Source organism: Salmo salar, chromosome 22 (assembly GCF_965601325.2).
Source record: "Salmo salar chromosome 22, fSalSal1, whole genome shotgun sequence".
Taxonomy (NCBI): Eukaryota; Metazoa; Chordata; class Actinopteri; order Salmoniformes; family Salmonidae; genus Salmo; species Salmo salar.
Window position 1 is genome coordinate 53,805,587 of NC_138312.1, and position 65,317 is coordinate 53,870,903.

General features: G+C 43.0%; 2 protein-coding genes across 3 annotated transcripts; one reads left to right on the top strand and one right to left on the bottom strand.

The window, feature by feature from the left end:
* Nucleotides 1–443: 443 nt before the first annotated feature.
* On the top strand, nt 444–4,882 carry LOC106583690 (uncharacterized). Its single transcript, XM_014168187.3, has 4 exons — nt 444–857; nt 1,137–1,267; nt 2,017–2,182; nt 3,851–4,882. Exons 1-4 carry the CDS (start codon nt 563–565, stop codon nt 4,294–4,296), a joined length of 1,038 nt encoding a protein of 345 aa, XP_014023662.2. The 5' UTR covers nt 444–562; the 3' UTR covers nt 4,297–4,882.
* An 11,472-nt stretch (nt 4,883–16,354) lies between these two features.
* Nucleotides 16,355–33,643, bottom strand: LOC106583691 (protein-glutamine gamma-glutamyltransferase 2). 2 transcript variants are annotated; one of them, XM_014168189.3, is made up of 13 exons: nt 33,529–33,643; nt 27,927–28,097; nt 26,691–26,942; nt 24,944–25,062; nt 24,381–24,509; nt 20,629–20,806; nt 20,226–20,361; nt 20,030–20,139; nt 19,608–19,850; nt 19,035–19,325; nt 18,299–18,462; nt 17,748–17,881; nt 16,355–16,843 (listed from the first exon to the last, which is right to left on the bottom strand). In XM_014168189.3, the coding sequence occupies exons 1-13, from the start codon at nt 33,536–33,538 to the stop codon at nt 16,666–16,668; spliced, it is 2,115 nt and encodes a 704-aa protein (XP_014023664.3). In that variant the 5' UTR covers nt 33,539–33,643; the 3' UTR covers nt 16,355–16,665. The 2 variants fall into 2 exon arrangements, with proteins under 2 accessions (XP_014023664.3, XP_014023663.3); XM_014168188.3 differs by having other exon boundaries at nt 27,927–28,109; nt 33,529–33,601.
* Between the last annotated feature and the right edge of the window lie 31,674 nt (nt 33,644–65,317).

The window sequence follows — 65,317 nt, forward strand, 5'->3', positions numbered from 1 at the left end:
ATGTGACGCGTATTAATGCCAAAATGATATTCAAAACAGGCACCAAAACATATTATAGATAACGTTATTATTATTTCTTAATTAGGTGTGGCTCAAAACCACTGGTTGGTAAAGCTGAGAAAATGACGAGATCAAATTGTTGCGCTCCCTTACCTAAAAATCACCACTGACGATATAGCCTATTTCAAATGTGATTGCTGAGCCAATCACGTTACAAAGTCAGAAAGAAGTTGTACAGAATTTAAAATGGGACTGCTGTCGCAAATCTATTAAAAAGTGGGCCTACCTCCTGACCATAATATACCAGGTATTTCCAAGTCAATATAACTAAACTGATACTAAGTATCAGTTGATTATGAAAGATTAGATTGTTTTTAACTGTGTGTATGTTATTGCTGCACATGCGCCGAAAGCGCAACAATAGGATTCTAACGTCTATCACCATAGCAACAGTAATAGTCAGACACAACATTCCAAACGGAAGAGAATTCATTAATTCATTATTTTCCAATTCTAAACCCTTTGCAATCTGCAAAAAAAATATTGATTGCGTTGCAATCCAATGGCATATTTTTACACCTCAACGAAGAGGATTTCACTTCAGGTACCGAGACCCAAAAGTGCGATGATTTACCGCGACATCGACTTGAAGAGTGTACCGAGACCAAAAAGTGCAATTTACCGTGACCCGTCGAAGAAAGTCAAGTTCAGTCTTGGTGCCAGGCTGCGTGAAACGGGAGAGATGTTCGTTGTGCCCGACTGCCACCATAATATGAGAATCAGAGAGCTAAAAAAAGCCATGGAATTAGTGGTTGGGATTCCCACAGACTTCCAGAGAGTATGCTACCTGGATAATGGTAAAATAAATACTTTTGATGTCATTTGCTGGTTTAACTGTTGACATATTTTAATGAGAAATGGGGAGTTGTTGTTGATTAATTGATTAGATATGTATCCATTTATTTTTATTGGGTTCAATGAAGTTAGAATCACGTCCCTTATAAATCTCAAATGTAGGCTAGCAGTGACAGGCCCGTCATGGTGAACATTTTATTGAGGGCGTTTTCCAGTCAGACTAATTATCTAATGATGTGTTTCTCTGACCAGACCTAATGTATACTCTCTCCACCCAACAGGTGACCTATGTGATGACACCACTATTCACTGTAATGACATCGTCCCTGGAACTACTGTCACCCTGATGATCTGGCCTTATGATGGATGGGCTGAGCTTGTGATAGCTGCAGCTACTGGGGATGTATTCAAGGTGATGTGGCATGAAAGAAAAACCTAGAATAGTCTACAGCAGTCATACACAGTCTCTCAATGGCTCAGGTCATTATTGATCATAGTACATTCTTCCCTGTGGGCACAGTCTTCCCTGTGGCTCAGTTGGTAGAGCATGGTGTGTGCAACGCCAGGGTTGTGGGTTCGATTCCCACGGGGGGCCAGTACAACAAAAAAAAATGCATGAAAAGAAATGTATGCATTCACTACTGTAAGTCGCTCTGGATAAGAGCGTCTGCTAAATGACTAAAATGTAAATGTAATAGTAAAAAAAAAGTGGCTTCCGAGTGGTGCGGCAGTCAAAGGCGATGCATCTCAGTGCTAGAGGTGTCACTACAGACCCTGGTTCGATTCCAGGCTGTATCACAACCGGCCGTGATTGGGTGGCACACAATTGGCCCAGCGTCTTCCGGGTTAGGGGTTTGGCTGGGGTCGGCCGTCATTGTTAATAAGAATTTGTTCTTAACTGACTTGCCTAGTTAAATAAAGGTAAAAAAACATCATCACCTAATAGCAATACTGCATTTCTTTACCAGACTTGCTGAAAGATCCACCTCCTTATTTGATCTAATGTGGCTGGCCTGTAATTACTGCACATCTACACAGCATCTCACAGCTGCTATTACAACCTGTAGACCTTATTTACTTCACTCTTCCCCTTTTTTAGGATGAACATTTCCATCGACTTTTCACACATAAAAATGACTATTTTCTCTTTATTTCATGTAGCTCAAGAGTGTGATGTCCAAACCAGCACCGCCACGTTCCTCCCATCTCAGTGCTATGGGTTCTATGAGTGGATCTCCCTCCTGGCTCTCTCACCGTCTCTTCTCTGCTCTGTTCATCAGTGCCCACCGTGGACACATGCCCGCTGTCCGCTTCCTGCTCCAACAAGGTACCCACCACCGCAGAGGCAAAACATCTGGATATCACCGGTGCACTGGAAAAACCTTGTATCTCACTTGTGTGATTTTGATAAATATTATTTTTACATAAATTGAATGTAGACATCCCCCTCAGAGGCATGATGCCCATAGGGGGCACAGGGGCAGGTGCCCCCTCAGATATTTCTTATCAATCAAGTAAGAGTAGCTAGCTTGTCTAACTATCTTAGCTGGCATGCCTGTGTAACAGTGTAGGTTCCGTCCCTCTCTTCGCCCCAACCCGGGCTCGAACCAGGGACCCTTGCACACATCAACAACTGACACTCCGCGAAGCATCGTTACCCATCGCGCCACAAAAGCCGCGGCCCTTGCAATGCAAGGGGAAACCCTACTTCAAGTCTCAGAGCGAGTGACGTCACTGATTGAAATGCTATTAGCGCCCACCACCGCTAACTAACTAGCCATTTCACATCGGTTACACCTGCTGGCAAGGTTGGTAGACATTAGAAAAGCAAGCACTAAGTAAATGTACTGAATAAGACTCGTATTAATTTCAATCTTTTACCCAGATTTTAGGAAGAAATACAGAGAAGCATATTTACTTCATTAAAATAAAAGAACCACCAGTCAGGAGGATACAGACAGAGTTATGTGTAGATATGCAGAAAAATATTGATTTGCTATTTTTTACATAGAATTTGACATAATGATTATGGCTGTAGATTGTGTTTGAAAAAGCTAAACTCTCCAATTTATGGACGGGGGAGCTAGCCCCCTTCCGGACTACTGTCGTGGAATATTCTAATCAAGTGAGAGAGACTGTCATTTCTTCAAACAATCGTCATTATTCAGTATCGATTAATTATTGTAATAATGAGACTAGTCAACCCAACACTCTTGACTGTTGGGCCGAGGAGCCTAACCTTTACAGAAATGCAGAGATCTTTATATAGCTGACACTAAGAATGATTAGTCATGGCTGGTTCCACCCCTCCCATGCAGATTGGGGGGCACCATAAGCCACTTTGGGTTTAACCTGTGGTCATCTGCACTAGAGTGTTGTTTTTACCCCACGTTGGCTTAGTTTCCCAGATGCCAGGATGATTAGAACAATAAGGGATTGTTCGAAACTCTTCCAGGCTATCTCGCTTACACTGACCACATCTTATCTCTGGAATGCCAGCTGTAGGTTTTTAGGCTCCTCTCAGTTCACACAGACATAGATGAGAACTATCTAAAAACTCTAAAATATTGCATAAAACAACCATTCGTTGCATAAACAATATTATAACATAATCTTGTAATTATGCTACCATACCACCCCCCAGCCATCCTCACATACTTTGTTCCCCCTCAGATGTTTGTGTGCATGACTGATCCCCTTCCATGCTCTGTGAAAACAATATTTCTGTAGGACTAATATAAATAATAATACCTTGTGAACTTCGATTAATAAATAACAATAGGTCTGAAAAAAAGGATTTATTATTTTTAATTCCTGAAGATTTCACTTTTTGGAGATACAGGGTTTTTCCGGTACGCTGGCAGTATCTGTGTCATGTTAATTCGGTCATGCGACGGAAAACGTTTGGCAGAAGAAAGCAAAAGTAAAGCCAGTCTCTCCTTGTTTCAGTCTGTTTTCTTTCTGTCTGCCTAACAAACTTGATCCTGTTATCTAGGGGCCAATGTTAAGGGCCAGACTCCCCTGGGGCGCAGTGCCCTCCACGCGGCAGCCGCCCAGGGTCAGTTGCAGTCCATACAGGAGCTACTGGTGTGCGGTGCCCCACACCAACTGGAGGACGCTGAGGGCATGACGGCTCTGAGAACCGCCATGCGCTGGGGCCAGAGGAAGAGCACCCGGCAGCTCTTCCTCTTCCACTGGCAGGAGCGTGCACAGGGCGTGTGCCTCAAGCCTCACCTGGACGAGACAGAACTGTTCGCCCACCAGAAACATGACTCCCAGCTACGCACCTGGCACCGCGGTGCCCACGCTCAGAGATACATGGCCCACCTGGGGCACTGTAGCCGTGGGGTGGAGGGCAGGGTGGAAGTGAGGCAGCTGGGGCCGCCGCAGAACACGGCCATGAGGGCCCAGGCAAGGAGTGCGTGGATGGGGGATGCGTGACCAGAGCTGCAGGTCAAGAACAGGGCGGATGGCCAAGAGCCTGGTCCTGGAGAGCCGTGTACACAGGATTTTATTCCAGCCCAGCACTAACACAACAGTTCCTAACTACTCTGGATTGAATCGCATGAGCAGTCGGATCATTTGAATCAGATGTGTTAGTGTTGGGTTGGAACAAAAACCTGCTAACAGACAATGTTTCCCCCTTGTTCATTTAGTCAGAAGTTTGCCTACCTCTCCCATGTCGGACGTTGAGTAAGCACTTTCGCAAAGGTTCCGAGCAGCAAGACTCCCTTCATGAATTCATCAAGAGACAGAAAAGTAGATGAACGGACATTTATAATCAAGATAAACCAGTGAAAAAAAAGGTGCAGCAAAAGGGTGCAATTACATTAGTCAGATATGGGGAAATAAGATGTCTTGAGCAACCTGGACGACAGAATGTGACACTGCTTATTGGTGAATAAAAGTAGAAACCAGAGAAATGAGAACAATGTTGTAAAAAAAATAGAAATACTGTATGAAAAATGACAATTCGAAGGGAGTTGAAAACTGTTGAATGGGGAATAAAGTACCTTTAAAGTTTAAATGATTGTAGTCATGTGAACTGTTCTATCAAACAAATGCATTGCCGTTGCACCATGGCAGCATACAGTGCCTTCGGAAAGTATTCAGACCCTTTGACTTTTCCACATTTTGTTACTTTACTGCCATATTCTAAAATGTATTACATAATTTTTTTCTCACATCAATCTACACACAATACCCCATAATGACAAAGCGAAAACATAAGTATTCAGACCCTTTGCTATGAGACTTGAAATTGAACTCAGTTGCATCCTGTTTCCATTGATCATCCTTGATATGTTTTTACAACTTGATTTGAGTCCACCTGTTGTAAATTCAATTGGTTGTAAATTATTTGGAAAGGCAAACACATGTCTATAAGGTTCCACAGTTGACAGTGCATGTTAGAGCAAATACCAAGCTATGAGGTTGAAGGAATTGTCCGTAGAGCTCCGAGACAGGATTGTGTTGAGGCACAGATCTGGGGAAGGGTACCAAAACATTTCTGCAGCATTGGAGGTCCCCAAGAACACATTGGCCTCCATCATTCTTAAATGGAAGTAGTTTGGAACCACCAAAACTCTAGCCGCCCGGCCAGACTAAGCAATCGGGGTAGAAGGGCCTTGGTCAGGGAGGTGACCAAGAACCCGGTGGTCACTCTGACAGGGCTCCAGAGTTCTGCAGCTCTCCACCAATCAGGCCTTTATGGTAGAGTGGCCAGACCGAAGCCAAGATTTTCTGGTGTGATGAAACCAAGATTGAACTCTTTGGCCTGAATGGCAAGCGTCACTTCTGGAGGAAACCTGGCACCATCCCTACGGTGAAGCATGGTGGTGGCAGCATCATGCTATGGGGATGTTTTTCAGCAGTAGGGACTGGGAGACTAGTCAGGATCAAGGTAAAGATGAACGGAGCAAAGTGTAGAGAGATGCTTGATGACAACCTGCTCCAGAGCGCTCAGACTGGGGCGAAGGTTCACCTTCCAACAGGACAACGACAGCGCATAGCCAAGACAACGCAGGAGTGGTTTCGGGACAAGTCTCTGAATGTCCTTTAGTGGCTGAGCCAGAGCCCGGACTTGAACCCGATCGAACATCTCTGGAGAAAGTGAAGGGGTCTGAATACTTCCTGAATGCACTGTATACAGGGGAGTAATGGTAGTATTAATATTTGAAGTATAATTTGTTCTGCATAGAAATCAAGATGTATATAGATTTCAATAGTGTCTATTTTTGATAGTCACAATACACTTGAATACATATCAATATATTCTCCATGTCAATACAATCTCCATGTCATTATATTCTCCATGTCAATATATTCTCCATGTCAATATATTCTACATGCCAATATTTTCTACTTGTCAATATATTCTACATGTCAATATTTTCTTGTGTATTTCTTTCATTCTTATGTACCTTTTTTCATTTCTCGTGTGTATTTATTTCATATGAAGTAGTATTACTGCAACATCGAGGAAGAGCATGCAAGCAAGCATTTCACTGTACTGTTAACACCTGTTCTATTCTGTGCAACTGACAGATACGCTCTGATTGGATCTGAAATAGATGCCAGATGTCTAGATGTCCATTTGAACCAGAATTATGGAAGGGGAATGACGTTAAAGTCTGAAAGGCATGAAGATTATGATCACTTGCCCAAAAATGTAAAGTAGCTATTTTCATTTACATACAGGGGAAGAACCAGGAAGACCATTCTAGTGAAAGGGTGTATTTGTCTGTGTGATGTTTGAGACATTCTTTTGACCTGGGTAGGGCTCCCTTTAAAAGTCCTGGCATCCTTTCATTACTTACAGTACTGCAGTACTACAACAAGCAACTCAATCCACTTACCAACACAACCACATGAGAGACAGCTTCAATGGGTTTGGTAAGTCAACTAACACTGCTCATTGCAAGATTTTTCAGATGCTGAAAAATGTGACTATTGCATTGTCAAGGTAGCCTATGTCATGTTTAGTGACAGAGGGTAATATAGTACAGTGAATGGGTAATTGGGTGACTTGACTTGTAGAATGGAACATTTTCTTACAAAGAAAGATCATCCTTGTTGGTGTTTGTTCATCTGTTAAATTAATATGATTTCTGACAGCTTTTATTATTTATGAGCCATTAAGCAAAATATGCAAAGTTGGCCTGTAGTGTATTGCATAGATAACACTTTAGCAAACTATATAAATATTTACAGATAGGGGCAGATAAGCAAATTATGTTACAGCTGGACTTGAAGATCTGCTGCTGCCTCTGTACATACAGTATTTGAATACAGGTATACTGTAGTTTACTATAATATGTTACCTATGCAATATACAGGCTTACTTTTTGGGGGGATTCGCCCTGCCTTTAAGGGGCTTTTTTCATCACTAATCTTCTGCCATGTTTCACTTGAATTATTGTCATAGGTTCCTCATACCATTTCATACTGGCCCAAGGCTGTCTTTTACATAGAGATCATATTAAATTCTAATTCCTAAGTCTATGGTCTTTCGCCTATTTCTTTCTGCATATTTATTCTGCATTTTGCATGGTGAAAGGCTACAAGTGTTTTCTCTATCCAGTGATCTAAACTAGCACTGACAGTGTTTCTGCTATGTTGCTGTCAGGCAAAAATGTGACAAATAAACATTGGGCAAGACAATATCAAACACAGAAACAGACACCCACACTAGAAAACATAAAAGTTGTATTATCAGGAAATATAGAAAAGCAGGATTTTAACTAAGTGATAATTCAGTTTCAAATGAAAAATGTTTTATCTATATATGTATTAATTTCATTCTTTCTTGAAGACGTTGGTAAAGTAGAGCTCCACTGTGAGAAGAACAACACAGCCCACAAAACCAATGACATCTCAGTGAACAGACTGATAGTCAGGAGAGGCCAGTCCTTCCTGGTCACCTTTGAACTCCATGGCCCCTCCAGGCCCACAACAGACTTCCTGGAGCTGAAGGTGGAGACAGGTGAGCTATCTAGAATAGAAAATAGAATAACTTTATTTATCGCTGCTATTTTTTAGGGCTGTTTGTATTAAAAGTTTCCCGGACCCAGATTATGCTAGTCCTGGACTAAAACACACTAGGATGGATCTAGGCTAGGGTAGGGAAATCAGCCCTATGTTAGTCCCCTTTGACAAGACAGACACGTGTAGTAATAATGACATTGGAACAAATCCTTGAGTGTGTTGTACATAGCTGAGTTGGGGTCAATTCTGTCTTATCTAAAGATTGCTTTTTCCATGACATAGACTGACCAGGTGAATCCTGGCGAAAGCTATGATCCCTAATTGAATCCACTTCAATCAGTGTAGATGAAAGAGAGGAGACAGGTTAAAGGATTTTTAAGCCTTGAGACAACTGAGACATGGATTGTGTATGTGTGTCATTCAGAGGGTGAATGGGCAAGACAATAGATTTAAGTGCCTTTGAACAGGGTATGGTAGTAGGTGCCAAGCGCACCGGTTTGAGTGTGTCAAGAACTGCAATGCTGCTGGGTTTTTCACACTCAACAGTTTCCCATGTGTTTCAAGAATGGTTCACCACCCAAAGGACATCCAGCTAACTTGACACAACTGTGAGAAGCATTGGCGTCAACATGGACCAGAATCCCTGAGGAACGCTTTCGACACCATGTAGTGTTCATGCCCCGACGAATTGAGGCTGTTCTGAGGGAAAATGGGGACAACTCAATATTAGGAAGGTGTTCCTAATTTTTGTAGCTCTGTGTGTAGTACCTCACTGTTTCTTAAAGTTTTCTTCCATTTTGTTCCTACTGGACACAACCCAAAACATTCTCCCTTCTCCATCCAGGGCCCCAGCTTTCGGAGGGATTGGGGACCAGGTCAGTGTTCGGGCTACCTGAAGGCCGTTGGAAGGGTTCCAATCTGGAAGGTCATGGTTCACCAGGGCTCAGTGCTCCTGGCGGGCTCAATCACCCTGGACATCACCAGCCCAGCAGATGCCCCAGTGGGAGAGTACAGCCTGTCTGTAAAGACCAGCGCCACCGCCTCAGTGGGCTGCAGCCTGGGCAAGCTCCTTCTGCTGTTTAACTCCTGGTGCCAAGGTAAACATAGTCAAATTAAAATCAACTTTATTAACCCTCATGGGGAATTCTGGGACAATTAATTCACTTCCTGTGAACGAGATTTGAGAGTATGGCAAACCATATTTGATACATTATAATGAAGTATAAAGCACTCCTAAAAATGTTAACTAGAACTGTGATAAATTCACTTTTTTAATCACAGAAAGGACAACAAATGCTGTGAATGCATCAATACAGCCATGGTAACAGACAGTCACACAATATTAATAGCTGGAAATGGCTAACTTTACAGAAATAGTTGTAACCCATGTCGCTGTATGGGTTGGAAAGACGCCTCATAACTGTTTTGGGACATAATAGACACACAGATACAAACAAACAAGGGTGCGTGCTCAGCCCCCTCCTGTACTCCCTGTTCACCCATGACTGCATGGCCAGGCACGACTCCAACACCCTCATTAAGATTGCAGACAACACAACAGTGTCGTCTGCAAGGCCTGATCACCGACAATGACGAGACAGCCTATAGGGAGGAGGTCAGTGACCTGGCCGGGTGGTTCCAGAATAACAACCTATCCCTCAACGTAACCAAGACTAAGGAGATGATTGTGGACTACAGGAAAAGGAGGACCGAGCACGCCCAATTCTCATCGACGGGGCTGTAGTGGAGCAGGTTGAGAGCTTCAAGTTCCTTGGTGTCCACATCAACAACAAACTAGAATGGTCCAAACACACCAAGACAGTCGTGAGGAGGGCACAACAAAGCCTATCACCCCTCAGGAAACTAAAAAGATTTGACATGGGTCCTGAGATCCTCAAAAAGTTCTACAGCTGCAACATCGAGAGCATCCTGACTGGTTCCATCGCTGCCTGGTATGGCAACTGCTCGGCCTCTGACCGCAAGTCACTACAGAGGGTAGTGCGTACGGCCCAGTACATCACTGGGGCTAAGCTGCCTGCCATCCAGGACCTCTACACCAGGCAGTGTCAGAGGAAGGCCCTAAAAATTGTCAAAGACCCCAGCCACCCCATTCATAGACTGTTCTCTCTACTACCGCATGGCAAGCAGTACTGGAGTGCCAAGTCTAGGACAAAAAGGCTTCTCAACAGTTTTTACCCCCAAGTCACAAGACTCCTGAACAGGACTATTTGCATTGTGGAGGTCCTGGGCTGGCGTGGTTACAAGTGGTCTGCGGTTGTGAGGCCGGTTGGACGTACTGCCAAATTCTCTAAAACGACATTGGAGGTAGCTTATGGTAGAGAAATGAATGTTCAATTATCTGGCAACAACTCTGCTGGACATTCCTGCAGTCAGCATGCCAGTTGCACACTCCCTCAAAACTTGAGACATCTGTGACATTGTGTTGTGTGACGAAACTGCACATTTTAGAGTGCCATACTCTACTGGTACACAGCCCTCTCTCTCTCTCTTCTCCTTCCTCTACTGGTACACAGCCCTCTCTCTCTCTTCTCCTTCCTCTACTGGTACACAGCCCTCTCCCTCTCTCTTCTCCTCCCTCTACTGGTACACAGCCTTCTCCCTCTCTTCTCCTCCCTCTACTGGTACACAGCCTTCTCCCTCTCTTCTCCTCCCTCTACTGGTACACAGCCTTCTCCCTCTCTCTTCTCCTCCTTCCTCTACTGGTACACAGCCCTCTCCCTCTCTCTTCTCCTCCCTCTACTGGTACACAGCCTTCTCCCTCTCTCTTCTCCTCCCTCTACTGCTACACAGCCCTCTTCCTCTCGCTTCTCCTCCCTCTACTGGTACACAGCCTTCTCCCTCTCTCTTCTCCTCCCTCTACTGGTACACAGCCCTCTCCCTCTCTCTTCTCCCCCCCTACTGGTACACAGCCCTCTCCCTCTCTCTTCTCCTCCCTCTACTGGTACACAGCCCTCTCCCTCTCTCTTCTCCTCCCTCTACTGGTACACAGCCTTCTCCCTCTCTTCTCCTCCGTCTACTGGTACACAGCCTTCTCCCTCTCTTCTCCTCCCTCTACTGGTACACAGCCTTCTCCCTCTCTCTTCTCCTCCTCCTTCCTCCTCAGGGCCAGTCACGTGTGTTTTGAAGCAGACCTGAACTGGGTGCAGTTTTTGGACGTTGCTGTGGATCACAACCTACAGAAGATCAAAGCTCTGATTCAAGAGCCCAGCTAGACGATGAGTGGCACTGTGAGGACGTGTGTATGAGGTGAATGAAAACAAAGAGGTGTGTGAAGAGGACTGGGGGTCTTTTCTCTGACCTTGAGCTCAATAGACTGGGACTTTGTTTAATGCTACTGAAGTGCGTGTACTTCCCTCGTGTACACACATGCTCTACATCATTTTAACAGAAGATATATTACATTACAGCAAGACAAATATTTGACAAACATACATTTTGCTTTTTGAGTGTATGAATATTTACAGATTCATTTAGGCTTTACTACTTTTATTTTATATTTTAGTGGAACATACAGCCAGATGCTTTGTATTTTAGTGGGACATCATACAGCCAGATGCTTTGTATTTTAGTGGGACATCATACAGCCAGATGCTTTGTATTTTAGTGGGACATCATACAGCCAGATGCTTTGTATTTTAGTAAGACATCATACAGCCAGATGCTTTGTATTTTAGTAAGACATCATACAGCCAGATGCTTTGTATTTTAGTGGAACATCATACAGCCAGATGCTTTGTATTTTAGTGGGACGTCATACAGCCAGATGCTTTGTATTTTAGTGGGACGTCATACAGCCAGATGCTTTGTATTTTAGTGTAACATCATACAGCCAGATGCTTTGTATTTTAGTGGGACATCATACAGCCAGATGCTTTGTACTTTAGTGGGACATCATACAGCCAGATGCTTTGTATTTTAGTGAAACATCATACAGCCAGATGCTTTGTATTTTAGTGTGACATCATACAGCCAGATGCTTTGTATTTTAGTGGGACATCATACAGCCAGATGCTTTGTATTTCAGTGTGACATCATACAGCCAGATGCTTTGTATTTTAGTGGAACATCATACAGCCAGATGCTTTGTATTTTAGTGTGACATCATACAGCCAGATGCTTTGTATTTTAGTGGGACATCATACAGCCAGATGCTTTGTATTTTAGTGTGACATCATACAGCCAGATGCTTTGTATTTTAGTGGAACATCATACAGCCAGATGCTTTGTACTTTAGTGGGACATCATACAGCCAGATGCTTTGTATTTTAGTGAAACATCATACAGCCAGATGCTTTGTACTTTAGTGGGACATCATACAGCCAGATGCTTTGTATTTTAGTGGAACATCATACAGCCAGATGCTTTGTACTTTAGTGTGACATCATACAGCCAGATGCTTTGTATTTTAGTGGGACATACAGCCATATTCTAACAGTGGCATAAGCCTGTTCGGAAATCTTTCTTAGAGTGACAGACTTGAAATCTGAAAGAACAATAAGCTCATCAGGATATTTATGCAACTTATGCATTTTATTTTATTTTAAAATGCATTAAGAAGCCACAGCAGTCAAAAATACAAGTACCACAATTACATAGACAAAGTCAAGCCCTGTTAGACTTGTTTTCAACAATAATTTACACAGTAAGATGTACAGTAGGCCTGAACATGATTCATCTTCATGTGTGACCAACCAGCTCGATCTTCTGTAGCAACATTTGAAATTGTGTTTTTACATTGGATAAAAGTAGAGACTCAGAGCTAGAAAATGTTATATCATACACTACAGTTGAGGAAAAATGGGGAAATAATTCCGCTTTTCAGAAAATGTCCCTTGAATGTTTTGGGAAACCTACTAGAGCTCTTTTTTGTTCATTCAGCATCGATCACACCCTCTTAAGCAATAGTCCCACCTATCTCTTTAAGGATTCACATGTGAGGCTATGTGCTAAACAACCAAAGATTTCAAGACTAAAGGCTGGTTTATACTACGTGTATCGACAGCTGTCGCAGTGACATCATGAACATTCTATTGTCGTCCGACAACAATCTTGTCATTGTCATTATGAAAAAGCATAACCACAAAAACTACAGGCTGCACGACATCAGAAATAGCATAACTAGAAAATAGATTATAGTTGTGAGTGTGACAAAATAAAAGCAGGGCATTCCAAAAGAGAATTTTACAACTTGGACACTGGCTCGTTGGCCTAACATTATATCCTAATTTGATTTTGATGCAGGTCATGTTCCAATGTTTATTTGTCACATGCACAGGATACAGGTGTAGTGAAACGGTTACTTGCATAGTGGTGTCACATCTGCTCCTGCTACGCCCTCTGGTGGTCATCCGGTGTCTCCTTGACCTACAGTTCTTTCCCTGTGCTCTCTCTCTCTCTCTCCCTCTCTGTTTAATTGTGTGGTTTGAGACAGGTGTGCTGGAGTCAGACCAGATCCCTACCAGCTGCAACTCATCCATAAATCATATACCCATTCCTGCCACTTCCACTCTGCCAGATCATAATCTCTGCTCAGTCAGTTATTATTCTAGCCTTTTGTCTTTTCTCAAGATCCTGTTGCTCTGCTGTGCTTGTTTCCCTGCCTTACACCCTTTTTGTCCTCTCCTTGCAGTATCGCTCTGTCTCTGGCTCCTGTCTCCTGTTCCCCATCTGACCACCAACCACCTTGCTCTGGATATCACTCCCCACCATTACCTTGGATTCCCCTCAGGACCTGTTTCCCTGTTCTGCTCAGCCAACTCCAACCTCACTCTACACTCCTGGTTTTTGCAACACATCTGAGCTATCCCCGGTTCTGCACTTCATATTTCTCTGTGTTCAATAAACATTTTGGTGCATTCATCCCGGCTTCCTCTTCTGAGTCCGCTCTTGGGTTCCCCCCTTGGCTCCTTGTAACAAGTGGAGTCTAGCTACTTACCTAAACAATTAACCATAATCCCAACTCGTAACGTTACTACCCTGCATGAATCTGCAGGGAGCCAACCAACCAGGTTCAATGTTAGCTAGCTAACGTGAGCATATAACTAGCAATGCAAATGGTTCTGAGATACGAATAATATTACTACATAGATCATAGCTAACAGTAACCTTTAAATTGGTAAATATGGTATAAATTACAGAATTTATTTAAATCGCAATCAAAGCGACTTTCTGACTAAATTAGAAACGTATAATATCAAAAAATATACAGTGCCTTCGGAAAGTATTCAGACCCCTCGACTTTTTCCACATTACAACCTTATTCTAAAATTGATTAAATAAATAAAAATCATCAATCTACACACAATACCACATAATGACAAAGTGAAAACAGATTTTTAGAAATGTATTAAAAATGGAAAACAGAAATACCTTATTTACATAAGTATTCAAACCCTTTGCTATGAGAGTCGAAATTGAGCTCAGGTGCATACTGTTTCCATTGATCATCCTTGAGATGTTTCTACAACTTGATTGGAGTCCACCTGTGGTAAATTCAATTGATTGGACATGATTTGGCACACACACCTGTCTATATAAGGTCCCAGAGTTGACAGCGTATTTAAGAGTAAAAACCAAGCCATGACATCGAAGGAATTGTCCGTAGAGCTCCAAGACAGGATTCTGTCAAGGCACAGATCTGGAGAAGGGTACCAAAACATTTCTGCAGCATTGAAGGTCCCCAAGAACACAGTGGCCTCCATTATTCTTAAATGGAAGAAGTTTGGAACCACCAAGACTCTTCCTAGAGCTGCCCATGCGGCCAAACTGAGCAATCGGGGGAAAAGGGTCTTTGTCAGGGAGGTGACCAAGAACCCGATGGTTACTCTGACAGAGCTCTAGAGTTCCTCTGTGGAGATGTGAGAACCTTCCAGAAGGACAACCACGCCTGCAGCACTCCACCAATCAGGCCTTTATGGTAGAGTGGCCAGACGAAAGCCACACCTCAGTAAAAGGCACATGACAGCCTGCTTGGAGTTTGCCAAAAGGCACCTAAAGACTCTCAGACCTTGAGAAACAAGATTCTCTGGTCTGATGAAACCAAGATCGAACTCTTTGGCCTGATTGCCAAGCATTCCATCTGGAGGAAACCTGGCACCATCCCTACAGTGAAGCATGGTGGTGGCAGCATCATGCTGTGGGGATGTTTTTCAGGGGCAGGGACTGGGAGACTAGTTAGGATGGAGGGAAAGATGAACGGAGCAAAGTACAGAGAGATCCTTGTTGAAAACCTGCTCCAGAGTGCTCAGGACGTCAGACAGGGGCACAAGTTTACCTTCCAACAGGACAACGACCCTAAGCACTGTCATGGAATTATTCTAATCAAAAGTATTTAGCATTCTTGGTTGCATTAGTATTTTTGTATAAGCAAGCAGTAAATGAAGTAGAGACAGATATTTGGTGCCATGTAAATCTTGATGTCTGTTGCATGACATCAAAATGTACCTTTGTATAAATTCTCTCATCTGTGATTTGTCATGAACATCCAGGAGGATGGATTTTGCTATAAAATGTTGTGGCTTTGTCCTGCTGGTTGGGCTCTCAACGAATCACTTACGTGTGGGTCGTTGACAAGCTCCGTTAATGCAATAATTAAATAATGAAGTTTGATTGTTTTGAAGAAATCTAAAAGTCTCTCCTTTGATCAAGACAACGCAGGAGTGGCTTCGGGACAAGTCTCTGAATTTCCTTGATTGGCCCAGCCAGAGCCCGGACTTGATCTAACATCTCTGGAGAGACCTGAAAATAGCTGTGCAGTGATGCTCCCCATCCAACCTGGCAGAGATTAAGAGGATCTGCAGAGAAGAATGGGAGAAACTCCCCAAAAACAGGTGTGCCAAGCTTGTAGTGTCCTACCCAAGAAGACTCAAGGCTGTAATCGCTGCCAAACTTGCTTCAAAAAAAGGACTGCGTAAAGGGTCTGAATACTTATGCAAATGTGGTATTACAGTTTTTTTAAAATATTTTTAATACATTTGTAAATGTGGTATTATGTGTAGATTGATTAGGGGAAAAAGCCATTTAATACGTTTTAGAATAAGGCTGTAACGTAACAAAATGTGGAGAAAGTACTGTAGCTAGATAGACTCTCTTACCCAAATACATAGATGAACGCTTCTCCCTCTCTGTCACGGATGCCATGGTTGCCCTTAGTTTGAAGATGTAATCTGGAGACAGATGTTTTATACAACAGCCTTCTGTGTTTTATCCTTTCGACTCCCTCTGCATATCTGCAATCAAACGGCAGAATTTTCTCCCTCTCATTAGCTATCATACTGTAATTCCACCGGGCATTCCACTGATTTCAAAACTCGCTCCTCTAGAAAGTGGAGAGCAACACATACTGACCAGCTCATGTTATAGACAGAAGCTTGCTACATGGCAGACCAATCCGAACTCATGTCTTGACATGTCCAGCTCTTCCATTACCTCAGCCAATCATGGCTAGCGGGAAGGTTCCGGGCATTTTCAGTGGCTAAACAAACTAGGCTCGTAATTTCACAATTTTATTCGTATTTACAGATGGCATACACATTTGTTATTAAGGTACATGAAGGTTCACATGTTCCAGAAGGCATTTCAGGACCATCAAAAGTTTAAGTTCAAATCCCTTTCCTGTGAAGTATTGACGCGCTACATATATGAAAAAATTATACATTTACTCTGACACGTCACGACCCATCATTAACAGGTCAGGGTCGCGACCCATAATTTAAGAAAGGCTGATATAGGATATAACAGGAAAATAAGGTATAAATTGCAGAACTTATCTGAGTTATTAGAGTTATTCTCACAAGGGCTTTACTATCTACGCAGTGGGGGGACAACACCGGTGACGGGTTTGATGTACACATTGCAGCTTGCCTTAATGTCCCTGAATTGATCACAGTTGAAGCCAGCCACTAGCTTCTTAGGACCGGGTCTGTATGGAGTAAAGGGCATCTTCACACGTAGTTGTTGCCCTTGTTTTAGCAAAGGCATTCTGAGGAGACACATGTGAAAAACATTATACCTCAAGGCAGCTTTAGATCTCTAAACTTCAACACACAAGGTAGTGTGAAATATTTCAGATGGAAAAACTCTAAGCTTTAACCACATGAACAGCCCATGAATGCATGTACTTTCTAGTTTAGCCAAGAGCTAAATAATCTCTTCAGGACAGACTACGTAACATAAATTGTATTGAATCATCTGTCAAAAGACTGTGATGCCACAACTAACAAGGAACCGTAGTTCCGTGCTTTGGTTTCCTCACCAGATATCTGGACATATCAGGACTGGGTGGAGGTGGTGCTGAACGTGTGGGAGGGGATTTCAAGCAATGATTTCAGACAATGATTTCAAGCTGGAAGTTTTCAGAAGGGGGGCTTGGCTGAGAGTTTCTGTTTAGGGGACTGGTGACTTTGCTAGTCTCATTAGTATCTTTTGTCAAACATTTTCCCTCAGAACCTAATCAAGCATCTTACACAATTACCTGGGTTTCTGAGATTAAGAGCTAAATTGTCAACTTGACAAGCAAAGTTTCGGTTTGTCATAAAACCTGAATCCATCCCACTTGGCAAAAACTGGGTCCACATCCAGGATTAAAATCTGGACACATTTCACTGGGCACAGACATCAGTTCAACGTCTAGTTCTGATTTGCATTTGGTTGAGTTATCACCTAATGTGAATTAGAACTCAACAAAAAAGGTTAAAAGTTTACTTTTTGCACATCCAATCAGTTTTCCATGTTGATCCAACATCATCACACTGATTGTTTTGGGTTGAAATTACATGGAAACAATGTTGATTCAACCAGTTTTTGCACAGTGGGATGGATTCAGGTTTTATGACAAACTGAAACCTTGCTTGTAAAGACATCAGAGAAATGTCACAAATGCCTACCTGGCTTCCATTGTTTCAGTCAGCAAGCCACTGCCGGTCACTGTTATGAAGCAGTTTCTCAGACCTTCGGATAGAGGGTTCTCAAACACAACCTCTGCCGTCATGTCACTATACTGCAATTCAGATCCAATGGCCTAAAAGAGAGCACACATTCGAAGAAAAGCATTTGCTAAATAGTATATTATATTGGAACTATCACACTGAATAAACCCCATCTCCAGTTTAATGGCTGTTACTGATATTAACGTTGTATTTAATAGATCAACTGTTCAGATGACAGTCTAACACTTTAGATTTTCATCTTCACAACACGTTTATTCACAGGCCAACCGTTATTGTCCTTGCAAATTGCTTTTCTCGCTACTAGTGTGTTTGCCACCTATAAACGAAAATGGTAACCCAAGAGTATGTAAAGACCCTCGTGGCTTGTTCACTAATGACCCCAATGAATGTAGCTCAGAGAAAGTTGAGCTGTTCTAAGTGGGTTATTGGAGTGGCTTAAGGATCTGACAGACTGCGAAATGACAATGTTGGGAATATGCAGTACTCACTTTGATGGTGAGCGAAGGGCTCTCTGGCACAAGGTCTTTCTCTGTGATGTACACTGCCTCACTCTTGTCCTTGTCTGTGACCACAGCCGAAACCTTGATGCTGTTGCTCTCAGGCATTTTCTCACCGTACACAGAGAAGGGGATGTGGATGGGTATAGTCAGATCTGCCAACAGAGACAATGCATTTGATTGTCAAGGTATCACAAACGTTAACATTTTGTGGTGTCCTCAGTACAACGTTAGCAACCCTAACATCCTGTAGCATCCTCAGTACAACGTTAGCAACCCTAACATTCTGTAGCGTCCTCATTAGCAACCCTAACATTCTGTAGCGTCCTCAGTACCACATTAGCAACCCTAACATTCTGGTGTGTCCTCAGTACAACGTTAGCAACCTGACAGCCATAAGAGTTAGTCAGTCGATTTGCTACGACGCTATGGCAGCTATACATGAGACTTTACAGCTTTGTTAAATTGACCAGTTAAATTCTAACTATATTCACTCCTGAAACACACCACGTTTTTGTCGAAATCAATCATTGAGATTGATATGTGCGTCATACCAAGGATGTTGACAAAGAATTATGAAGGTGAATAGCTGCAATGTGCTCTTGGTTTTGTTAAGTGTTTCAGTTCTCTTTGTTCTGTGATGTAAATGCCTCCCTGTGTGCACGACTGTGTTAGTTAAACCTTGTAGGCCTACTCACGGAAAGAGTTTGGAAGATTTTCACTCTACCTTGGTTGGGAAGGAGCTTCAGTTCTTTCAATTCGGTCTGTATCTGGGAGGATGGGATCCCGGTGTATCTCATGGCCTGAACGTTGACATTGATCACTAGTGTCCGAGTTTCACTGTCGTTGCTGTTCAGTACAAGCTTGAGGTCGATGTCTTTGCCGCTGACCGGCTTGGTCAGCTCCACGATCTTCATGGAAACGCCAGGTTTGCCGTTATGGATCCCGTTTGAATTCTCTTCAGGTATGTTGACTCTTTTCACAGCTTGATTGTACACAGCTCTCTCCTTTTCTGCGCCTGTTTGAAATGTGTGACATTTTGGATGAGTACCTGGTGACTCAAGCAGTTGCTCTCACTCACCTGGGAAAATGATCTTGTGACAGGCAGACATCTCACCTTTCTGAATCATCTCTTAAAAAGGTACAGAACTTTTTCCCAGACCAACCATAGTTCTCAAATATATAAAAAGTTTATACCCTTATGATAGGTATAACCCTTGTAACGCTGCATTAGTTCCGAAATCAATTGATAACAGTTCAATCTTGATATAGTCAGACTCTCGGTTCATTCAATACCAACCCTCTGCATGTTTATAGTTTGCCGTGATGTCCACTCTCTTGTCGCTGCCCACTGCCTTGGTGCTGATGTTCTGGCCTACGGACACACTGTCCGTGAAGATATTTTTCTTGGAGCCGTCAGCGAACACCATCCAGGTTACACGGTCGGCGTTGACTTCGGCGAAGACAAAGGGCACATCGTATTTGAGGTCAACGTGACCCTGCAGTATTGCCTTGACTGGAGCAGGGCCGCAGCAGTAAACATCTGGGGGAGGGGAAGAGAAAACAACATGAGTGTATAACAGGGAGTTCCCTTCATGTCTCCCAGACCTAGGACACGAACTCAGAACCATCTGCACAGTAACACAACATACAGTACATACAACCTCCAGAAGTGTGTTATTATGTAAGATGGTGTGAGATGAGATGGAAGTTGGATCGTACCAGTGCTTTTCTCCTGGGGGGTGGGGTCCACAACCTGCCAGCCATCGTATAAGGAGCCTGCTGAGAGATCGGGCCGTCTCATCCAGGCCTCCACCCACACATGGTAGTTCCTGAGCAGAAACACCAGTCTTCAAAACTTCATGCTATTGGCATCACTCTTCATACTGTAGCCACAATGACCTCATGTTACACTTACCATACACTGTCGGGGCTCTGTTTGGGTCTGACTCCATAGTCGGAGAAGAAGTCGTCAATTGTCAGGTTTTTGTCGGTGTCGTGGGCTGACTGAAAGTTGGAAACCACTCGACATGGGATTCCCAAACACCTCAGTACTGACAAGGAAATACATTTCAGGCATACTGGTTAACTAAAACAACACATTCAAAGAATACTGGTTAACTAAAATAAGCACATCCAAGGCATTGACACGCAGCCTCTCTCCTCTGATCAGAGGTGGTGGGTAATCTTGCCATCCCTCTCAAAAACCAATCACAGCCCTGGGTCTGAGCGCATGCAATAGTCAGTTCTATTTAAATAACATTGTATTGATTGATTGACTAAAATAATAATTGAAGAGAGATTGGATAGTGATAGCCTACCTGTGCACATTACAGCGGCGAACACCCAACACTGGCCATACTTGACTGGATTGCTGCCATTTTTGAGCCACCTCCTTAGTACCTCCACACTACCGTTCCAGTAAGTGGGGGACATGCCACCATCGTATCGACCATCCCACCGCCCCATCAGGACACCTCTGTCATCGTTAGCGTTGATCTGGGCAAGGACAATAATGTTAAAATTAGATTTCAAAACTGTCATTTGGCTGAGTGAAAGTACAAAAACACAATCTAAAATGTAGTTGCTTTCCTGGATCTAGATTGAGCATAGCCTTGGACTAAAAAGCATGTTCAGTGTGGAAAGTTATTTTTAGTCCAGGACTTGATTTAATCTGGGTCCGGGAAACCAGTCCTATATGTATAACAACACCTTAATTAGTGGCACTGGAACCATTTATAGTGAACAGGGCTAGATGATGTTCCAGAAATGAACCAATGTATTTTCTTGTGTTGTTTATACAGAACTATGAGCTTATGATCAACTCCATTGTGTCCTCCTCCCAGAGTGCTAAGAACCTTGGCGTGACCCTGGACAACACCCTGTCGTTCTCAACTAACATCAAGGCGGTGACCCGATCCTATAGGTTCATGCTCTACAACATTCGCAGAGTACGACCCTGCCTCACACAGGAAGCGGCGCAGGTCCTAATCCAGGCACTTGTCATCTCCCGTCTGGATTACTGCAACTCGCTGTTGGCTGGGCTCCCTGCCTGTGCCATTAAACCCCTACAACTCATCCAGAACTCCGCAGCCCGTCTGGTGTTCAACCTTCCCAAGTTCTCTCACATCACCCCGCACCTCCGCTCTCTCCACTGGCTTCCAGTTGAAGCTCGCATCCGCTACAAGACCATGGTGCTTGCCTACGGAGCTGAGAGGGGAACGGCACCTCCGTACCTTCAGGCTCTGATCAGGCCCTACACCCAAACAAGGGCACTGCGTTCATCCACCTCTGGCCTGCTCGCCTCCCTACCTCTGAGGAAGTACAGTTCCCGCTCAGCCCAGCCAAAACTGTTCGCTGCTCTGGCACCCCAATGGTGGAACAAGCTCCCTCACAACGCCAGGACAGCGGAGTCAATCACCACCTTCCGGAGACACCTGAAACCCCACCTCTTTAAGGAATACCTAGGATAGGATAAAGTAATCCTTCTAACCCCCCCCCCCCCCCCTTCAAAGATTTAGATGCACTATTGTAAAGTGGTTGTTCCACTGGATATCATAAGGTGAATGCACCAATTTGTAAGTCGCTCTGGATAAGAGCGTCTGCTAAATGACTTAAATGTAAATGTAAATGTAATAATTTAAAGAATGTCACTGTTACTAGTGGAGTTCAATAATGTTGTCACGGTTACTAGATGAGTTTAATAATGTTGTCACGGTTACTAGATGGGTTTAATAATGTCACTGTTACTAGATGGGTTTAATAATGTTGTCACTTACTACTTTGGTTCAATAATGTTGTCACGGTTACTAGTGGGGTTCATTGATGTCACTGTTACTAGTGGGGTTCAATAATGTTGTCACGGTTACTAGTGGGGTTCATTAATGTCACTGTTACTAGATGGGTTTAATAATGTTGTCACTGTTACTAGTGGGGGTCAACAATGTTGTCAATGTTACAACAATGTTTTCCATCCAAATGGCGACAGATTTTCATGCGAATATTCTAAAATCATAAAAGAATAAAAACAATATGTGCACATTTTCCCACCAGAGATGTTTCCATTAAATTAAATTGACTTTTTTTTCAGATAAAAGGCTGTGTGTGATGAGATAAGAAATAAAAAAACTTTTGCTGTTAAATTCGTTGTGACTCGTTTCAGGAAACTAGGTGTATGTCGCACGTCACTACTTCACAGGAGCAGCATTTCAACGTAAACATAATTTTTTTTATAAAAATGTTATTTTTTTTCTCAGAAATGCCTTCTAGAACATGTGAACTTTCATGTACCTTAATAATAAACTCGTATTCCATCCATAAATACGAATAAAATTGTTAAATTACAAGCCTAGTTGGTTTAGTCATGGAAAAAGTCAGGAACCTTCCTGCTAGCCATGATTGGCTGAGATAATGTATGGGCTGGACCTGCCGGGAGATGCGTTTGGATTGGTCTGCCATGTAGCATGCTTCTGTCTATAATATGAGCGGTTCAGAATGTGTTGACAGTCATTTCTACTGCGCCGTTTTTGATAGATATAATGTTAGCCATTGAGAACTACAAAGGTTTTGCTACTTTTCTCAACAACATTGATGTCCTAAATTTATCAGGCGCTATCGACAGAACAGTAGGAAAAGTGATGGGCTACTTGCTGCATACGCCACAGTCAGTGTGAACTGGAGTGACTTGACACAAATCTGTCCAAACAAGAAGTAGCTTAAAACAAATCCGAGTTAAATGTTTCCAGTCTGCCGTGAAGCGTTCATCCATGTATACGGGTAAGAGTCTAACTACATTTCCCAGATATACTTTACTAATTTTGTCATAAAGTTGTTTTCATTGCAAGTTAAAGCATACTGTTAGTTAGCTACTAAACGTTAGCTTGCTGGCTCGCTAGAAACGTTACGTATATGATCTGCATAGTAATTTTATTTGAATCAGAAAACCATTTGCATTGCTAGTTATAGCCTATTTTTAGCTAGCAAACATTGAACCTAGTTTGTTAGCTTTAGCTACCTGCAGATTCAATAACAATTAAATATTTATAAAATATATTTCTGTTTCTGATATTGCTACTATGCAAGTACGCAAGTACTATAACTATACTGTTTACACCTTCTGTATCCTGTGCATGTGACAAATAAACATAGATTTTATTTGATATAGCGTGTGTTTACCACATGGCCTCACATATGAATCCTTAAAGAGATGAACAGGGCTAAGGGTTATGAGGGTGTGAACAATGCTGAATGGGTGTAGACAAAGAAGAGCTCTCCAGTAGGTGTACCAAAACATTATATTTTCTCAAAAATGGGGTTTCAAAGCAGATTATTTCCTCATTGTTCCTCAACTGCAGTGTATGATACTATTTTCTGTCTCTGAGTCTCTACCTTTATCCAATGAAAAAAAGAAAGAATAATAATCACATTTTCCTACATAAGATCGAGGCGGTTGGTCACATTTTAGAATAAAGCTGTACCGTAACAAAATGTAGAAATTGTCAAGGGTCTGAATACTTTCCAAATGCACTATAGCCAACATGATAAGATTATGTTTTATTTGTCAAACGGCAGCCAAGCATCGAGGATCATGTTACCAGAATAAGGCCCTCAATATTTAATAGAAAGAAATATCAAGCTCATCACCTTGCACATTCACCACCCTGTGAACTTCATCATTAATTTATTTATCTGTAGCCTAGTAAACGGCATGCTTTCCCGATGAGTCGTAGTGGGACGACCACACAAGATGTCATTGCGTGATTCCAAGTTTACTTTGATATGATGGTTATTAAATCAATATTTGCGCATAAAAGCATTTCCACCAACATTTCTCTCATAATTAATTTTACCGACTCAAAACCATCCCACCATGTCTTGTGCATTTTCTTTTGGCAACATTTGTAAAGTTGACTGCAACATTTTCCATCAGCACTTTCATGAAATGTCATGAAATGTTTTATCTGACATGTACTTTACTCACATAAAAAGGTTGGATGGAAACCTGTTCACTGTTACTAGTGGGGTTCAATAATGTTGTCACTGTTACTAGTGTGGGTCAGATCTCCAATCTTACCATGGCACTGACCACCCTACTGACATAGATGGGGTTGCAACGAGCAGAGAAGTCCTTTGCGGGGTCACTCAGACACTTGGGATTCACATCAAGCAGCTTCAGGCAAATGTCCACTATATCGTCTTCAAACTGGAGAAACAATACATTTGGGCAGGTTAGCTAGCAACAATTTCTAAAATGTCTTGTCTATTTTGTAATTTAACAGACGCTCTTATCCAGAGCGACTTACAGTATCGTGTGGATAAGTGTTCGTATTGGTCTCCCGCGGTAATCGAACCCCACAACCCTTGCGTTGCAAGAGCCATTCTTTACCAATGGAGCCACGCAGGACTCTAGCCAATCACGTAGACTAAGATATCGTGTGACACTTGGGGGCGGTTTCCTGGACAACAGATTAGTCCTGGACTTCTCTAGAGTAAAAATAATTTGGGATGGAGATTCTCCATTGAGTTTGCTTTTTAGTTGAGGAATATATTTAATCTGTGTCCTGGAAACAAGCCCTGTTATAAGCAGCTAGCTAGTACTTTTCAACTGTACAATACTGTATTGTTTGTTCTGTGTACCTGTCCGAAGTTCCACGCCATAGAGCTGATGTATTTGTCAGAACCTTTGTACACCAGGCCTTGTTCTCTCATCACATACTCCTGCCTCTCCTCCTCTTCAGGTAGATGCACCCAGTCCTCTACAGCCCGCAACAAAATACAGCCGTTTTAAAAACATGAATTATAAGAATTTGTTCCACTGACTTGACTGGTTAAATAAAGGATAAATAATAATACATTACTATACAAACTGAAATGAAAGGGTATCTGGACAAGGTTTAAATTGCTAGTAACTTTAACACGTTATCATGCTGTTACTGTGTTATGACCACTGTCTCCCATGCTAGAATGTAGTGTTACCAAGCTGTGTTACCAGTATGTTACCAGTATGTTACCAGACTGTGTTACCAGAATGTTACAAAGCTGTTACCACGATGCGCTACCAAGCTGTGCTACCAGGCTGTGCTACCAGACTGTGCTACCAGGTTGTGCTACCAAGCCATGCTAATAGGCTATGCTACCAAGCTGTGCTACGAGGCTGCACTACCAAGCCGTGCTAATAGGCTGTGCTACCAGGCTGTGCTACCAAGCTGAGCTACTAGGCTGTGCTAATTGGCTGTGCTACCAGACTGTGCTACCAGGCTGTGCTAATAGGCTGTACTACCGAGCTGTGCTACCAGACTGTGCTACCAAGCTGTGCTAAAATGCTGTGCTACCAAGCTGTGCTACCAGGCTGTGCTAAAATGCTGTGCTACCAAGCTGTGCTAAAATGCTGTGCTACCAAGCTGTGCTACCAACCTGTGCTACCAGGCTGTGCTACCAGGGTGTGCTACCAAGCTGTGCTACCAGGCTGTGCTACCAATGAACTCATCACATGGTTTCAACAGCAATGCCACCACTTTGATATTAGAGAACAGCATTCATAACCACAGACTGTCATTCATATAATGTTGCTCTGGATGTTGTGGCCCATTGTTTGTATCTGTGTGTCTATTATGTCCCAAAACAGTTATGAGGCATCTTTCCAACCCATACAGCGACATGGGTTACAACAATCTCTGTAAAGTTAGCCATTTCCAGCTTTTAAACTGATGAGAACATTCAGGAATGCTACATTTGACACCCTCTGGATACTGTATCAAATATTGACTGTGTGTTACCATGGCTGTATTGATGCAGTCACAGCATTTGTTCTCCTTCGTGTGATTATGTCACGTCCTGACCATAGAAAGCTTTTATTTTCTATGGTAGAGTAGGTCAGGGCGTGACAGGGGTTTTTGTCTAGTTTAAGTTTTCTATGTTGTGTGGTTCTAGTTTCTGTTTTTCTATGTTTTTTGGGGGGGTGATGATCTCCAATTAGAGCCAGCTGGTCATCGTTGTCTCTAATTGGGGATCATATTTAAGTTGTTTTTCCCACTAGGTTTTGTGGCAGATTATTTTGAGGTAGTGTATGTTTCACCTCTTCGTCACGGTTTGTTATTTTGTTTAGTAGTTTACTTGTGTTTTGCATAGTTTCACAGTTATAATAAAATGTGGAACGATACACACGCTGCGCCTTGGTCTCCTTCATCATACGACAAATGTGACAGATTAAAAAAGTTAATATATCACAGTTCTAGTTAACATTTTTATGAATGCTTTATACTCCATTATAATGTATTAAATATGCCTTACCATACTCTCCAATCTCGTTCACAGGAAGTTAATTCATTGACCCAGAATTCCCCATGAGGGATAATAAAGTTGTTTTGAATTGAATTGTGTTTACCTTTGCACCAGGGATTAAACAGCAGAAGGAGCTTGCCCAGGCTGCTGCCCACCGAGGAGGTGGCGCTGGTCTTTACAGACAGGCTGTACTCTCCCACTGGGGCATCTGCTGGGCTGGTGATGTCCAGGGTGATTGAGCCCGCCAGGAACACTGAGCCCTGGTGAACCTTGGACTTCCAGGAGGAACCCTTCCCACAGCCCTCAGGTAGCCCGAACACTGACCTGGTCCCCAATGCCTCCGAAGGCTGGGGCCCTGGATGGAGAAGGGAGGATGTTGTGGGTTGTGTTCAGTAAGAATGAAATTGATGAACACTTTCAGAAACAGTGAGGTACTATACACTGGGAGTACAAAAAATTAGGAACACCTTCCTAATATTGAGTTGTCCCCATTTTCCCTCAGAACAGCCTCAATTCTCCGGGGCATGAACACTACATGGTGTCGAAAGCGTTCCTCAGGGATTCTGGTCCATGTTGACGCCAATGCTTCTCACAGTTGTGTCAAGTTAGCTGGATGTCCTTTGGGTGGTGAACCATTCTTGAAACACATGGGAAACTGTTGAGTGTGAAAAACCCAGCAGCATTGCAGTTCTTGACACACTCAAACCGGTGCGCTTGGCACCTACTACCATACCCTGTTCAAAGGCACTTAAATCTATTGTCTTGCCCATTCACCCTCTGAATGACACACATACACAATCCATGTCTCAGTTGTCTCAAGGCTTAAAAATCCTTTAACCTGTCTCCTCTCTTTCAACTACACTGATTGAAGTGGATTCAATTAGGGATCATAGCTTTCACCAGGATTCACCTGGTCAGTCTATATCATGGAAAAAGCAGGTGTTCCTAATGTTTTGTACACTCAGTGTATTTGTCCAATAAGATTCAATATTTTCTGACAGCGTAACGTTGATGTCAGGAGTACATATACATTACAAGTGGAGGTATCTCAAGTCCTGTCATTGGTGCAATTCAGTTTTTAGATTAAATTGAATTGACCCCAACTCAGGTATGTAAAATGCATACAAGGGTTTGTTCCAATGTCATTATTACTGCACGTGTCTGTCTTGTCAAAGGGGACTAACATAGGGCTGATTTCCCTACCCTAGCCTAGATCCATCCTAGTGTGTTTTAGTCCAGGACTAGCATAATCTGGGTCCGGGAAACTTTTAATACAAACAGCCCTAATAAATAGCAGCGATAAATAAAGTTATTCTATTTTCTATTCTAGATAGCTCACCTGTCTCCACCTTCAGCTCCAGGAAGTCTGTTGTGGGCCTGGAGGGGCCATGGAGTTCAAAGGTGACCAGGAAGGACTGGCCTCTCCTGACTATCAGTCTGTTCACTGAGATGTCATTGGTTTTGTGGGCTGTGTTGTTCTTCTCACAGTGGAGCTCTACTTTACCAACGTCTTCAAGAAAGAATGAAATTAATACATATATAGATAAAACATTTTTCATTTGAAACTGAATTATCCCTTAGTTAAAATCCCGCTTTTCTATATTTCCTGATAATACAACTTTTATGTTTTCTACTGTGGGTGTCTGTTTCTGTGTTTGATGTTGTCTTGCCCAATGTTTGTTTGTCACATTTTTGCCTGACAGCAACATAGTAGAAACACTATCAGTTGGGCTAGTTTAGATCACTGGATAGAGAAAACACTTGTAGCCTTTCACCATGCATAAGGCATGTAGTAACTTGACAAGGAATGCCCACACGCAAATCAATATTACTTTCCTTTACTTTCAACCTAATAAAAGGTGTACAGCCATGTACAAACAAACACAGCAAAGTGATACCGCCACATGAATAGTAATCATACTATACTGCAGGTAAGTACAATAACATATTCCATGTAATTATTTATTTAGTGTCTACACTATAACACTTCTCCCCCCTTAATTTCAATCCCCCCTGTGAGAAAACTTAAGATGAACAAGTAAACCACATCAATGTTAACACTGTAGAACTTCTGCTAGTGTTAATGTAAATGTAAACAAACAAAAAATGACTTTTCAACTAAGTCTGCTGGTCCAAAAAAACACTAACACCACAAGGCTCTCGGTCTCAACTACAGAGTTAGTCTTTCAGGAGGCTTGTGACTTCGCTGTGATCTGCGCAGTACTCCTGGTGTGCTACGAGACACAGGTATGGCGTGTCCCAGTGGAGCTGGGTCTGAGGGCACAGGAGCAGGTTGGGTGTTTGTGAGAGGAATGTCCATCACCCTCTGCAGGAACCACTGAATGCACCTCTTTCTCAGATACTATTTCCTGTGGGGTTTCCACTTGTATACTACCACCCGCAGCTGTTCCGTCTGAAAACATGGCATTTTCTTTGTCATAGCGCAGGTGAATGTGGTCCTGGTGTCTGCGTATGACTCGACCATCAGTCAGTTTGACCACAAAGGAGACTGGGCCACTCTGACTCAGAATGGTACCTGGCAGCCAGCGTTGGCTGCTTGTGAAGTTGCGGATGTAGACAGTGTCATTGGGTTTTAACTGTCTCTCCCTTGCGTCGTGGTCATGTCTCTCTTTTTGTTTCTCCTGCTTCCGTTCCACTCGTGCTTTGATGTCCGGACGCAGTAGATCCAGGTGAGCTTTTGGCTTTCTGCCTATCAACATCTCAGCTGGAGCCTGTCCTGTTGTTGTTTGTGGCTGATGCAGTATTGGAACAAGAACCGAGAGAGTTTAGTTGTGATGGTTCCCCAAGTCATCTTTTTGAGCCCCTCTTTCAGTGTCTGCACAGCCCGCTCCGCTAAGCCGTTTGAGGCCTGTCGAAACAGCGCGCTGCGGACATGGCAAATTCCGTTTTTCTGCATTAAGTCATGGGAAAAAAATCACAGGTAAAGGTTGTTGCAAGTCAGGCAGACCATGGGTTGCAAACACCTGCCAAATCTTTTTGATGGTTGTGGTCGCTGTGATGTTGCTCATGATGTGAGCCTCCAGCCACATGACAAAGAACATGTGGCCCACGAAAGGGCCTGCAAAGTCTATGTGCAGCCTGGACCATGGGCGATCAGGCCACTCCCACAGATGTAGTGGCGCCATCTTCTGGTTGATCTGGCACTCAGAGCATGATTTCACTTGTTTTCTATTTCCCGATCTATGTTAGGCCACCAGATGTAAGATCTGGCTAAACATTTCATCCGGGAGGCACCCGGGTGAGCCTCATGGGCCTCATCCATGACTTGTGAATGGCCAGGGAGTGGAACAACCACTCTGGAACCCCAGAGTATGCAGCCATCCTGCACACTCAGCTCAGTTTTGCACTTGGCATAAGGTCTCAGTCCATCATCCTCTATTACAGGAGGCCAGCCCTGCATAAGGAATCTTTGCACTTGAGCCAGGATAGGATCCCAGTCTGTCCATTGCTTGATCTGTTTGGCATTCACAGGTGTGTTTGACAATCTCTCCATTAGGAAAATTGTCTCGAGAGGCACCACAGTTGTGGCGGGCATCTCTGGTAGCGGGAGACGGCTGAACGCGTCTGCGTTTGCATTGTCCTTCCCCGCTCTGTACACAATAGTGTACTGGTAAGCTGACAGTGTGAGAGCCCAGCACGGTATCCTTACTAAAGCCATGGGAGGAATGCATCTTGAATCACTGAAAAGGTCAGTGGTTTGTGGTCAGTGCTTATGGTGAAATGACGACCGTAGAGGTACTGATGAAAGAACTATGGCCAGACCTTCCTTGTCTAACTGTGAATAACCCTTCTCAGCACTTGTCAGTGTGTGTGATGTGAATCCAATGGGTCCTCTGACCCATCCTCCATCTGATGAGAGCATCCTGCCCCGACGCCATAGAGCGAGGCGTCACATGACAGAATGATGTCTTTGTCTTGGTCAAAATTAACCAGCAGTTGTGCTTATTGTAGTAGTGCTTTCACTTCCTTGAAAGCTTTCTCTTGAGCTGGCCCCCACTTCCATTTACAGTCTTTGTGGAGCAGCTGATAAAGTGGAGCCAACACTGTTGACAGCTCATGGAGGAACTTACCATAGTAGTTCACCATGCCCAGGTACGACCTGAGCTCAGACACGTTCTTGGGATTTGGAGCATCCTTGATTGCCCTGACTTTGTCCTCCACAGGACACAGACCCTGCGCTGTGATCTTGTGACCTAGGTATGTCAAACTCTGTGCTTGGAATGTGCACTTGCTACGCTTCAGGCGCAGCTCTGCCTTGGAGAAAACTCGCTAACACCTGATCCAGATGGTGGGGGTGTTCCTCCTCCCTCTCCCCTGTAACCAGGATATCGTCCAGGTACACTACTACATGAGGGATCCCCTGCAGCAGATTGTCCATTGTCCTCTGGAAAATGGCTGGGCTGGACGCCACTCCGAAAACCAAGCGGTTGTACCTGAACAAGCCTTTGTGGGTGTTGACTGTGACATACTCTTTCGAGTCCTCGTCCAGGAGGAGCTGTTGGTAGGCGTGACTCATGTCAAGCTCTGAGAACATCTTGCCTCCAGCAAACGTCGCAAACAGGTCCTCCACCCCCGGCAGCGGGTAAGCATCCAGCTTAGAGGCCCTGTTGATGGTGAGCTTGTAGTCCCCACATATACGCACCGTGCTATCACTTTTCAGAACAGGAACGATTGGAGCTGCCCAGCGGGTGAACTGAATGAGAGTAATGATGTTTGTTCCCTGCAGCCGCTCCAACTCATCCTCAACTTTCTTTTTCATGGCGCATCGGACTGTCCTGGCCTTGAAAAAGCGAGGCTCGGCCTGAGGATCCACGAACAGCTTAACTGCAGTGCCCTACAGTGTGCCCAGTTAATCTTTGAAAATCTCAGGGTACTTTTGAATGACATCCTCAGTCACTCGTGTGTTTTATCTCACCCCAGTTCAGTTGTATTTTGGTGAGCCAGTCACGCCCTAGTAAACTAGGCCCCTTCCCTTTCACCGCCAGGAGCAGTGCTCTCGTTTCCTGGCTATTGTCCACCTCCAGAGCCCCCAGCAATGGTATGGTCTCCTCATCTGCTTTCTATCTACCTCCACTGTAGCATAGATAGGAACAAAGCTCTTCCTCCTCCACTGTGCTCACTAGGTGGTGTGCTGCTGACTGTGGCTTAATTGCTGTGAACTTGCCCTGCCCAGTCTGCCCACCCCCTGGCTTGCTCCTTGGACCCCTGCATTTTTTAGCTAAATGTTCCATTTTGTTGCAATTGTGACAGACCGTATCCTTGATCTTACAGTTGTTTGCATAATGTGTTCCCCTACATCTGAAGCATTCCACTGCTTTTCCCTGATGCCTCTTTTGTCACCTGATGCACTGCACAACTTACACTGCTGGCCTTTTGAATATTTTTTGACATTATTAGCAGCCATCTCCATTCCTTGAGATAGTTGCTATGCTCTCTTGAAAGTCAGTGTGGCTTCCTCCAACAAACTGTATGCTGTCCTCATTAATGCCAAAGACTAATCTGTCACGGAGCATGTCCTCTAACATAGCCCCAAACTCACAATGTTCAGAGAGCTCACATAATTCAGCAACAAAGTTAGCAACAGACTGACCTGTTTTCTGAGAATGGCAGTTCAATTTGAACCTCTGGACAATCACTGAAGGCTTTGGATTGTGGTGAGTCTGAACGAGAGCAACTAGATCCACAAAGGGAATTTCTCCCGGTCTCCGTGGCTTAGCCAAATTCCTCATGAGCTTGTAGGTTTTAGCCCCACACACGCTCAAGAGAATAGAGCGCTGTTTAGCCTCATCTCTAATTCCATTTGCCAAGAAAAAAAGTGTCCCAACCTTTCCAGATATTCTGCCCAGTCCTCGTTGTCTTCCACAAACTCAGTGATAGTCCCAAACATTGCCATTATAACGCCAACTTGTCCTTGATCCTCGTTAGCGTTTTCCACGTGCTGCTGGTTGTCACCGATGAAGTTGCCCTCCAGCGGCGGCTGCTCTCCGTCGCTCATTAAGCTAGCTAGCTGACACAACCTCCACTGTTTCCTAACTGATCAAGTTTTATCCTCATCGCCAAAAATATGTAGTAACTTGACAAGGAATGCCCACATGCAATTCAATATGACTTTCCTTTGGTAGAGTTGCATTGAACAGGTACAACTCTGGGTGATGACATCAACGGGGAAAAGTCACGGTCAAGGCCAATGCCAATAATAACCATGACTACATGAATAATAATCATGCTATACTGCAGGTAAGTACAATAACATATTCTATGTAATTATTTATATAGTGTCTACACTATAACAATGCAGAAAGAAATAGGCGAAAGACCATAGACTTAGGAATTAGAATTTAACATGATCTCTATGTAAAAGACAGCCTTGGGCCAGTATGAAATGGTATGAGGAACCTATGACAATAATTCAAGTGAAACATGGCAGAAGATTAGTGATGAAAAAAGCCCCTTAAAGGCAGGGAGAATCCCCCCAAAAAGTAAGCCTGTATATTGCACAGGTAACACATTATAGTAAAATACAGTATACCTGTATTCAAATACTATATGTACAAAGGCAGCAGCAGATCTTCAAGTCCAGTAATTTGCTGATCTGCCCCTATCTGTAAATATTTATATAGTTTGCTAAAGTGTTATCTATGCAATACACTACAGGCCAACTTTGCATATATTCTTTAATGGCTCATAAATAATAAAAGCTGTCAGAAATCAAATTAATTTAACAGATGAACAAACACCAACAAGGATGATCTTTCTTTGTAAGAAAATGTTCCATTCTACAAGTCAAGTCACCCAATTACCCATTCACTGTACTATATTACCCTCTGTCACTAAACATGACATAGGCTACCTTGACAATGCAATAGTCACATTTTTCAGCATCTGAAAAATCTTGCAATGAGCAGTGTTAGTTGACTTACCAAAACCCATTGAAGCTGTCTCTCATGTGGTTGTGTTGGTAAGTGGATTGAGTTGCTTGTTGTAGTACTGCAGTACTGTAAGTAATGAAAGGATGCCAGGACTTTTAAAGGGAGCCCTACCCAGGTCAAAAGAATGTCTCAAACATCACACAGAAAAATACACCCTTTCACTAGAATGGTCTTTCTGGTTCTTCCACTGTGTGTAGGTGGCAATAGCTACTTTACATTTTTGGGCAAGTGATCATAATCTTCATGCCTTTCAGACCTTAATGTCAGTTGCACAGACTACCGCGGGTGTAAACAGTACAGTGAAATGCTTGCTTGCATGCTCTTCCTCAACGTTGCAGTAATACTACGTCATATGAAATAAATACACACGAGAAATGAAAAAAGGTACACAGGAATTAAAGAAATACACAAGAATATAATGACATGTAGAATATATTGACATGGAGAATATATTGACATGGAGAATATATTGACATGGATAATATAACGACATGGAGAATATAATGACATGCATAACATATTGGCAAGTAGAATATATTGATATGTATACAAGAGTATTGTGACTATCAAAAATACACTATTGAACACTATTGAAATCTATATAGATCTTGATTTCTATGCAGGGCAAATGATACATCAAATGTTAATACTCCCATCACTCCCCTGTATACAGTGCATTCAGGAAGTATTCAGACCGCTTCACTTTTTCCACATGTTGTTATGTTACAGCCTTATTCTAAAATGTATTAAATAGTATTTTTTTATCTCATCAATCTACACACAATGTCCCATAATGACAAAGCAAAAACAGGTTTTCAAAAATGTATAAATTAATAAAAACTGAAATATCACATTTACATAAGTATTCAGACCCTTTACTCTGTACTTTGTTGAAGCACCTTTCACAGTGATTACAGCCTCAAGTCTTCTTGGGTATGACGCTACACCTTGGCACACCTGTATTTGGGGAGTTTCTCCCATTCTTCTCTGCAGATCCTCTTAAGCTCTGTCAAGTTGGATGGGAAGCGTCACTGCACAGCTATTTTCAGGTCTCTCCAGAGATGTTCGATCGGGTTCAAGTCCGGGCTCTGGCTTGGCTACTCAAGGACATTCAGAGACTTGTCCCGAAGTCTCTCCTGCGTTGTCTTGGCTATACGCTTATGGTCGTTGTCCTGTTGGAAAGTGAACCTTCGCCCCAGTCTGAGGTCCCGAGCGATCTGGAGCAGGTTTTTATCAAGCTCTCTATACTTTGCTCCGTTCATTTTTACCTTGATCCTGCCTAGTCTCCCAGTTCCTACCACTGAAAAACATCCCCACAGCATGATGCTTCACCGTAGGGATGGTGCCAGGTTTCCTCCAGGCCAAAGAGTTCAATCTTGGTTTCTTGTTTCCTTAAGGTGCCTTTTGGCTAACTCCAAGCGGGCTGTCATGTGCCTTTTACTGAGGAATGGCTTCGGTCTGGAAACTCTAGCATAAAGGCCTGATTGGTGGCGTGCTGCAGAACTCTGGAGCTGTGTCAGAGTGACCATCGGGTTCTTGGTCACCTCCCTGACCAAGGCCCTTCTACCCCGATTGCTCAGTTTGGCCGGTTGGCCAGCTCTAGGAAGAGTCTTGGTGGTTCCAAACTTTTTCCATTTAAGAATGATGGAGGCCAATGTGTTCTTGGGGACCTTGAATGCTGCAAAAATGTTTTGGTACCCTTCCCCAGATCTTTGCCTTGACACAATCCAGTCTCGGAGCTCTACGGAACAATTACTTCAACCTCATAGCTTGGTTTTCGCTCTGACACGCACTGTCAACTGTGGGACCTTATATAGACAGGTGTGTGCCTTTCCAAATCATGTCCAATCAATAGAATTTACCACAGTTGGACTCAAATCAAGTTGTAAAAACGTATCAAGGATGATCAGTGGAAACAGGATGCACCTGAGTCTCATAGCAAAGGGTCTGATTTCTTTTTTCTTGTGCAAAATATCTAAAAACCTTTTTTCGCTTTGTCTTTATGGGGGTATTATATGTAGATTGATGTGGGGGGAAATTATGTAATCAATTTCAGAATAAGGCTGTAAAGTAACAAAATGTGGAAAAGTCAAGGGGTTTCCGAAGGCACTGTATGCTGCGATGGTGCAACGGCAACGCAATCATTTAAGATTTAAAGGTACTTTATTCCCCATTTAACAGTTTTCAACTCCCTTTGAAATTGCTTTAATCATACAGTATTTATATTTCTTTACAATATTGTTCTCATTTCTCTCTCTGGTTGCTACCTTTGTTCACCAATAAGCAGTGTCACATTCTGTCATCCAGGTTGCTCAAGACATCTTATTTCCCCATATCTGACTAATGTAATTGCACCCTTATGCTGCACCTTTTTTTTCACTGGTTTATCTTGATTATAAATGTCCGTTCATCTACTTTTCTGTCTCTTGATGAATTCATGAAGGGAGTCTTGCTGCTCGGAACCTTTGCGAAAGTGCTTACTCAACGTCCGACGTGGGAGAGGTAGGCAAACTTCTGACTAAATGAACAAGGGGGAAACATTGTCTGTTAGCAGGTTTTTGTTCCAACCCAACACTAACACATCTGATTCAAATGATCCAACTGCTCATGCGATTCAATCCAGAGTAGTTAGGAACTGGTGTGTTAGTGCTGGGCTGGAATAAAATCCTGCGTTCACGGCTCTCCAGGACCAGGCTCTTGGCCATCCGCCCTGTTCTTGACCTGCAGCTCTGGTCACGCATCCCCCATCCACGCACTCCTTGCCTGGGCCCTCATGGCCGTGTTCTGCGGCATCCCCAGCTGCCTCACTTCCACCCTGCCCTCCACCCCACGGCTACAGTGCCCCAGGTGGGCCATGTATCTCTGAGCGTGGGCACCGCGGTGCCAGGTGCGTAGCTGGGAGTCATGTTTCTGCTGGGCGAACAGCTCTGTCTCATCCAGGTGAGGCTTGAGGCGCACACCCTGCGCACGCTCCTGCCAGTGGAAGAGGAAGAGCTGCCGGGTGCTCATCCTCTGGCCCCAGTGCGTGGTGGTTCTCAGAGCTGTCATGCCCTCCAGTTGATTTGGGGCGCCGCGCACCAGTAGCTCCTGGATGGACTGCAACTGGCCCTGGGCGGCTGCTGCGTGAAAGGCCCCGAGCCCCAGGGGAGTCTGGCCCTTATTATTGGCCCCTACAAAGATAACAGGGTCAAGTTTGTTAGGCAGACAGAAAGAAAACAGACTGAAACAAGGTGAGACATGCTTGACTTTTGCTTTCTTCTGCCAAACGTTTTCCGTTGTATGACCGAATTAACATGACACAGATATTGCCAGCGTTCCGGAAAAACCCTGTACCTCCAAAAAGTTACATCTTCAGGAATTAAAAATAATAAATTGTTTAAAAATAAGAAACCGTTCGACACAGCAGGCATGTGTCCACGGTGGGTCTTTCAGCAAGTGTGGGAGTTAATGTAGTGTAGCTAGGTGCATGTCACGTCCTGACCAGTAATAGTGGTTATTTGTTATTATAGTTTGGTCAGGACGTGGCAGGGGATGTTTGTTTCATGTGGTTTGGGCTATGTATTTAGGTAGAGGGGTGTTTGGTTTATGTGGTTCAGGGTTTGTTAGTCTATGTTCTATGTTAGTATTTTTCTATGTTCTATCTAGTCTATTGTATTTCTATGTTTAGTTAATTGGGGTTGGACCTTCAATTGGAGGCAGCTGGTCATTGTTGCCTCTGATTGAGGGTTCTATAAGTAGGAGTTTGTTTTTCATCAGTTTTTGTGGGAGATTGTGCTGTGTATAGCTTTGTGCCTTACCGGCATGTTATTCGTCGTCGTCGTCGTCGTCGTCGTCGTCGTCGTCGTCGTCGTCGTCGTCGTCGTCGTCGTCGTCGTCGTAGTTTGTATACGTGTTTGTTTTGGGTTTTTCCTTCTTTGTCCGTAATAAAGAAGATGAGTGTACATATTCCCGCTGCGTTTTGGTCTTTACCCTATGACAACCGTGACAGTGCAACTGCTATGTTAATATAGTGAAACTAGGTACAACTGCTATGATTAGGAAACAAGAACAATGTCTATATTGGTTGCATCTGGACATACATTGGCTGAGGCAATAAGTACATTGGTTGCATCCAGACATACATTAGCTGAGGCTATAAGTACATTTATAACAGCTGGACACAACTAATGAATGCATTAAGTCAAGACCATAAGTACATTTATGACAGTAAGACATACTAATAACAGAAGGACACAGGAAGGAGGATGGTGGTAAAATGACCAACAGGTGAAATATAAGTAAACAATAAATGTATTATTTTTTGTATGACATAAGGGGTCCTGCCACCATTATAATCTAATCAAAAGCAGAGATGGGCGTAAACAAGCAAAGAACTCGGACTAAAAGATAATGGTGGCAGAAGGACTAAGGGGAGTAATTGTATTTACATATGGGATATACCCATATGCTTTATGTGTATAAAAGCAAAGCCAGTGCTGAGGGGAGTCAGTTGTTCCATGGACCAGCTCGGATTTGTTACTTTGTATTAAAGCCTATATTGAATCCACAAGTTCTTGTAAGAGTGTTATATTCTTAAGACAATTTTCCACGACATAATTGGCGAGCTAGCCAGGAGCTGAAGGGACCTCGGACAGTGACGTTCTTGGTTGGTGACGGTTTCTCTGGACAATCTTGCAAACGGGTGGCCACCCAACTATATACAGGTAAGCTTGTTCTTACATAGTTGAAATGTTTGTGTAGATTTCTTCAGGGATTCTGTCTCAGCGGAGGGGACGTCACATAGGTCTCTCTTTAAAAACTGCTAAAAATCCAGTAATACTAAGAGTTTTTACATTTACATTACATTTAAGTCATTTAGCAGACGCTCTTATCCAGAGCGACTTACAAATTGGTGCATTCACCTTATGATATCCAGTGGAACAACCACTTTACAATAGTGCATCAAAATTTTTTAAGGGGGGGGGGGGGGGTTAGAAGGATTACTTAATCCTATCCCAGGTATTCCTTAAAGAGGTGGGGTTTCAGGTGTCTCCGGAAGGTGGTGATTGACTCCGCTGTCCTGGCGTCGTGAGGGAGCTTGTTCCACCATTGGGGTGCCAGAGCAGCGAACAGTTTTGACTGGGCTGAGCGGGAACTGTTTTTGAATTCAATAGAATTTTGTGGGTTGTTAAAATATAATTACATGTGTGCATTTGTGAGGGCTGAATGTGTGGTGAGCGGTAGACCTTGCTGGTGACGGGTGTTTAGCGGGGGGGGGGGGCCTTGCACTTGCGTTGGTTGGACCGTTCAATGGACCTGCATGTTTGGGCCGGTTGGTTGGGGTTGTCCCGTCTGATTCTGCTTGGCCGAGCTCGACTGTTTCAGGACCTGTTTTGGGATGTGCGTTAACATAGCCCAATCAACCTGATCAGGCGGATCATGTTGAGTGTGTGATTCGGGTTGCCCCTCTCGCGGGGCCATTCATCTGGGGACCTTGTGTGGCCCAATTGGTGCGTTTGTTTGCTCTCCTGGCTGGACTGCCTGGCCTGGTGTGGGGCTGCGGCTGCCTGGACATATTGTCAACACAAATAAAAAAAACAAGTTCACGATACCGCTTTTTAAAAATTAGAAAAAAGGTCTGCTCTAGGTGGCATATTCACGATACCGCCCCAATTAAACGGGGGTCTGCTTGGGTGAATAGATAGGACGCAGGAAAACGTCGACCCGATTAGGCGAGGTTCAACTGCAAAATAAAATCCTACAGATAAAACGCTCCGTCTAGCTAACGGGGTCGGCAGATCAGTAGGTCACACCTCGTTGCTGCTCTGAGGAACAGAGTATAGCAGGGAGGGGGTGAATGGGATATGAAGGAAAACTGACCCGTTTAGGCAGAATTTCCGTCATACCGTAAAATACTGTAGAATATTGTCTCTTGTGTTGAGGAAGTGAAACAGGTCAGGCTAAAAAATATAGGTCGTTTTAGGCAAAACGTAGTATGAGTGAACAAATGTGAATAAAAACTTGTGTGAGTGCAAATAAACGTCTGAATGAATGGAAGTTTCTCTGTGTTCAGAAAGTATATCAGAGCAGGCCAGGGTTGCGGAGTAAGAAGGAAGAATAGTGTGTGTGTGTGTCATTTGGGCCAGAGGAGGGACTGTGCAGCCCCTCTGTGGTAGTGAACCAAATTAAGATAAGGAGAGTGCATCTGACTCTCACTGGGAAAAGGGAACAAAATCAATAGATAACAGACAAAATAAGCTATGGAAAGATAAAACACTGACATAATAATGTGTTAAAGTGACCATTGCGGAATATATAGAACTTGTTGAATAAAGTATTATACAAGGCACATATAGTATATACTGGTGTGTGAAGTAAAGAGATAAAACATACAGATAGGCATAAGATATACTATATGGTTAAAATAAACTCAGGCTATTAGAATAAGTAACAGCAACAAATACATGGTATAGGTCTGTAGTACTTACTAGAGATATTACTGCACCATAAAGGACAGTAGGGGGAAGCAGTGGGCAACTAAACACTTTGAAGCTGCAGAACCCTCAGGAGATTACAGTCTGAGGGGAGGACAGAAGTATCAGGTAATAAACATTAGAAGAGAGTAGGCTTGGAGACAATCTGGTAAAATAGGAACTAGGACTGAGAATAGATAGAATGAAACAGGAGCAAAGCGAGGAGTAGCAATCAGATAGGATATAGTGAGTGAATAAATATAAACAAAAAGGATAGACATTATAAAGAATTAAATCAAAAGGAAAATAAGATAGCAAGGAGGATTTAATAAATTAAAGCTAAGCTGTAGACAATCGATAAAATGAACAAAACACCAGTAGAAATATTAGGGATTAGACACCCCTTAAGTAAAGAGGAGATAATAAAAACCTCTATGAAATGGGAAAAATACACAAGAAAATTAAACACCAAATGGCCTGCAGTGGGAACATTGGATGTCTCTGTGTGTGAGGAAATGGAAACTCTGATAAAAAACTATAAACCCAAGGACAAGAAACAAAAAAGGAAAAATAAACGAGAAAGAGAAAATGAAATACTGAGAATGTTCAAAGAAGAAGGAGTGGGTTTGTTACAAAGCATGAAGACAGCAAGAAAAGTACTAAAGAAGAATGATAAAACAAGCAAAGAGAAAACGGAGTGGGGGACCAGCCCCGCCGTATTCCAATGGACAGTTTCCCATGATAACTGGACACATGGAAATAAAAGGGGAAGTGGAAGTGACGGAAGAAGGGGAAGGGATCACCACACCTAGAGCAATGTGTGCAGCTTCACATTCAACAGAAAAAGGCAAGAAAAGAACTATGAAGCATATAAGAACAAAAGAAGAAGGTTTCAATTGCTATAGTGGCCTGAGGAAAACCCTAACATTAATGGAAACAGCAATAGGAGAAAGGGAGACATCAGAACTACAAACAAGAAGAGCGAAAGACCAAACAGAGGGGAACTCTAGGAAAAGCCAAAACACACTAGCAGAATGGGCATCAGGTAATAGTCCTAGCGATCTAGAAAAAAGAGAAACGCACACCTATAAAGGCGAGGTGCTGGCTAGCGGAGTAGAACACTAGAAAATAAAGGAAAGCCGCACACTCTAAGAGCTCAGATGCAAAAATTTAATAACCAACGTTTCGACAGCGAAGCTGTCTTCATCAGGGTATCATCACAAACACTGCGAGATGAGTCATTTATATAGTGTCAAGAGACACACAGGTGTTTGTAATCATGGCCAAGTATGGCCTAATATCATTGGTTAACTCAAATATTTAAAAAAAAATGGCATACAAAGAACATACAAAAAGACAAACAATGGATAGCATACGATCATAGCATTTGTAGTCTAAAATGTATCTAACAAACAATTACAATGGCAAAATCACAAATATCACAAGAATGGCTTCAGATCAAAGTCTATGTTGAGACCGAAGGGAGCAAGGGTCTTTGTGATTTTGCCATTGTAAAGGTTTGTTTGTTAGATACATTTGGAGCGAGCAGTCGCACCACGCTTCGCTCCACAGGTAATATTCCACTTCGCTACATTACAACGGCTTGATTTGTTTGATCTGAGCAATTCTTCTTAGCTAGCTACATAGCCGTCTTTGTATCAAAGATAATTGTGTAGTTTAGAGTAACTGAGTAATTATCGAGGCTAGCTATCTTCGTCCTCCTAACGTAGTCAACACTGCTAGCTGCTAGCTAGCTAGTCATCACTGTTAGCTAGCCAACTTCTACCGACTAACAGCACCGCAGAAACTATTACATTACAACGCAACGACTTGATTAGTGTGGTGTTAGTGTTAGTTAGCCAGCTACATAGTTGTCTGTGCTGTCTCTGTATCTAAGATAATTGTGTAGCTTGAGTTTGAGTATTATCGAGGTGTGCTAGCCAGCCGCGACGCGGCGCCAGACTTCCTCAACACACCTAGTCATCATTAACCCACTGCCAGATAGCCATCCGTTACCGACTAGCAGCGCTGTAGTTACTAATACTTCACAACGGAACGATTTGACTAGTGCAGTGTTACCTAGCGAGCTACCTAGTTGTCTTTGTCATAGCTTGATAATTGTTAATTGATAATTGTTAGCTAGCCAGCCATCGAGGTTAGCTAGCCAGCTATTTCCGTCCCCCGCGACGCCATTTTTCCTAACCTAGCCAACTATTACCGACGAGCAGCATTGTTGAAACTAAATACACTACAAGGAACGTCTTGATTAGTGTTATGTTAGCTAGCTAGCTACAAAGTTGCTTTGTATCATGACAAGGTGTAGTACTGAAACTACCGAGGTTACCTAGCCAGCTACACATTCAAAGTCAACAACGCAGCCACTGCTAGCTAGCCTACTCCACCAGCCAGCAGTACTGTATCATTTTAGTCAATAACATTTTTGCAACGTAAGCTTAACTTCCTGAACATTCGAGACGTGTAGTCCACTTGTCACTCCAATCTCATTTGCATTAGCGTAGCCTCTTCTGTAGCTTGTCTACTATGTGTCCGCCTATCCCTGTTCTCTCTCCTCTGCACAGGCCATACAAACGCTCCACACCGCGTGGCCGCTGCCGCTCTAACCTGGTGGTCCCAGCGCGCACGACCCACGTGGAGTTCCAGGTCTCCGGCAGCCTCTGGAACTGCCGGTCTGCGGCCAACAAGGCTGAGTTCATCTCAGCCTATGCTACCCTCCAGTCCCTAGACTTCCTGGCGCTGACGGAAACATGGATCACCACAGATAACACTGCTACTCCTACTGCTCTCTCCTCGTCTGACTACGTGTTCTCGCATACCCCTAGAGCATCGAGCCAGCGGGGTGGTGGCACTGGAATCCTCATCTCTCCCAAGTGGACATTCTCTCTTTCTCCCCTGACCCATCTGTCTATCTCCTCATTTGAATTCCATGCTGTCACAGTTACCAGCCCTTTCAAGCTTAACATCCTTATCATTTATCGCCCTCCAGGTTCCCTTGGAGAGTTCATCAATGAGCTTGACGCCTTGATAAGTTCCTTTCCTGAGGATGGCTCACCTCTCACAGTTCTGGGTGACTTTAACCTCCCCACGTCTACCTTCGACTCATTCCTCTCTGCCTCCTTCTTTCCACTCCTCTCCTCTTTCGACCTCACCCTCTCACCTTCCCCCCCTACTCACAAGGCAGGCAATACGCTTGACCTCATCTTTACTAGATGCTGTTCTTCCACTAATCTCATTGCAACTCCCCTCCAAGTCTCCGACCACTACCTTGTATCCTTTTCCCTCTCGCTCTCATCCAACACTTCTCACTCTCCCCCTACTCGGATGGTATTGCGCCGTCCCAACCTTCGCTCTCTCTCTCCCGCTACTCTCTCCTCTTCCATCCTATCATCTCTTCCCTCTGCTCAAACCTTCTCCAACCTATCTCCTGATTCTGCCTCCTCAACCCTCCTCTCCTCCCTCTCTGCATCCTTTGATTTCCTCTGTCCCCTATCCTCCAGGCCGGCTCGGTCCTCCCCTCCTGCTCCGTGGCTCGACGACTCACTGCGAGCTCACAGAACAGGGCTCCGGGCAGCCGAGCGGAAATGGAGGAAAACTCGCCTCCCTGCGGACCTGGCATCCTTTCACTCCCTCCTCTCTACATTTTCCTCTTCTGTCTCTGCTGCTAAAGCCACTTTCTACCACTCTAAACTCCAAGCATCTGCCTCTAACCCTAGGAAGCTCTTTGCTACCTTCTCCTCCCTCCTTAATCCTCCTCCCCCTCCCCCCCCCCCCTCCTCCCTCTCTGCGGATGACTTCGTCAACCATTTTGAAAAGAAGGTTGACGACATCCGATCCTCGTTTGCTAAGTCAAACGACACTGCTGGTCCTGCTCACACTGCCCTACCCTGTGCTTTGACCTCTTTCTCCCCTCTCTCTCCAGATGAACTCTCGCGTCTTGTGACGGCCGGCCGCCCAACAACCTGCCCACTTGACCCTATCCCCTCCTCTCTTCTCCAGACCATTTCCGGAGACCTTCTCCCCTACCTCACCTCGCTCATCAACGCATCCTTGACCGCTGGCTACGTCCCTTCCGTCTTCAAGAGAGCGAGAGTTGCACCCCTTCTGAAAAAACCTACACTCGATCCCTCCGATGTCAACAACTACAGGCCAGTATCCCTTCTTTCCTTTCTCTCCAAAACTCTTGAACGCGCCGTGCTTGGCCAGCTCTCTTGCTATCTCTCTCAGAATGACCTTCTTGATCCTAATCAGTCAGGTTTCAAGACTGGGCATTCAACTGAGACTGCTCTTCTCTGTGTCACGGAGGCTCTCCGCACTGCTAAAGCTAACTCTCTCTCCTCTGCTCTCATCCTTCTAGACCTATCTGCTGCCTTTGATACCGTGAACCATCAGATCCTCCTCTCCACCCTCTCCGAGCTGGGCATCTCCGGCACCGCGCACGCTTGGATTGCGTCCTACCTGACAGGTCGCTCCTACCAGGTGGCGTGGCGAGAATCTGTCTCCGCACCACGTGCTCTCACCACTGGTGTCCCCCAGGGCTCTGTTCTTGGCCCACTCCTATTCTCGCTATACACCAAGTCACTTGGCTCTGTCATATCCTCACATGGTCTCTCATATCATTGCTATGCAGATGACACACAATTAATCTTCTCCTTTCCCCCTTCTGACAACCAGGTGGCGAATCGCATCTCTGCATGTCTGGCAGACATATCAGTGTGGATGACGGATCACCACCTCAAGCTGAACCTCGGCAAGACGGAGCTGCTCTTCCTCCCGGGGAAGGACTGCCCGTTCCATGATCTCGCCATCACGGTTGACAACTCCCTTGTGTCCTCCTCCCAGAGTGCTAAGAGCCTTGGCGTGACCCTGGACAACACCCTGTCGTTCTCCACCAACATCAAGGCGGTGACCCGATCCTGTAGGTTCATGCTCTACAACATTCGCAGAGTACGACCCTGCCTCACACCGGAAGCGGCGCAGGTCCTAATCCAGGCACTTGTCATCTCCCGTCTGGATTACTGCAACTCGCTGTTGGCTGGGCTCCCTGCCTGTGCCATTAAACCCCTACAACTCATCCAGAACGCCGCAGCCCGTCTGGTGTTCAACCTTCCCAAGTTCTCTCACGTCACCCCGCTCCTCCGCTCTCTCCACTGGCTTCCAGTCGAAGCTCGCATCCGCTACAAGACCATGGTGCTTGCCTACGGAGCTGTGAGGGGAACGGCACCTCCGTACCTTCAGGCTCTGATCAGGCCCTACACCCAAACAAGGGCACTCCGTTCATCCACCTCTGGCCTGCTCGCCTCCCTACCTCTGAGGAAGCACAGTTCCCGCTCAGCCCAGTCAAAACTGTTCGCTGCTCTGGCACCCCAATGGTGGAACAAGCTCCCTCACGACGCCAGGACAGCGGAGTCAATCACCACCTTCCGGAGACACCTGAAACCCCACCTCTTCAAGGAATACCTGGGATAGGATAAAGTAATCCTTCTAACCCCCCCCCCTTAAAAGATTTAGATGCACTATTGTAAAGTGGTTGTTCCACTGGATATTATAGGTGAATGCACCAATTTGTAAGTCGCTCTGGATAAAAGCGTCTGCTAAATGACTAAAATGTAAAAATGTAAATGTAAGCCAGAAATAATCAGACACCCATTTTTCAAGCTAGCATATAATGTCACAAAAACCCAGAAGACAGCTAAATGCAGCACTAACCTTTGATGATCTTCATCAGATGACACACCTAGGACATTATGTTATACAATACATGCATGTTTTGTTCAATCAAGTTCATATTTATATCAAAAAACAGCTTTTTACATTAGCATGTGACGTTCAGAACTAGCATACCCCCCGCAAACTTCCGGGGAATTTGCTAACAATTTACTAAATTACTCACGATAAACGTTCACAAAAAGCATAACAATTATTTTAAGAATTATAGATACAGAACTCCTCTATGCACTCGATATGTCCGATTTTAAAATAGCTTTTTGGTGAAAGCACATTTTGCAATATTCTAAGTACATAGCCCAGCCATCACGGGCTAGCTATTTAGACACCCGGCAAGTTTAGCCTTCACCAAAATCAGATTTACTATTATAAAAGTTTGATTACCTTTTGTTGTCTTCGTCAGAATGCACTCCCAGGACTGCTACTTCAATAACAAATGTTGGTTTGGTCCAAAATAATCCATCGTTATATCCGAATAGCTGCGTTTTGTTCGTGCGACCCAGACACTATCCGAAATGGTAAATCAGGGTTGCGCGCATGGCGCAATTCGTGACAAAAAAATTCAAAATATTCCATTACCGTACTTCGAAGCATGTCAACCGCTGTTTAAAATCAATTTTTATGCAATTTATCTCGTAAAAAAGCGATAATATTCCGACCGGGAATCTCCTTTTCGGCAAACAGAGGAAAAATCACAAAGACAGGGGCGGCCAGGGCACGCACCTAAGCCCACAGTCCCTTGATCGGCCACTTGAGAAAGGCGATAATGTGTTTCAGCCTGGGGCTGGGATGACGACATTCAGGTTTTTCCCGGGCTCTGAGCGCCCATGGAAGACGTAGGAAGTGTCACGTTAGAGCAGAGATCCTTTGTAAAAGATAGAGATGGCAAAGAAGTTCAAGAAATGATCAGACAGGCCACTTCCTGTAAAGGAATCTCTCAGGTTTTGACCTGCCATTTGAGTTCTGTTATACTCACAGACACCATTCAAACAGTTTTAGAAACTTTGGAGTGTTTTCTATCCAAAGCCAATAATTATATGCATATTCTAGTTACTGGGCAGGAGTAGTAACCAGAATAAATCGGGTACGTTTTTTATCCAGCCGTGAAAATACTGCCCCCTAGCCATAACAGGTTAAATAATTGTTATCTATTTTGTCAACGTTTATGATGAGTAATTTAGTAAATTCACCGGAGGTTTTGGGTGGGAATGCTAGTTCGGAACATCACATGCTAATGTAAAAAGATGGTTTTTGATATAAATATGAACTTGATTGAACAAAACATGCATGTATTGTATAACATAATGTCCTAGACGTGTCATCTGATGAAGATCATCAAAGGTTAGTGCTGCATTTAGCTGTGTTTTGGGTTTTTGTGACATATACGCTTGCTTGAAAAATGGCTGTGTGGTTATTTGTGTCTATGTACTCTCCTAACATAATCTAATGTTTTGCTTTCGCTGTAAAGCCTTTTTGAAATCGGACAATGTGGTTAGATTAACGAGAGTCTTATCTTTCAAATGGTGTAAAATAGTCGTATGTCTGAAATATTGAAATTATTGCATTTTTGAGGTATTTGTATTTCGCGCCACGCGATACCACTGGCTGTTGAATAGAGTGGGACGCTAACGTCCCACCTAGCCCATAGCGGTTAAGAGCTGTCAATGATATTGCACAGGATTGTCCTGCAGAAGTTCCAAACCCTCACACACTGCTGACTAATGTTCCCCCTGATGCTAAGTACTTTACTGTGATTGACTTGTGTGGAGAATTTTTTAGTGTACCCCTGGCGGAAGAATGCAGGCATTTGTTTGCATTTAGATATAGAGGTAAAACTCTATCATTCACAAGACTTCCCCAGGGATTTCGTCTTAGCCCGCACTTATTCAATCAAATACTGAGAGCTGATTTGGAAGAACTAATGCTTGATGGCACTTTGATCCAACATGTGGATGACCTGTTAATCTGTGCCTCAACAGTGGAACAGTGCCACTCTGACTCATTAAAGGTACTACAGCGTTTAGCAGAAGGAGGACACAAAGTCTCTAAAACAAAACTGCAGTACTGTCATCCCCAGGTTGTGTACTTAGGTAGGACAATAGCTCATGGAACTAAAGCCATAGCTCCAGGGCAGCTAGAGGGTATTAGCAAAGCACCATTACCGCAAACAGTAGCTCAAATGATGACCTTTTTAGGAATGACAGGATTCAGCTCAGACTGGATAGAGGAGTATGTAGTCAAAACAGCTCCCCTAAGAGAGATAATGAAGGAAGCTGGACAGCTTAATCTGAGAGCACAACTAGAATGGAACACTGATGCTCTGGTTGCATTTGAAACCCTTAAAAAGGAGATACAAACAGCACCAGCTCTAGCAGCCCCAGTTTACACTAAACCATTTTTGTTATACGTAGCAAATAGGTGTGATAATTATGTAGCAGCTGCTCTTATGCAGGAAACATGCAGTGGTAGGAAGAAACAGCCCATCGCTTACTACAGTTCTAAACTGGATCCGGTAGCTCAGGGTTACCCACCATGCTTTCAAGGGTTGGCAGCATTGCATTATGCTTATGACAAGGCGTCAACTATCACCATGGGATATCCCGTGATTATAAGCACTCATCATAAAATAGTGGAGCTGATAGAACAGGGTACATTTGTGTTAACTAATGCTAGGACTTTAGACTACATGACTCTACTCACTTATCCTGACGTCTCCATTAAAAGATGTCAACCCGGCCGAGAGAATCCCATTTGATTTTGAAGGGAAGGCGCATGATTGTGTTGCAGAAGCCTTAACCTCTATGGGCTAGGTGGGACGCTAGCGTCCCCCCCGTGGTGCACTCCATCAACAGCATCTGCATTTCAAGAGCGGCAAATTTGAATCCAAATAAATGTAAAAATTCAAATTTTTCAAACATACAACTATTTTACACCCTTTGAAAGATAAACATCTCCTTAATCTAACCACGTTTTACGATTTCAAAAAGGTTTTACGGCAAAAGCATAAATTTAGAGTATGTTAGGACAGTACATTTACAAGAGTTGTGTGTAATGTTTTGTCAATTCATAGACAGGGTCACCAAAACCATAAAACCAGCTAAAATGATGCACTAACCTTTTACAATCTCCATCAGATGACACTCCTAGGACATTATGTTAGACAATGCATGCATTTTTAGTTCTATCAAGTTCATATTTATATCCAAAAACAGCGTTTTACTATGGCATTGATGTTGAGGAAATCGTTTCCCTCCAATAACCGGCAGTCAAGTCAGCATCACAAATTAAATAATTAAAATTAGAAAACATTGGTAAAATATTATATTGTCATTTAAAGAATTATAGATTTACATCTCTTGAACGCAATCAACTTGCCAGATTTAAAAATAACCTTACTGAGAAATCACACTTTGCAATAATCTGAGCACTGCGCCCAGAAAAATACGCGTTGCGATACAGACTAGTCGTCATGTTGGGGAGATCTAAAATCGAAAATACTATGTAAATAATCCATTACCTTTGATTCTCTTCATCAGATGTCACTTCCAGGTATCACAGGTCCATAACGAATGTAGTTTTGTTCAAAAAAGCTCATCATTTATGTCCAAAAATCTCCGTCTTGTTAGCACATGATCTAAGCCCGCCGGACTTCACTTCATGAACGAGGGGAAAAAATATATTTACGTTCGTTCAAACATGTCAAACGTTGTATAGCATAAATCATTAGGGCCTTTTTTAACCAGAACATGAATAATATTCAAGGTGGACGAATGCATACTCTTTTATAACGTATTGGAACGAGGGTACCCAACATGAACTCGCGCGCCAGGTGTCTAATGGGCCATCATCGTTCCATGGCTCTTGTTCGGTCAGATCTCCCTCCAGAAGACTCAAAACACTTTGTAAAGGCTGGTGACATCTAGTGGAAGCAATAGGAAGTGCCAAAATATTCCTCAGCCCCTGTGTTTTTCAATGGCATAGGTTTAAAGGTAATACAACACATCAGGTATCCACTTCCTGTCAGAAAATGTCTCAGGGTTTTGCCTGCCAAATGAGTTCTGTTATACTCACAGACACCATTCAAACAGTTTTAGAAACTTTAGAGTGTTTTCTATCCATATATAATAAGTATATGCATATTCTAGTTACTGGGTAGGATTAGTAACCAGATTAAATCGGGTACATTTTTTTTATCCAGCCGTGCAAATACTGCCCCCTAGCCCTAACAGGTTAACATTTACCAAACTGCGTCCAGACCTGGAATCCATTCCATGAATAGACAAAGAGGGAAGTAACATGGAGAACTACTTTGTAGATGGTTCTTGTTTCAAGGACTACACAGGTAATCATGCAGGATTTGCAGTAGTTAAACAACAGGGGAAGGCTTTCACTGAGGAAATATTAGAATATTGTCCTCAACCCTGTTCAGCCCAGTTGGCTGAACTACAGGCACTGACTGCAGCATGTGTGTTAGGTAAGGGAAAGGCAGTTAATATCTATACTGATTCAGTTTACGCACATGGTGTATGTCATTTGTTTGGGGCAGTCTGGAAACAGAGAGGATTTATAAAAAGTGATGGTACTCCCATTCAGCATCACGCGCAAATTGTTAAACTAATGACAGCTTTAATGTACCATCGGAAACTTGCAATAATCAAATGTCAAGCGCACAAAAAATGTAATGACTTTGTTATTAGGGGTAATAATGCAGCTGATGAAGCTGCCAAGAAGGCATCTAGATGTATTGTCCCTATTTTAACTGCACCTTTGATGGATATGGTTGGCATCGTGCCAATTACAACTCCGGCTGAGTTGGTTCAAATTCAGTCTCGTGCTGGAATTACTGAGCAAAATACCTGGCTACAGAGGGGAGCCTCTGTTGATAGACATGGAGAACACATGACGGTGCCATACTGGCCACCACTACTTTATTGACATTGCTGATTAATGATGCACATGATGTAGATCATTGTGCAAGGGGGGAGGTGATAAGAAAAAAAAAGAAAAAAAAAGGTTTTTGGTCACCTTATCTACAGGCAACAGTAGATGAGATCTTGTCAAAATGTGAAATACAGTGGGGGGAAAAAGTATTTGATCCCCTGCTGATTTTGTACGTTTGCCCACTTACAAAGAAATGATCAGTCTATAATTTTAATGGTAGGTTTATTTGAACAGTGAGAGACAGAATAACAACAAAAAAATCCAGAAAAATGCACAGAAGGACAGAATGAGATGGGGAAGTTCAAAGGCAAATGTGACATCACATGGCACCTAAATAAGGAAACCGTGTGGAATGCAGACACTCCGGGAAGGGCTACTTATCAAGCAGCCGGAAGTTGGATGGGGAAAATAATCATTCATGATAATTGTCAAAATCAAACTTTAGCACTGCCATTAATTAACCATATGAAGAACAGACTGTGGTAGTAGCAGATTTCTTCTGGATGTGTGGAGGGAAAAGACTAAGGGCAACACTACCAACAGGATGGACAGGCCTTTGTACAAGGGTTAGGTTGATTCAACAGATAACTGCTACTGAATGGGATCCTAGTGAAGCTAAGCAACAAACTATAAACAATAGAGTAAGGAGAGACTATAAGTCTGACCCCAAGGTCTATTTGGATGCGATAGGACAACCCAGACGAATCCCTAATGAGTTTAAGGCCAGAGATGAGATTAAATCAGGATTTGAATCTATATTTTTGTGGATAACACCGAACAAAAACTTAGAGTGGATTAATTATATCTATTATAATCAACAGAGATTCATTAACTATACTGACTCCGCTCTGACTGCACTAGGGGAACAGGTAAAGGCTACCGGTAAGATGACATGGCAGAATAGACAAGCTCTCAACTTGCTCTTAGCAGAAAAGGGGGGTGTTTGTGTAATGTTTGGAGATGAATGTTGCACTTTCATTCCCAATAACACTGCACCTAATGGATCTTTCTCTATTGCTATGGCCAAACTTAAAGGATTAAGAGCAGAAGTAAAGGCTAATGCTGGGTTTGATACTCATGCTTGGGTTTGGTTGGACCTGGCTATGGGAAAGTGGGGGGCTATGTTTACTAGAATGGCTATCACGCCGGGCTGAGGTTTAGTGGCACTAGGTGTTATATTTTGTTGTGTTTTGTCCTTGGTTAAATCTCTTGTGGTCCAGACAACAGTTAAGCAGATGACAAAGCGTAGAGCTAATCCAAGGGATGGGAGTGGTTTGAACAGTTATGTGCCTGATAGCTGGTTTGATAAGGATGGCATAATGCATCCGCCGGTGGTAATTAACCCTGTGCCTGGAAACCCTGGTCATTATACAAATGGGTATGGAAAGCCTTGCAATGCTGTTGGAGGACCCCTCGATTGTCCTTTTGGTAATCCTAATTGTCTCTATGGGGTGACTCCGGGAAGTGGTTGTGCTTGCCATGACTTTTGTAAAAAGGGTCTTCCTGTTTATGCTAAAGTACCAGATTCGGATGATTATGCACTTGTGCATGTCCACACAAAATGTAATTTGCGTGGTCGTTGCAAGTGGTGCTCCAAAAATAACGGTGAAGGGGGAAATATCCATCATGTTGATCCTTTGTTCTATCTTATATGTCAACAAGGGGATTGTCTTATCTGTCAGGATAAGGAATGTGCTCCAATAGTATAATTTCTAATATATCATGTTTGGCCTAATGTTTTGTTTTGTGTTTGGGTTCTTATATATATCAATGAATATATATATTTTATTTCAATTTAAGCAAGTTTTGCCTTCTAGAATAAGGATCACATTTAATATGCTAGGTAACAGAGGGTATTCCGGTTACAAGTGTCTACGGACCATGTCCTTAATCTTCTAACAGGTTTTATTATCAATGATAGATCTTTTGTTAGAGAGGTGTCTGCGAGGGAGGATCATGTTAAAGTGCTTTATTTTGGAATGATGTCTTATTACTTAAATTTTTGCAACTGAAGGTAATTTACTAATTTACTTTTACCAGTATGATATTCATTGTATTATTCTCTCTATATTCTACATAGCATGTACTACAGCATGTACTACATGCTCATTGCTTTTTCATAGTTGTCACGGGTGTCGTTGTGTATTGATGACCAAAACGCAGCAGGAATGTGGATGCTCATCTTGAATATTTATTAAACACAGAGAGCACGGAAAAAATAACAAAATGAAGAACGACAAAAGACAGTTTAACAGGCTATACTCACAACAGCAGTGCTAAAGACAACTACCCACAAAATCCCCAGGTGAAAACAAGCATCTAATATATGACTCCCAATCAGGAACAACGACGTATAGCTGTTCCTGATCGGGAGCCACACAAACTACACAGAAATAGACAGACTAGAAAACTATAGAAAACCAACACTAGAACATATACTCAAACCCCAGACTACATAAACCAAACACCCCTTTAATAACACACACAACCCCAACCATACAAAACAAATACCCTTCTGCCACGTCCTGACCAAATTATAATACAATTACTCCCTCAGTTGGTCAGGACGTGACAATAGTATATTGGTTGATTAATAGTGTTTAATTTTTTATTTTTTGACTGGATCTTTTACTCCTATCCGTGTTATGAATTGGAGATGTTTGGTCTAGTTGGTTTGTGTGCCTTATTCAAGTTCATTGTATGTATGAAGTTGTTGTCATTTTACCTCCATCCCCTCGGTGTCACTTAGATGGTGGTTTGTGGGACTAATTAGTCCCAGAGGAGGGATTTATGTGGGAGTTAATGTAGTGTAGCTAGGTGCAACTGCTATGTTAATATAGTGTAACTAGGTACAACTGCTATGATAAGGAAACAAGAACAATGTCTATATTGGTTGCATCTGGACATACATTGGCTGAGGCAATAAGTACATTGGTTGCATCCGGACATACATTAGCTGAGGCTATAAGTACATTTATAACAGCTGGACACAACTAATGAATGCATTAAGTCAAGACCATAAGTACATTTATGACAGTCAGACATACTATTAACAGAAAGACACAAGAAGGAGGATGGTGGTAAAATGACCAACAGGTGAAATATAAGTATACAATAAATGTATTATTTTTTGTATGACATAAGGGGTCCTGCCACCATTATAATCTAATCAAAAGCAGAGATGGGCGTAAACAAGCAAAGAACTCGGACTAAAAGATAATGGTGGCAGAAGGACTAAGGGGAGTAATTGTATTTACATATGGGATGTACCCATATGCTGTATGTGTATAAAAGCAAAGCCAGTGCTGAGGAGAGGCAGTTGTTCCATGGACCAGCTGGGCTTTGCTACTTTGTATTAAAGCCTATATTGAATCCACAAGTTCTTGTAAGAGTGTTATATTCTTAAGACAATTTTCCACGACACAAGTCTGGTAAAGAAATGCAGTATTGCTATTAGGTGATGATGTTTTTTCACCTGTATTTAACTAGGCAAGTCAGTTAAGAATACATTCTTATTTACAATGACGGCCTAACCCAGCCAAACCCCTAACCCAGACGACGCTGGGCCAATTGTGCGCCGCCCTATGGGACTCCCAATCACGGCTGGTTGTGATACAGCCTGGAATCGAACCAGGGTCTGTAGTGACACTTCTAGCACTGAGATGCATCGCCTTAGACCGCCGCACCACTCAGATCTCAGATGCCTCTTTTTTTTACTATGATCAATAATGACCTGAGCCATTGAGAGTCTCTGTGTATGACTGCTGTAGACTATTCTAGGTTTTTCTTTCATGCCACATCACCTTGAATACATCCCCAGTAGCTGCAGCTATCACAAGCTCAGCCCATCCATCATAAGGCCAGATCATCAGGGTGACAGTAGTTCCAGGGACGATGTCATTACAGTGAACAGTGGTGTCATCACATAGGTCACCTGTTGGGTGGAGAGAGTATACATTAGGTCTGGTCAGAGAAACACATCATTAGATAATTAGTCTGACTGGAAAACGCCCTCAATAAAATGTTCACCATGACGGGCCTGTCACTGCTAGCCTACATTTGAGATTTATAAGGGACGTGATTCTAACTTCATTGAACCCAATAAAAATCAATGGATACATATCTAATCAATTAATCAACAAGCATACTCTCTGGAAGTCTGTGGGAATCCCAACCACTAATTCCATGGCGTTTTTTAGCTCTCTGATTCTCATATTATGGTGGCAGTCGGGCACAACGAACATCTCTCCCGTTTCACGCAGCCTGGCACCAAGACTGAACTTGACTTTCTTCGACGGGTCACGGTAAATTGCACTTTTTGGTCTCGGTACACTCTTCAAGTCGATGTCGCGGTAAATCATCGCACTTTTGGGTCTCGGTACCTGAAGTGAAATCCTCTTCGTTGAGGTGTAAAAATATGCCATTGGATTGCAACGCAATCAATATTTTTTGCAGATTGCAAAGGGTTTAGAATTGGAAAATAATGAATTAATGAATTCTCTTCCGTTTGGAATGTTGTGTGACTATTACTGTTGCTATGGTGATAGACGTTAGAATCCTATTGTTGCGCTTTCGGCGCATGTGCAGCAATAACATACACACAGTTAAAAACAATCTAATCTTTCATAATCAACTGATACTTAGTATCAGTTTAGTTATATTGACTTGGAAATACCTGGTATATTATGGTCAGGAGGTAGGCCCACTTTTTAATAGATTTGAGACAGCAGTCCCATTTTAAATTCTGTACAACTTCTTTCTGACTTTGTAACGTGATTGGCTCAGCAATCACATTTGAAATAGGCTATATCGTCAGTGGTGATTTTTAGGTAAGGGAGCGCAACAATTTGATCTCGTCATTTTCTCAGCTTTACCAACCAGTGGTTTTGAGCCACACCTACTAAATAAATAAATAATAATCTCTAATATTTTTTGGTGTCACATATAAGTGTGCAAACAATGTAAAAAAAAAAAATATATATATATATATATATATATATATATATATATATATATATATAGATATATATATATATATAATGAGTTAATAAAGCCACATAGAAACATGGCCTCTTTTTGCTTTCTTGAGTAAGGCAGCTCCAAAATGCAGGTGTTTCAGTCTAGCTCAGTGCTTTCTGTGGTGGTTGTGGGGCAGGCAGCGGAAAATACAGAATGTAGAGGTTGGTAATGCTCTCTAGTTGCTCCGTGTTCTGTCACTCATGGGGACAATACGTCACCACAAAATCTTTGTATTTATTTAACTAGGCAAGTCCGTTAAGAACAAATTCTTATCTACAATGACGGCCTAGGAACAGTGGGTTAACTGCCTTGTTCAGGGGCAGAACGACAGATTTTTAACGTGTCAGCTTGGGGATTTGATCTAGCAACCTTTCAGTTACTGGCCCAATGGTCTAACTGCCTAGTGGCTAGTCTACCTGCCTAGTGGCTAGGCTACCTAGGCTACCTGCCTAGCGGCTAGGCTACCTGCCTAGTGGCTAGGCTACCTAGGCTACCTGCCTAGCGGCTAGGCTACCTGCCTAGTGGCTAGGCTACCTGCCTAGCGGCTAGGCTACCTGCCTATTGGCTAGGCTACCTAGGCTACCTGCCTAGCGGCTAGGCTACCTGCCTAGCGGCTAGGCTACCTGCCTAGTGGCTAGGCTACCTGCCTAGTGGCTAGGCTACCTAGGCTACCTGCCTAGCTGCCTAGTGGCTAGGCTACCTGCCTAGTGGCTAGGCTACCTGCCTAGGCTACCTGCCTAGCTTCCTAGTGGCGAGGCTACCTGCCTGGTGGTTAGAGCTAGAACATTCAAGCCCCTTTGGGTGCTGCCATAGATTTACTGTAGAAGTGCCCATCCAAGAAGGCTGAAGGTCATTGGCCACAGATAAAATTACGTCAAATCATGTTTTTTCTACCGTAGCTTTGATTAGACGGATCATGTCAACATCGTACTTTCAAAATCTTAGCTAGGAAGCTAGACAAGCAGTTGTCATCATGAATCACGTTGACAATCTACTGGCAAATCCTTTTCCATCCTTATCATATGAAGAGGAATTAGAGATGAAACGTCTCGGTGCTCATTGGCCATAAACATTACACAACAAGTCGGAACTCACAAATTCAACTATGAGTGGTTTGGAAGGAAGCAGTGGCAAACTGCAAGCATCTCAAAGCAATCACTATTTGCTTCCCCTGCCTGCTATTCAGTGGAGAGGGTGTGTGGTCCAAGTCTAGGTTTAAGGACTTAAAACATCTGTCTGAAAGGGTCTCAAAATTGAATTGTGCATCACAAATAGACAACGCTGTTAAACTTGGACTTCTGGGGAAATCAAACATTTTGGCTCAGCTAGACACCTTATATATACGAGCCATCGACCTTTACAACCAACAAACGGAAGAAAATAGGTACGTGCTTGCCAGAATTATAGCTTGCATTAAATAGTGTGGCAAATGCCATCATCTAATATTGTAACAGCTGCTTACGTACCTCCATTGTAAGAGCTTTCATTGTCTGCTTATGTGCCCCCGGTTTTTATCCTACAGTTCTGACTTGGTGTACGGGGAAAATACTGTAAGAATGGCCCATGCTCTGAATTATGTCGCTGTCCATTTCAAAAGTGCTGAATGAATAAGCGGCATATAGGCTACATCCGCCTCAGCTCACTCATGTCTTAATCAAAATGACGGCTTGCCTCTTAACCGCTTATCCTTACATATGCCATAGTTTGTACATCGGCATTGTTATATTGCTTGTATATGTGCATCTCATTAACCTGCTGAGGACAGACGTTCCGCTAGCGGAACTTCTCGCCAAATATCCAATGGTAGAGCGTGGAGCGAAATACAAAAACCTTAAAAATGCTATAACTTCAATTTCTCAAACATATGACTATTTTACACCATTTGAAAGATAAGACTCTCGTTAATATGTTATTCATAATTTTAGGCAATGTTAGAATGATGCATTTAATTAGATTGCTTACTTTGTGTGTTATAATTAGCTCAGGTGTTTTTCTCTACGAGAAGGGTGGTAAGTTACAGACCAAACAACATTATATTATAGTATCCCCTCCACGTAACCATGGTTGCCAGTGACAGTCTCTTCCCATTCAGATATTTGTGTTCAACAGAGAGTTCAGTAATAGAGCCATGTAATTCCAATTCTTATTTCGAGGGTTGTTTTGTTTGGTCATGAGCTGTCAGTGGGGGTCCTCCCTCAGAATTATTTTGGCCATCTAAAGCTCATTTCCTGCATTTAAAAAAATGTGTACTATTAACTGCTCTTAAACGCTAGCAAAAGCAAATGCATGCTTTTCAACCGTTCGCTGCCCGCACCCGCCCGCCCGACTAGCATCACTACTCTGGACGGTTCTGACCTAGAATACGTGGACAACTACAAATACCTAGGTGTCTGGCTAAACTGTAAACTCTCCTTCCAGACTCATATCAAACATCTCCAATCCAAAATCAAATCTAGAATCGGCTTTCTATTTCGCAAACAAAGCCTCCTTCACTCACGCCGCCAAACTTACCCTAGTAAAACTGACTATCCTACCGATCCTCAACTTCGGCGATGTCATCTACAAAATAGCTTCCAATACTCTACTCAGCAAATTGGATGCAGTCTATCACAGTGCCGTCCGTTTTGTTACCAAAGCGCCTTATATCACCCACCACTGCAACCTGTATGCTCTAGTCGGCTGGCCCTCGCTACATATTCGTCGCCAGACCCACTGGCTCCAGGTCATCTACAAGTCAATGCTAGGTAAAGCTCCGCCTTATCTCAGCTCACTGGTCACGATAACAACACCCACCCGTAGCACGCCCTCTAGTAGGTATATCTCACTGGTCATCCCCAAAGCCAACACCTACTTTGGCCGCTTTTCCTTTGAATTCTCTGCTGCCAGTGACTGGAACGAATTGCAAAAATCGCTGAAGCTGGAGACTTACATTTCCCTCACTAACTTTAAACATCAGCTATCTGAGCAGCTAACCGATCGCTGCAGCTGTACATAGTCCATCTGTAAATAGCCCACCCAATCTACCTACCTCATCCCCATATTGTTTTTATTTACTTTGCTGCTCTTTTGCACACCAGTATCACTACTTACACACCATCATCTGCTCATCATCATCTGCTCATTTAGCAGTGTTAATCTGCTAAATTGTAATTACTTTGCTACTATGGCCTATTTATGGCCATACCTCCTCATGCCATTTGCACACACTGTATATAGACTTTATTTTTTTCTATTGTGTTGATTGTACGCTTGTTTATTCCATGTAACTCTGTGTTGTTGTTTCGTTTGCTTTATCTTGGCCAGGTCGCAGTTATAAATGAGAACTTGTTCTCAACTAGCTTACCTGGTTAAATAAAGGTGAAATAAAATAAAAAATATTATTTTTACCCCTTTTTCCTCCTCAATTGGTAGTTACCGTCTTGTCCCATCGCTGTCTCCGAAACACAACCCTTCCAATCCACGCTGCTTCTTGACACACTGCTCGCTTAACCCGGAAGCCAGCCGCACCATTGTGTCGGAGGAGTGCGATGCAGTGCCTTAGACCGCTGCGCCACTCAGGAGGCCCATTTCCTGCATTTCTACACAATCTAATATGACACTTTTGGGGTAATTTTGGGGGTTACTTTGATTGTAAATAAGAATATAATCTGTTTCTAAACACTTCTACGTGAATGTGGATGCTACCATGATTATGGTGATACATAATCATGACACATAACTTGACATTGCTGTCATCTATTGTGACATTGTAGGAGGATAACCAACCTTCCAATTAATGGCAATGCATGTCTTAGCCGCTATAAATGCTAAGTAACAGTTTCTTCTGATAACAGTTTCCAGTATCAACATTTCCAAGCAAACAAAAACAGGGAAAAGGGATAATCTGTAGACATGCTGAGATATTCAGCCAGCCATCACGATAGCATAACATATGCAAAAATGTCCCCTTTTGTGTTTTACACCTCCACCAGAGGAATTACATTTCTGAGTTCATGATATTCAGTTTCACTGGCATATAGTACATACTATTGATGATCTTAAACTGAAATAATTTATGTCTGAGATTATATGAACATGACGGCATTCAAACATATCTGTATTCAATTCATCATCATTAGTGTCTCCTAGGTCTTCCTCACATTTTTGTTTTACATGTTTTGTGTCATCGGGAAAAGCCTCTATCAACCCTTGGTACAGATTGGAACTCAACTTGAGAGATTTGTCAGACTGCCTTAAAATAGTTTCAATCTTTGAAGCTTCTGGCTTGTCCAGTGTTTGCTGCACAGCGAATAAAGTTCACCTCAGCACTGTCACAGACTGGTCTTCCCTGGTTGCCTGATCCTGCTGAGACCACTGTCACCATCTGATCCTGCTCAGATGAGGCACGACAAATAATTATCTTGGTGTACATTTATAGATAATATTATCCAAGAATAGAATCAATGGTTCAATAATTTAAATGACCAACTCAAGATATAACTTTGTGTCCATTCACTGGTTGTTATAATATACTGCAAAACTAACATGAGGGGGTCTTCCATAGCTGTCTGACCCTGCTGGGACACCTGTCACCATCTGATCCTGCTAAGACATGATGAGCATAGTGTTGGTACTGACTGTGCACCATGACAGTGAAACCTGTAGAGCCGTTTATACCTTGTCAGTGTGAAAAAATAGGTTATTATCTAGGGAAACTGACAGATCAATAACGTTAAAATTGCTATACTGACTCTAAAAGAAACTCACATTGCGCTGTCAAAACAAGTTTGGCCGCTGGTTTCATCATTTGATTCAGGTCTAGTGTGATAGAGGCAAAAATAATAGCTAAAGTCAGTGAGCTAGCTAACGTTAGCCAACTTTTGGATAGCTCTAATGGCACATCAACTGGCGAAAACTAGCCAAGTGTCAAGGTTGTGCGCTACTGGTACGAAGTCAGGTGCAGGAGAGCAGTGAGTTATGATCAGGCGCACTTTATTTGGCAGAGGCATAAAAGACAGACGCAACTGCGTCCAAAAACCTCCAGCCACAGGTAAGAGTAAACAAGCGTGAAAACACTCACAAATATACAAATGTATGACAAATACACACAATGGGTCAAAATATGATGCCCGGGGGAAAACCAGTCTAGCGCATCACACTAAACACGTAACAAAACAATTCCACACAAAGACATGGGGGGGGGGACAGAGGAATAAATACATGCAGTGTGATTAGGGAATGTAAACCAGGTGTGCAGGGAACAAGACAAAACAAATGGAACAATGAAAAAGTGGAGCGGCGATGGCTAGAAAGCCGGTGCCGAACGAACAAGGAGAGGAGCCGACTTCGGCGGAAGTCGTGACACCAAGTTCATTTACTTCTGTTGAAATGGGACAAAACAAAGATGCAATATCAGAATGTGCGTGTGGGGGGTTGTGCCCCTGTAAAAAACAGTCATTCCCTCTACTACAACAGCCTCAATTCTTCAACACTAACACATTTCTAAACTTCTTCCACAATGCACCATCAGATTTCTCTCCCCAAATAATAGCCTAAAATGTTTCTTATTCCTTATGAGTAAAAGTGTAGTATTCTGAGTGTAGTTACTTGCGATGAAATATGTGATCTAAGTGCCCCACACACCAAAGTAATAAGTTTGATATATATACTGAACACAAATATAAAACGCAACATGCAACAATTTAAAAGATTTTGCTGAGTTACAGTTCATATAAGGGAATCAGTCAATTGAAATAAATTCATTAGGCCCTAATCTATGGATTTCACATGACTGGGCAGTGGCGCAGCCATGGGTGGGTCTGGGAGGGCATAGGCCCACCCACTTGAGAGCCAAGCCCAGCCAATCAGAATGAGTTTTTCCCCACAAAAGGGCTTTATTACAAAGATAAATACTCTTCCCCCCACCCTGACGATCCCGCAGGTAAAGAAGCCGGATGTGGAGGTCCTGGGTTGGCGTGGTTACACGTTGTCTGCGGATGTGAGGCCGGTTGAACGTACTGCCAAATTCTCCAAAACAACATATAGTAGAGAAATGAACATTAAATTATCAGCTCTGGTGGACATTCCTGCATGCCAATTGCATGCTCCCTCAAAATTTGAGACACCCGTGGCATTCTGTTGTGTGACAAAACTGTATTAATTATCTTGACAAAGGATAAAATGCTCACTGACAGGGGTGTAAACAAATGTGCACAAAATTTGAGAGAAATAAGCTTTTTGTGCATATGAAACATTTCTGGAATCTTTTATTTCAGCTCATGAAACACGAGACCAGCACTTTACATGTTGCGTTTATATTTTTGTTCAGTGTAGTAGTCTGTCGATAGTAATCAGAACATAGATTTTACTGACTATATTTCACCGTTTCACTTAAGTAAAAATACGTTTTAAACTTCAAGTATCACACAAATACTTTCAACGAAGCAAGTAGACATTTTTCTTCATGGAAAATTACCTAGCTGAGTTTTGTATTAATCAAAAATGTGTGTTGCAGGTATTTTGAACCTTTGTGACAATGATATGACACTCAGCCGTCCCAAGATGGCGTAGCAGTTCAGACGTCCTTTGTCTTCCTCTTGTCGTGTCCCGTATATATATATATATATATATATATATATATATATATATATATATATATATATTCTTTCTTTCTTCTATTTTCTTCGCATATCTTTTTTCTAAAAACTCAACCTCAAAACACTCTCCTGCAACCCGCCTCACCAATTAAAAAAAATAAAAGTTTTATTTACCTCAAATCTGAAATCCACAACAGAAGCTAGCCAGAGGTTAGCCTGGCTAACGTTGGAGTTCAGCCAGCCACGGTTAGCGGTCCTCAGCTATCCATTAGCTCGTAAAGCTATCGCCAGTTTTTGTACAGCGCGACTCAGACCAGAGCTTACCGGACCTATTCTCTCTCCATATCCCCGGATTTCTACCGCAGGCTCTGGACATTTACACCTGGATCTTGCAGCTAGCTAGCTGCTACCTGAGTGACTATTGGCAACGTAGGCCCCGGAAGAAACATAAATTATTCCGGAGCTAGCCAGCTGAAGAGTTCCGTCAGCCTCTCCTGGGCTACAATCACCTATCCGGACCCGTTTTACTGCCGATGCGGGGCCCCATCGGGCCTTCACGACTGGAACACCGACGTTATCTGCCCGAGGGAGTTATCCAACTGGCCCCTCCGTCGCGGCGTAACCCGAATGCCCATCTGCGGCCCGCTAATCGTTAGCTGTCTCATCGGCTGCTATCTGAATAGGTCTATTGGACAATTTTCTTGGGCCACTATAACTAACTATTATGCCAATTGGACTGGTCCTACCTACCACACGGAACCCCACTAATCTACAGACGGAATCGCACGAGGTGGCTAAAAACAGACCTCCCTCCATCTTCTACCAGCTTGCTACCTATAGCTCGGCTAGCTATCTAACTCTCACTGGACCCTTTGATCACTCGGCTAAGCATGCCTCACCTTAATGTCAATAGGCCTTGTCCATTGCTGTTCTGGTTAGTGTTTATTGGCTTATTTCACTGTAGAGCCTCTAGCCCTGCTCATTATCCCTTATCCAACCTCCCAGTTCCTCCACCCACACATGCTATGACATCTTCTGGTTTCAATTATGTTTCTAGAGACAATATCTCTCTCATCATCACTAAATGCCTAGGTTTACCTCCACTGTACTCATATCCTACCATACCTTTGTCTGTACATTATACCATGAAGCTATTTTATTGCCCCAGAAACCTGCTCCTTTTTCTCTCTATTCCGAACGTCACAGACGACCAATTCTTATAGCTTTTAGCCGTACCCTTATCCTCATACTTCTCTGTTCCTCTGGTGATGTAGAGGTGAATCCAGGCCCTGCAGTGCCTAGCTCCACTCCTACTCCCCAGGCGCTCTCTTTTGATGACTTCTGTAACCGTAATAGCCTTGGTTTCATGCATGTTAATATTAAAAGCCTCCTCCCTAAGTTTGTTTTATTCACTGCTTTAGCACACTCTGCCAACCCGGATGTCCTAGCCGTGTCTGAATCCTGGCTTAGGAAGTCCACCAAAAACTCTAAAATCTTCATCCCTAACTACAACGTTTTCAGACAACATAGAACGGCCAAAGGGGGCGGTGTTGCAATCTACTGCAGAGATAGCCTGCAGAGTTCTGTCCTACTATCCAGGTCTGTACCCAAACAATTTGAACTTCTACTTTTAAAAATCCATCTCTCTAAAAACAAGTCTCTCACCGTTTCCGCCTGCTATAGACCACCCTCGGCCCCCAGCTGTGCTCTGGACACCATATGTGAATTGATTGCACTGAGGTCATCTACAAGACCCTGCTAGGTAAAGTTCCCCCTTATCTCCGCTCACCATAGCAGCACCCACCTGTAGCACGCGCTCCAGCAGGTATATCTCTCTGGTCACCCCCAAAGCCAATTCCTCCTTTGGCCGCCTCTCCTTCCAGTTCTCTGCTGCCAATGACTGGAACGAACTACACAAATCTCTGAAACTGGAAACACTTATCTCCCTCACTAGCTTTAAGCACAAGCTGTCAGAGCAGCTCACAGATCACTGCACCTGTACATAGCCCATCTATAATTTAGCCCAAACAACTACCTCTTCGTCTACTGTATTTATTTATTTTATTTTGCTCCTTTGCACCCCATTATCTCTATTTCTACTTTGCACTTTCTTCTACTACAAATCTACCATTCCAGTGTTTTACTTGCTATATTGTATTACTTTGCCACCATGGACTTTTTTGCCTTTACCTCCCTTATCTCACCTCATTTGCTCACATCGTACAGACTTATTTTTCTACTGTATATTTGTTTTACTCCATGTGTAACTCTGTGTTGTTGTATGTTGTCGAACTGCTTTGCTTTATCTTGGCCAGGTCACAATTGTAAATGAGAACTTGTTCTCAACTTGCCTACCTGGTTAAATAAAGGTGAAATAAAAAAAATAAAAAATGTTTTTGCACAATTCATTTGTTGGTTATACAAGGTAGTTTGTAGACAGGCTACACATTACAAAGGTCTTGATTTTTCTGATTTATATTATACATTTAATTACAGAATACTAAAAATAACAATACATAAAACATATTTTAAAAGAAACCATTGAATATTACAAAAGGTTGTGAATTGCGAAGTTAATTTCATAAAATGCATATATATTAACAGTCTGTCATAAAAAAACAAGATGTGGAAAATTGCTGACAAATGAGATGCGTTAGGTAGTCTACAGCAGTGAACATTTCCATAAGATGGAAGACAGACTTGAGATGCATGCCACACCGCAATCAGTTTAGGATCTCAAGTCATGTCTAGGGTCAAAAATGGGTTGCCATGTGAAGAGGTGAGAAAAAAATAGATTAAAAAGACTACAAAAGTGACTTGGTGACAGCTCCCATTACATCCACACTCATGTCTCTACAGAAAACCCTAAAGCTGGCCTTGGATCCCCTGACTATACAGGTTAAGCTATTCAATGCTTGCCAATGTTCGGAAGTTATTTATTCTCCAACATACTTATTTCACTACTAATGAGATATAATAGTCAGAGCGTCTTGGAACACAAACCCAGGGCACACAACCATTCCTATAGTGTACAATTGATTGTGGTCAGTG

Coding starts and splice junctions, on each gene's coding strand:
- LOC106583690 (XM_014168187.3), top strand. CDS start 563: ATGGCATATTTTTACACCTCAACGAAGAGGATTTCACTTCAGGTACCG. Junction 858..1,136: donor AGTATGCTACCTGGATAATG/GTAAAATAAATA, acceptor TCCACCCAACAG/GTGACCTATGTGATGACACC. Junction 2,183..3,850: donor CCGCTTCCTGCTCCAACAAG/GTACCCACCACC, acceptor CCTGTTATCTAG/GGGCCAATGTTAAGGGCCAG.
- LOC106583691 (XM_014168188.3), bottom strand. Junction 19,326..19,607: donor AAACTATAAACATGCAGAGG/GTTGGTATTGAA, acceptor CATTTCAAACAG/GCGCAGAAAAGGAGAGAGCT. Junction 18,463..19,034: donor GAAGCTCCTTCCCAACCAAG/GTAGAGTGAAAA, acceptor CTCTGTTGGCAG/ATCTGACTATACCCATCCAC.